This window comes from Anopheles nili, chromosome 2 (genome assembly GCF_943737925.1).
Source record: "Anopheles nili chromosome 2, idAnoNiliSN_F5_01, whole genome shotgun sequence".
Lineage (NCBI taxonomy): Eukaryota > Metazoa > Arthropoda > Insecta > Diptera > Culicidae > Anopheles > Anopheles nili.
In genome coordinates this window covers 54,857,427-54,915,845 of record NC_071291.1, presented here as the reverse complement: position 1 = coordinate 54,915,845, position 58,419 = coordinate 54,857,427, and the positions used below count along the sequence as shown (strand labels likewise).

Sequence of the window (58,419 nt, the reverse complement as noted above, 5' to 3'; positions counted from 1 at the left end):
TTCCGGATAATGTGGAGGGAAAATTATTCGGCCCGCGGTTCGTCAGCAAAAACCGAAAGCTGGGGTGATGTCCGTGCGAAGGATTCTTGCCAGCAGACCAGGGAGTGGGCACAATGGGCCCGATGGAAAGCGACGACGGACAAGGACGAGCAAAAAAGAAAAGCCACCATCAGCCTCTGGTTTTGGCTCGGGACAGACGGAAAGGCTCTCCCTGGTGAAGCGATGTTTTTAGTGTTATTTGCATGTTTTGTTTCGTAATTTTTTTTCGTGCTTTCGACTTCTTCATACTCCACTCCCTTTTTTTCTGCCTTTCACCGGACTCGAAAGCGGGCGGCCGGACGTAAAATATTTCATTCCGTTTAGCGGACGAAACATTTCCTGCTGTTCCTTCACTCTCTCTCTCTTTCCTTTTCTCTCTATCTCTCTTCCCTCGGCCGATCCAACCGTCCGTCAGCGAGGGAAACGTTTGCCTTAAGAATAGCATTAAATTTAATTCGGAATAGAGCCCCCGCCTCGTAATACGGTGAAAATGTTGTCGAAGAGGAAAAAGCATCGCGAGGGCGTTTTACTGCTCTTCGTTTGCTGCAGCGCGTCGTACACCCTTTCGGTATAGAAGCACCGGTGCAAGTTTGTGAGCACGAAAAAAAAGACCCTCCAGGACGATGGAGATTCGCACGGTTTTATTTTTATGCCTACAGGAGGGCTTCACCTTGAAGGTGGTTCACAACGCAGGATCGAAAGGGCCACGAGGAACGGTGTACGATCGCATAAAGCGGCCTAAAGTGAGAGCAGCGTGGATTAAAAATAAGCTCACCAGGACCGCGTTCGGCGAGTGGTGGAAGCGGACGCATTAACGGATGATTTTGTAAATATTTTATATGAATATTGAAACCATCGCCAAGCGGAGGAGTTCAGTCCGATCTATCCTTCGCTTGGGCTGGGCAGACCAGAAGCAGGATGTGGCCGCAGTATTTAGTAGCCTCCAGCGTTTTTTCATCGCTTGCGCCGTTTAAGATGCCGTTTTGTTTTTTTTATTATACTCTTTTGTACATAATTTTCTCGCTCGTGAATTTCGAACGGTCACGTCCTTGAAGTGCACCCCTTCAACTGGGCCCGATAAGCGCTGGAATGAAACCGATGCAGCGATGGCAAATGGCGGCGTGACTCATGAGCACCAGCAGTTACGTTAGAAATAGCTAGTACCGTAAACTGAGCAAACGCGCAGGGATCGCTTTTATGCAACGAACGACAACTCTACACCCCCAATACTCAGCTGATGCGGGTTCGCCCATACTGCCTAGAACGTTTACTGAAGCCTACCTATTAGCGATTATCGATATTGTATTATTAATAGCTCCGTGCATTATCAATTGCGGAAGCGAGACGACACGTAGTTCGTTTTATTTTAAATTGTTTTCTGTCGATTGTACATAAGCTAGCTTCGTCGTTACTTGTCTTTTTATGCCTTTCGAATTTTACGAACATACTCTTCAAACGATAGCGTAACTGTACGGATTGTATTCATTGAGACAATTTTTAATAAAATTTTATCGAACCATAAGTGCGATGTTTACTTTGTGCTGCGAAGAAAACAATGAATAGTTGGTTGTGCTTTTGATAGGTTAACGCTAAATGTAGGTAAGCCATGAAAGAACAAATGAAAGTTAGACATAACCGGATGATAAGACGCAACCAAGCACAAACAGAACGCGTAAGATATGTTTCCTTTAGCTACCACACTAATTTTAGAATAAAACATCGCACCAAAAACATCGCCCCCGGGTGCTGCCCATTTGGTGGGAATGTTTTTGCATCACACGCACAAGCTTTTTCATAAACTTCTCACATAAAAGCCACCCCAACTGCCGCTTTCCACCTTCCACCATTGATAACGAACACCAGCGAACAAACAGCTCTACCACAATTGAGCAAATATTACGACAGCAGCATGTGGTAGAAGAGCGTAAAAAACGCAGCCTGATATCATGCCAGCGCCCACTGGGGCGACGATCCATCTTATCTTATCTGCGATGGTTCGCCGTAGTATCGCTAACTAGGAACGGCCCAAATCCATCCCTAACATAGCCCTTCCGAGGACAGGTGCCGTCGCAGTCGAAACCAATCGGTCGAGTTGTTCGCGAACGTTGTTTCCATCCGTGGATTGAACCCTTTTTGCAGATACATATATGGTGCAACAGTAGCTGCAGTTGCACGTGTGGCAGCATTACTTTGGAGCAATTAAAAAAGGGCTCCGTGTGCGTGTGTGTGAGTGAGTGACGTTCATTTTGCAATCCTAGTGACTCAATTACGCTTCACAAAGTAATAGAAAAAAAACCGCCCGAGTCATGGCGCGCGGTGAAGGCAAAGGCGAAAGTGTTGCCAGACTGTCGAACCAAATCGCCTGCATCAAGTACACGCTGTTCTGCTTCAACATTGTCGCATGGGTAAGTGAACGTGTGCGTTGTCATGGTGACGAGATGCTGCGAAAGCTTTGCCTACGCGAATATGACGTGAGATCATTGGAATTCGTGGAACCACGCTGCGGCTTTGGAAATCATCACTCCATTTGTGGAGTGATTCACGCCCCAGCGTTCGCAACATATCGTGAGGGTGCGAGTGTGTTTGTGTGTGTGTGTGCTGCGTTATCACTGCCGCCTGGAAGTGGTGTTGGTCGAGCACCTTTGCCGCTTATCGTCGCATGATTTATCGCAACGAGTGCGTGTTTTGCGATAAGCATGTTCAACCGAACGGGGTCGTGTTATTGGAACATTTTTTTCTCCAGCGAATGGATAAATCAAACCCGTCGATTTGGGTGCTTCGTGGGAGTTAAATGTGTTTTTTCTTTGTTAGAGAAATTTGGCTAAATTACACACACACACACAAAGGATATGGTGAAAGGTCAAATGATCACCTGGTGGGTTAATTCATCTACCAAACGGTTCTGTTACAATGATGACTCACTAAGTACTGGAGTGCATTAAAGCGCTTAAAAAGAGCATTAAAGCGCACGTACAGCTTCGTCACCAGCTTGAGCTTTTCTTACGGACTTTTCCATTTAAAGCTGTCCATCACCTGTACAAACCAGCCCTGTGCTGTTTTTTCCTGCTTTATGTTTTATGCAATTCCCGCCTCCAGATCGTTCCATCCCCAATCAAGTGCACTCCAATTTGCTCCCGCCGAACAGCTTTTATGCACTCTCGGCCCAACCAGCCGAGTTTTACGATGGAAATCGATCTTTCTGGTGGTACCGTTCTGTTTGTTTCTCTCTCTCTCTCTCTCTCTCTCTCTCTCTCTCTCCTTCCTGTACCGCTTGTTCCGAATTCTGTGCTTCCGGCGTGATTGGATTGGGACCACGCGAACCAAAGCATGTTATGCATGTTTCCGCTGCCCATCCTTTTTCCACTGGTCATGTTTTCTTCCGGCACGAAACAAAGCACATTGGAGATCGTTGAAGCTGCAAAGATAACACTAGAACACGGTCCGGGTTACGGAAGCACCTAATTGAAGCAAATGTACCGACATGTTGGAAAAGATTGAATGGGGCAAAAAAAAAGCTCGAAGCCCTTCCCTGGGTGGAGAAAGCTTTTTCGAAACCCGCACACACACACACACACACACACACACACACACACACCCAACCTGTTCAGATTGCATCCGATTGTTTGCATGGGATGATGTTGCAATTTATTGCCTGCCAGCCGTAGTTGGAGAGTTTTAACGAACGCCCAAGCACCCTTCACTCTGAGATGACGTTCAGGCAAAGGTTTTAAGGGAGCAACGAGAACGGCTCCATCCCGGAAAAAGACTGCAAAATAAGACGGTTGACGTGTGCTTTATGATACTTTTGTTTTTTTTTTTTTGTTACAACTACCCTAGTAGTGTTTGGCGTAGTAACTTGTCCGATTAGCCTTCCCCGGAGTAAAAAGGGGTCGAGCATTCCATTCTGACGAGGGCGCTAGAAGGGCAACATAAACCCATTCGCAGCATGCTGTGATCGTGCCGGAAAGGACCCCTTTTTTTCTATCACCACTTCGGCCCATCTCGTCATGGCATGCCTCGACTGCCAGCCGGGCTTAGAGCCTGTTTATTGAAACCAAACTCGTAAACCATCCCACCGGCTCCCGGCGAAGTGATATCGAAAATACGGCACACAAAGGAATTCCCGCAAGCAAAAGGAAGGCCGAGGAAGTGGCCTGGGAACGCAAGGCACATTCCAGCCTGTCGATGCCCATCCGGACGGATCGGACGGTGCCGGGAAAAAAAATGCCAGACTCACTTTGAGGGGATTAAAAAGCCAGCAACTCACAACTGACATAAAATTGCCGAATTTATGACGGAAACCATAAAAATTTTCCGTCCATTTTTTTGCTGCCGGTCTCCTGCTCACTCGATGGAGGGTGGAAAAACACACCCCCGGTGTCAAGGATGAGAGGAAAATAAATATTTCTTCCCATCGGCCTCTTCGCGAGTGCTGCTGTCTGTTTCTCCGTGGCACTTTTCTTCATTTCCGGATGCGAACCGATAAGACGTGGGTGTGAGAGGCTAGAGCGGGTAAGGGTGGCGAGAAAACATGAGGATAATTCATCCTTTTCGACACCCGCACAAACCACCACCCACGCTCGTCGGCAATTTTCGACAATCCGCAGAAAGGCAGACAAATCGTTCGCAGCAACACCCTTCGGGGTGCGTAAACGCACCCCCGGCTTAAGGATTTTACCGGAATCCCAAATATGTCGGCGAAATGATGGAGTGCGTCTTTGGGCGCACCCGGGGGCTCGGTTTTATTGCGTACCGGTGGGTGGGAAGTTTGCAAGCATAAAATTTACCATCCTTCCGTTAGGGGGTGTGCGTGTTTTGTCGTGGGCGAGGATCCTTTTTTCTTCTAATCGAGCCTGCGGGGCTCTACTCCCGTGGCGTGGCGAATTTACGAGCTAATACGTGTATTTTGGGGTTAGCAAATGAATCTTCGTCTCGCGTGCCGCGTGTGTCACACGTGGGTGTGTTTGTATGAAAAACAAGCCAGGTTGGGGATGCAATTAATTTCGCTCCCGTGTCCCAACGGGCGTTACATGACGCGTCAGATTATCATGAGGCGTCGTGCGATTGCTAGATACCGAGGAAAAAGCCTTAATTACTGGCAACGAATTTAAACACTCCCTCGCCGAATCGCTCCCGATAGGACGAATCTTAAACTCAATAATTTCTCCATTTTGGAAGATGTTCTTTTCGCTTCGGTCTTCCTTTACCCAGCGTTATCGATTTCACATTTACACTCCGGTCGGTTCGCTTTCAGTGTAATTAGAGACTGAAATCTGCATCTTGCGCCAAGACGGCAGACACCCCAGAAAGGCCAGCGTTCGAACAAATTGATTTTTCTTTGTCCTGGCCGCGGGTCAACACGGGTTGCTGGCAGCAATTCCCTCTCCCGAATCCGATGGTAATGAGCATGAATGACCAGTGATGGGTGATACCAGAGAGTGGCTCGAGAACGCGCGCGCAAACGGAACACTGGTGAACTCGTGCCCTCGACCGTAATCTATTACTCGGGAGGCGACACGGAAAGTTAAGTGAACGAAAAAACAAGCAGCCCGTAGCGTTGAGTGTCGAAACGGGCGAAAGAAAACTCGACCAGTGTCCTGCAACCAGCCAAACCAACCAGCTAGCCAACGGGCACAACGAGCGGGAGCAAATTAATATTAATTAGAGTGAACAACTGAAGCGGGCGCTTCTGCGGACAGTCTCGGTCCTTGGCACCGAGCGCGCTGTCTCTGCAAAGTCACCGATGGCGTCCAGCCCTGATGGTAAAGCGGTTGGGTGTGGGCGAATTTGTTCATTAGATCAGGAGTTGACGGGAAAGTTGAGATTTAAAGTACAATCTCTCTCGGTTTTTTAATATGCATGCAGTGCGCACCACGAGCTGGCAATTACACGGCGACGAATAAATTAATCTCGGAGTTAATGTTTGATCAGATGGCTCGGAGCGGGTGGTTTGGGAGCGCATTGCACCCTTGTTTTAGCATAATTGGAGTAAATTTTAAAACAGGGAGCAAGCTAACAACGGAGCCGCTTCAATTAGATGCTGGGGAAAGTTGAGTTAATTCGGTTAGACGTGCGGTGGACGAGACATAATTGACATTTTTTGTGTGCTTTGTGTCCTTTGTGAACGTACGTTATCGTTTCTTTGTGTCTTAAAGTGGGATTTTATTAGGCAAGGAGATGTTTCAAACAAAAAAACGAATCGTTGCGAGCGAGCTATCAATTTGAAATAGTATTACCAGGGCAAAACATTAAATTGCATACTTTTAGGCGTTTAGCGCGTGATTCGCCTAAGGATTATTGATAACGAAATGTTTACATTCCGCTCTTGATGCGTCACAGAAAATCAAACCAGTCAAACCTGCAATATAAGCACGACAAAACACCACCCAATCACCGGTCGTTACTCTGCAAACAGAACAATCACAAGCAAACGGCGTGATAACGTTTGTATCAAGTACGTCTCGTAAAGCCATGAAATCCACATCACATCACCGCTCTAATCAGCTCGATCGGATCTCGCAACGCGAGTATCCTCACGGATGATCGATTCGCTAACGTTAGTTTTTTTCTTCTCCCTTTCAACCCTAATTCCGTACAACCGCTTGAAGCCAGCTTGCTTCGGCCGCTCGTCTCGTTTGTTCGCCTGCGTTTGCCATTTCGAATAGACTTCCTTTTACGGGTTCGCTGACGCAAGCACCTCCGCTCGGTTGCACCACTTGTCTTCACCCATGCTTCCACAAACACCGAAACACCAGTTCTACCCGGTTGGGGTCAGCCCGGAACAAGAGCCCACCCCGGCTCGACACCCAACGCCACCAGCGAGCAGGGTTTCTGGTGTTTTTATCTGTCCATTTTACGACCCGTACAACTGTTCCCGGAACCGGGCGAACCCGCTGTTTCGAAATAAAGTGCAAAGTGTACAGCCGATTTTACTCTCCCCCATCTGCTCCCCTACACTATCTTCACGTCGCTGGTTTTCCCGGGAAAGATGACGTGAAAGGAGACACAGTAGAAGAGAAAAAAAAATGAGGCTAGAGTGAATAGCGAGTGCGCGAGGAAAAACTGCAAAATGGACGGAAGTTCTGGCAAAGTTTCTACCACAACCGAAAGTTTGGTGTTCGTGTAAAGTCAGACAAGGTTTGGCCAGGGGGGGGGGGGCTGAGGGAAGGAGGGGAAGGAGGCGTATTATCTGAAAATGGTGGGAAAAAAACACCAGCCCCCCAGAATGAAATGAAATCACAACCAAACAGGCGAGCGCAACTGAAACAACCGTCCTGAAGCCGTCCTTTTTCCGCACTATTGCGCGCCGTATTTCTTGGCCGTTGTATTTTTATCGTTTCTTTCTCGTGTCCTGGCTCGAGTCCTTGCACAGTTTTTTTTGCTTTGCTTCTTTGCTTCTTCCTGCCTGCATTACATTTATAGCTTCATGTTCTAGCGCTGCTTATATTTTTATACACTCCACACATACACACTCATACACACCACAGCGGCTCGCTGGCTGGAGCTAGTTTCTTCTTTTGAGCGCGGCTCAATTTCAGAATCGGAAACTTCCTGATTTTTTCACACCATTCCTTGACCCAGTTACCCCGCGCTGGGGTCTACCCGTAAAGCCCTAAAGAAGCACGGTTTATGTGGTGTGAAAATTTATCATTCCTACGTGATCTTTTTCCCTCGTTTCGGGAGCGGTTTCCGGAAGCCGGTGGCCAGTTTCTCCATGCGGCTGCAGTTCGCTTAGCCGATGCAACAGCGTGCGCCGTGGGTTGTGTTTATTTTTCTGTCCGTTCTTCTTTTTTCGAGTTTTCCCACCAATCCCAAACCCGGGAAAATCTGATCGGCGAGAATCGAAACGACTAGCGCACGATCGGGCGATCGGATGGGTGTTTTTTTTTCTTGGCGTCCGCAAGTAAAGTTGGCCGTCACGGTTTGGGTGTTATTTTTCCGTTCTCCAGTTGAAGTTTTAATTCAATCAACTTTGAAGTCAATCTTTACGCGCGGTTTTTTGCTGCTGTTGTTCTTGCTGCACATCCTGAACTCGTTCGGTGGAAGAGATAAAGAGAAAAAGAACCCATAAGCACCATTACGCTACTGCGGGTGGTAATTGTGTCAGAAACTGTATTTCGAACTCACACACGCACGGTTTTCGGATGCAAGTGGAGCCTCACAAACGTGGATCCGGTTCTATTTATCATTTAAAAGACTTTCGTTAGTTTGAAAATGAGGTATTTTTCATCATTCTCCCACCGCCGAGGGTGGCATTTTTCCCAAGGAGCTAGCTAAGGCAAAAATCCAATTACAACCAGTCGAAAGCAATTAATTTGGCAATGCGCTCGGGAAAACCTCTCAACCCGGCACGCCAGCAACCAAAGACGCCATCTTGTCTTGGGTTGGCAGAAAACCCACACTCTCGGGTCGTGCGAGTGACATATTAACTAAACCCCGACGCAAATATGAATATTTGTGAGGGGAAATTTGTCAAAACGCAACCCATCCGGACTCCCGACGGTTGGCCCGACACAACCCTTAGCGAAGGGGTGAAGTATTTAATAAGCGTCTCTCGCTAGCAAACGCAGAGAGGTTTTTGGGGCCGGCGACCGAAAGATTCATCCGAACAGCTCGACCGCCGGTATTCTCACATCGGGTTCGGATTCTTCGGCTGGGAGGGGCCCTCTTTTTTTATGCGGAGGTTGACCAGCACGTGCCTCGGTATGTGTGATTGCCAACCGGGCACACATTCTTCTCCTGGCTTGGGTCGGATTTCACGCTAGAAATTTTTCATAACTGGGGGCTGGAAATTCCACCGCTCGTAGGGGTTTGTTTTTTTTTTGCGTGGAAAGTCGAGTCTCATGAAGAGAAAAAGAGCAAGAGCGATTTGAAAAAGAGTTTCCCGCTAGCTGCACGTGAAACCAAGCCACATGAAAACTGCCCAAAAGATCACAGAAGGAAGTGCCATCTTTGCAAGCGATGCACATTTTTAGTGAAGCATTCTATTAAAAATATTTTGCTCTCCACCGGGGAAGGAGGGCTTCTTTCCTTCAAGCTCAACCCTTTAATAACCTCCAGTGCATGAATTCGCCAGGGTTTCCCGGCGATCCCTTTCACGGCGGCACGCTTAAACGATTACAGGACTAGATCCCGGTCCTTCCGGAGGGAATTCGTCGACCTTTCGTCCTGCGCGCGAAAGTGAACGAAAGAAAGAAGCGAAAGACAAAAAAAAACCAACCAAAAGCATGCCAACAGCAGCAGTAAGTTTGTCGACGAATGTGGGAGGGGGGGGGGGTGGAAACCTCCCCCCCTCCCCCATACCAGCGCCCAACAACCGGCCCCCGAAAAGGGATACTAATGAGATTATTCCATTAAGGGAAGTCACCGAAATTGCGCAACCCGCGCGCTGACGTTGAAGGGAATTTAATGAGTGAGCGAGCGCGAACGCGCGGTGCCCATTTTTACTCGCGATCTGCGATCCGGCGTGGGCGTGGGTGGAGGGGAGGGATGGGCGATAAAATGCCGCTCGCTAAACAGCCAGAAAGCTCGGGGATAAAAGATCCCTTTTCGGTGTCGTCGGGAATTCAGCCAGCAAAGGGGGAAAGTGTGCTGCGAAGAATTTTAATTTCCCATCAAGCACCTTTGTGATGGGTGGGTGGGCGAGTGGGTGGTGAAGGAGGGCAACTACTGCTTCCGTTCGCTCACCACCTACCACCCACCCCCCCTCCTTCATAAAGGACTTCACCCTTGGGTGCCGTGAAGGACGCGCGCAGATGGTGCGCTCTCACATGCGGCTCACGTCGCGAGCATGTGTCTGGGCGTGGGGTGGTGATGGCGAAGGCGGTGGCGTTTATGATTTATAATTCATACGCAAATGAGTGTCCCTGGCGTGTCCTGATTTGCCAACACGCCACACACTCGTCGCTCCCACATCCACACCCGTCATTTGTTGCGCCGGCGTTACTTGGAAGGAGAGAAAGCACACAAAAAAAGCAGTCCACGCTGAGGTGCCTTTTAAAATGCACCCCACGTGTGGGGGCGTATGCGTAGGGGGGGGGGGGTGAAACCACCCTCCCCCACCCCCGCCTCATATCACCTTCCCAACACCCGTCCACCACCCGTTCCCGGCTGGGTGCCGTTTTGGATTGAATTAACAGCGCTTAAAACGAGACTCGTGTCGGTTTTGTGGCTAACGTAAAGGCGTCGACAGGAGAAAAAAAAACACGGAAAGAAATGAGTGAAATTAGTGCCCCTCGGTTGGGTGAGACAACTTTTGGTGGTGGTGTGCCATTTTGGCGCGGGTTTGGCAGATTCACACCCTAAGCCGTAGGCGTTCGTGTGTGTCGCTCATTCGCCGGTAGAAGAAAAGTTCGATATTTGGAAAGCGCGACTATTGCTACTTAACGGCTTTGTGGTGCGTGAAAAGGAAGCGCGCGCAAGAGAGAGAGAGAGAGAGAGAGACATTGTCAAAAGTGGATATTGAAAAAGGGCGCCAATTCAAACGACACTGCCCCTGGGCAAATGACAAATTGCAACTGTTTCGGTTCGGCGAGGAAATTGGGGACGATAAAAAAAAACCCGCCCGATAAGCTTCTTACGCCGTGGTGCTCCGGAAAAGCGAAGCGAATTTTCCACCGGGTTGCCTCCGGCGATTCGAACCACAATCGGATTCGAATCACTACGAACTGCATTTCCGGCGCTCGAAAAAAAAAACCACCGCAAGGATGGTTTCCCGTTTTTCGGCTGCGCATAATTTATTTGCAATCGACTTTTCCGCCCACGAACAATTCGCCCGCTAACGAAGCTACGAAGCTGACGCGTTGCTTCCATTTCCGTTCGCTGCTGGTGCTGTAATTAAGAAACCCGGTGCGCTTGCGTACGATATTACGCAATTAAGCGGCACAATCGGTGATTAGATGCGCAAACTAAGCTACCTGCGAGAAAGCAACTCACTTTCCCTTGCTCGCATCATTAACTCGCTCTCGGTCTGGTGCGCTTTGGTCTGGTGCGCACACGAAAAAGGGCACACGAAGCAACCTTCGGTGAATGAGAAATTTATGCGCACCTCCCCCATATCCCCACCCACGCGATAACAATTTTGACGATGGCATCGGATCCAATTTCTTGGAACGCGCGTCCTGTCGTTCGGGGCGTGTGAAACTCGATTAAAATACAAATTAATTGCGCACGAACGCACGACGGGAGACATATGCTTATTGGCACTAACTTGGTTACTTGGTTATTTCCATTTTCTAACAAAAGGCGAACACGCTGACAGCGAGCCTTCCAAAGCGAGCCAAAAGCTAGTGGTTGATTGATTGAACTGGAAACAGTGAAGCCAACGGAGGCTACCGGAATGCCTTTCCAACCGTCGGCGACGACGCGATGCGTTTGATGTGCCGTTTCGACGGTCCTTTTTTTCGTGTCTTGGCGTGTTCTGCGAAAAAAAGGACATGTCCCTTTGCAATATCTATATCCAACGGTTCGGCCGACGGTTCACCGGTGGTATCATATCGCCCATGAATGTGCGTATCGTGCAGGACGACAAACGGCGCATCACGGCTTGTCAGCTGCGCGCGTTCCCAACCCACCCTTTTCGGTTTAGGACCCACTCTTAGTTCGAAAGAAAGCGAACACACACACACACGTACACGACCCCGGTGAAAATAAATGGAGCGTGCGATTTTTATTTCACTCTCGCTCTCGCTTTGCCTCTTTTGGGTGGCAGCACATTTTTACGACCGACGACTATTAATGCCGATGAACCGGAACCCAGGATCCCCTCAATTCCGGCGCGCGAGGAGCTTTTGCTTCCCTGTTTTTTTTTCTCCTGGGGCAGCTGTTGAACGCACACCCGCGCGGTTGTCTTCGGCACCGGTTTGAAGGGAGGTTAACCAACGGGTGCCCGAACGGACTGGGATTGCTGATGGTCGAGATCCATCAAGTCGATTGGTGCCTCGCAACAAGTCGTCTCACTCGCCCCCCGATCGATGGGGCCATTTTTCGAAGGATAAAAAGGGAGGGGGCAGGGCGCAAAAAGGAGGTGGTCCCTGAACGAGATCAGAGCCCGAAAAAAGGGGCTTCCCCGGTTTCGTGAATTCCTTCCATGCGTTTTTTTTTCTTGTGTGCCTTCGGAAGGCATTTTTCTTAAGAGCCTTTTTGGGACCGGCCAAAAATTTTACGACCAAATGGCCCGCATACTACCCGTGGGGTGGAGAGTGGGAGGGGGAAAGAGGGGGGGGGAGGAGCGGCCATTGAGTCAAGTAGATGTAAACAGAAGAATGTTTTACGGTAAAACTGTGCAAAGATAGTCAGGCGGCGTCGCTTACGCCTTTTTATTTTTTGCTTTCGTCCTTTTTAGTCCTTTCACTCACTCGCTCTTTCTCTCTCTCTCACTCACTCTTCGCTTCTCCAACGTGCTTTATTTTCCCAGATGCTCAGTGTCCCGGCACCGGGAATGATCCGTGGGGGGGGAAGCAGAAAAATTCAATTAGTATAAAAGCCGTCAAAAGGATTGAAAAGTTTGCTCGAAAACTTCATCCCACTTCACTTGTTTGTGGGGGTTTGCATAAACCGGGAACTCGCAGGGCGTTATGATGCGGGAGCGGTGCGAGGCTGGCACCCTTCAAACCCGCCTTCCCGGTGCTCTTTATCAGAAATTAGATAAATTGCGTATTAGAGCCTTTGTGGTCGGTCGGTTGTTCGCAAACGGTACGAATCGAACCAACTTTAACACCCATAAATACCGCCTTCAGCCGCCATTAATGCGAATTAAAGGCTAAGCTGGGAGGGAGACCCACCACAGCAAGTAACGTGTCGTTTTCCACACTGTCGGTCCATTTGTCTCGACGGGAGCCTTTGCAAGGGAGTTAAAATGCGCCTTATCACGCCATCGGTTGGTCTGGTGTTGTAAATTTCTTTGAAAAAAATAAAAACGAACAAAATAAAAGAAATTTCTACACACCCCGATACACGAAAGGACATCAACCTTTCTCTCTCTCGCTCTCTCTCTCTCTCTCACCCAAAGTGGCAGTTGCAACCCCCCTTTTAACCGGGTTCCTTTGAACCGCGTGCACACAAGCAAATGGCGCACCGCTTCAACCGGTGGAGTTTCGCTTTGTTGGGTGAAGATTTAGCAAACAAAATTAGCGAAAAAGTTTCGCTTGGATGCTGTCCGGGGACCCCCACGGGACAGCGTTGATGGTTTCCCTTGCGGGGTACCGGTTGGCCGAAGCGGAAAGGTCCTTCCCGCATCCCAAGGCCGGCGAAGAACAATAGGGACAGAGAGCATCAACTAGGCGAAGCAAAAAAAACAACAACCATAAGCGTTGGAGAGTGAAAAAAAAACGGAACCACACGAAACCGCCCAGATCTGGCGAGTAGTTTTGTCTGTTTTATGCCGCTTTCCATTGTTCCTTCTACTTTGGTGCGTTTTTTTTATGCTCCTCGCGGTTCAAATTCAAACCGCAATTCCAAGCATCCCCAAGGAGCGCTCTCGGACGCTTCACAAAACAATAATTTGATTTGGTTTGGCGTCAGGAACCCCCTCGAGCGTGACGTTCCTCGCGTCCCATGGTGGTACTGTTGTGGTTTACTGCCTCGTTTTGTGTCTCGTTCTTTGGCTGACGATTTGCACAGACCTCGACAAATTTTTTTTCCTTCGTCCATTTGTTTCTTCACAGCTCGGGAACAACGCAAAATCGTGGCTGTATTGGCGGGTATCGTTGGGATAGTGTGAGTTGCTTTTTTTTGCCACTCCTCGAAGCGGCAAGAAGGCATCGTGGATGGGTGGGAAAACTTTCAACAAAAAAATCTTTAAACTGAAATGGAGGTAGAGGGGGGTGGTTTCTTTTTCATGGCAAAACATTCTTCAACTATCTGCTAGAAGGAAGTGTAGTTTTACGCAAGATAGTTAGCGGGAATAAATTAACCTCATTTCGCAATGGTAAATGAAGTAAAGGATGCAAATCATCGGCTAAACTTGCTTCGAAGCAACACGATGCAAAAACGGATCAGAAAACCTTCGAGTAAAAGGGGTTTTGTTCTTTTTGCGATACGGCTATATCCTAAGAAGGTAAAATAGTTGTAATTTTTCCTAGTAATATTCGCAGTCAGAGTTGATGTGCTCCGGTTAGTCTACATTCAGGCGCATAAAATCCATCGGAGCTTTTCCATTAAATCCCCTTTTCACGGACATTCGACACAGATCTAGCTCATATCCTTCCGCTATCGTGTTGACCACCGAGACACTGGGATGGTGACGCGCATTTACGAGGACATAGGAAAAGGAATTGTTTTGCCTGCCGTGTGCATGATAAGGAACACAATTTCCGGTCCGTGCGCAAACAAAGCCACCGGTGTGTGCCCCGGCCCGCCCCCGTTCCCAGCGAATGCAGGCGGATAGGAAAAAGAACCCCTCCGATATAGAACACCACACAGCTGGTCGATGCCACCGGTGTCTTGTCCTGCGAGCAGAAAACCAATAAAACCGAAATTAATCGTAAAACACATCGTTTCGTTTATTGCGTTTCATCCCACGCCGTGTTGGTTTCGATCTCATTTGGTTGTTTATGACGATGCGCTACGCTGCAAGCAAACAGCATTAGTCGCCAACGGTTGTAAATAAGGATAAATGAATTCGCTCCATCATCGGTGCCGCAATCGAACGAAACGATTGAGGTTAGGAAAAATGAACAAACCGAACGAACGTTGGGAAGTGTTGCGATTTCAACGTCCGTTTTTCCACAGCTGTAAATGAGAACAAATGGCCCGGACGTGCTGGATGCGTTTTACAGCATCTCTAAGCTGCTCTCGGAGTCTATACTGCTGAGTAACGAATGGGTAAAAGCTTATTTCAAGCACGCTGCTGAATGCAAAGCCTGCAAACAAACATTTTGTGGTACCAGATCCTTGCACCAGCTCCCTTGAGGCGTCGATAGCACCTAGTGGGTGTTTTTCCAATACCCACACGGCAGCTGCAAGTCATTCGAAGACCCAACTGGACCTGTTTCAATGTCAAGCTCTCGGGTCCTTCCACACTCTGAAAACCACAAAATGGCACGGCTTGAGTGGATCCTGTCGAGAGAAAGAGAGAACACAGCCGCCTCCGTCTAAAGCTCGCTAATGCGACAACCCATGCAAAGACACGAGACTAGGCTGCTTCACATGCCACAGTAGGAGCAGTTTCGCAAGCCAATATGCCCGCAAGCAATTGATCTTCATCGCTGTTCCCAGCCTTCTGATCGGTCGTGCCTGGAATGCAGTTCGCTTGTCCACCGCAACGAGACGACGAGCTCAATATCTCGCGATTCGACGGCTTCAAGTGCCATATCAATAGGCATCGGGTCCATCGTAGACCAGGCCGATTCCCACTGTGACATGTGAGCTGTGCCAAGGAAGGAAGCGCCCAGTAGATACTACGACCAGAGAAATGGCGTTTACCGTGTCATACGCTAGATAGGCATCCATTTATTACACGTGTTTCCATGCCCGTGCCCACGGGCGTGCCAGCTGCTGGGCTTCACCTGGGCACGCTCAGTCTCGGCATATGAAACGAGCAGGATATTAGTTACTGGCTTGAAAAGCGACGCGAACTGCCCGCGTGGCCCTGCATGCGTTGTAAATGACGTTACCACGCGGTGGCAATAATTTTTGGCACAACGCAGCAGGCGGCCCGTCACTCCCGGTGGTTGTCAAGGATACGCTAGCTGACCGCGACTCCCCGGGCTGTGGTGAGATGGCTGGTGGGTGGCATTAATCTTGCTTCATTTCCCACCGACCGGTTAGACCGACCCGGAGCTATCGCGATGGAGCTCGTGGTTTTGCAATTTCCGAGAAATGGGGTGCCATCTTCTGGCCGCCGGAATTGATGAACATTCGCCGGCACAACCCGGCCGGTGATGAATATTGCGTGCGGTGGGTTTGAATAAGCAATGTAACGGCTCGCGAAGGGGAGACATTTTCACTGGAAGCTCCAGGAAGCGATTGTCTACATCAAGCCTATTTTAGATTCATCTCGAGCTTGCACGCAATGTGACTTCCGGTGGCATTGTTCGATAACTTCAAACATATTTCCGGACTTTCCATCAAGCCCTTCGACATGCTGTGGTAAAGCCAAACAATTGTCGCATCCATTTTGGAAAATCATTTCCCAAACCCAACGAAAGCACCCATCAACGAGCACTTCAACATTGTTCCTCTCCCAAAGCGTCGGGTTCATTGAATACATTTTGATTTCAACTCTTCCCCCCAGCAGAAACGTCCGGGGGCTTGTGCGCGCTAATTACGCCACCGAGACGTCCTGTGGAAAATGAAAACATCATCCCTCACGGGCGCACCTCAACGGTTTCGCTGGTTCCCGGGGGCAAAATCCCACCGGCGAGCGTTAATTAATGTCGCCAAAGACGAACGCACGTGGCGGTCGCTTCCACTTTGCGTGGGAGGTGGAAAATGAGAATTTTCCAACCTCACTTTTCTTCTCACTGGCTTCCCTCACCGGCACAATAGGGCAGGCAAAAGAGATCACTTTTCCACCGTGACGAAGAAGCAAACTCAATCTCTCCTTAATGGCCAACCGAGAGATGGCAAAAATCGTCCTTGCGAAGTGAAGCGAATGGAAATAATAAGCCAACAAAAAAAAGCCAGCAAAATCGCGCGTCCTTGTGCCTCTTCCCGGATAGCAGCGAAAGGATCCATGCACCGGGCAGTTAAACGTAACGGTTTTGCGGTATGTTGTTCCGCCGGTTAACTTTTATGTGCTTCTCATTTGTGGCGTCGGGCGTGGAAAAAGTGTCCTGCCATGATGGCCCGGGTGGGGGTGGATTTTTCGGATTTTCTCCCACGCCAAGCGCGAACTCCGTCCGGCATTATTGGTCAGTTAATTTGCTGAGGGTGCTCTCTTCGAGCCAATCGCCTCATAAATGGGTAAGATTTTAGCTTCTTCTTTCATGCACGAAAAGAGGGTGAAAAAAAACTATCCACCCACTCGATAGCTTCCCCCATTACGATTGGAGCGAGCGCGGATGTGAACGGGTTAGCGAGTCACGTGGAAAACGGTGCGATGGAAACCCGAACGAAGAAGCAAAGAAAAAAAAACAGGACAAGAAATGAACGAAGCTGCCAACAAAGCGGCACCACGACGATGATTATCGGTGGCCAACGGGGTGGAAAAACAAACCTGCCGGAAAAGGAGACGCTGGACACCAATTATAAAGTCTCGTAAAATTTTACTCCCAGCGCCGAGTTCATTATTTGGGTTGAAGAGCTTCATTTTAATGATAGTTTGCCGAAGGGTGGCTAAGGACGTCCCGGTTGTGTGGGAGGGAACGGAAAACGATTTACATTTTCCGAGACGATTAAGCGCACTGGTGATGTCTTTCGGGAAAAGCGAGACGCGTTCAATGGTTTGCGCCAGGGCCGAGAAGAACTCATTCTTTTCGTCTCGTTGCCAGTGCAAATTGAAGTGAAGTTTGTTAAGACAATTGTCCAAACTTTGATAGAAAACAAACGAAAGGCAACTTACAGTTTGTTTTATTTAATTTTAATCACACCAGTCGCAGAGAACGGCAAATGAAATAGACATTTGCTTGCAAACCGATCTATAAACTGTTGAAGAGCTCACTTCGGCACACTTAAGGATACACGTTCCCATCATTCACCTCGAAGCACACATTTGCCACGTAAGCAAACTAAGAATGGCTACAAACATACATCAGCGTTGTGTCAAATCACCAGAACCCCTTTTGCCACGGGCTTGATTTATCGATCAAGAAAACCATCCGCTTCTTGATCCGTGGGTGATTTATTGTCGGGCCGGAATTTTGCAACGTAAGCCACCATTTTCGGCCGCATCCTTGCGCGCATCCGATCGATCGGGGAATTATTTGTCAGCGAAGAAAGAACAACGCGCTGCAGATAAATCATGCCAATGGTGGGTGGCATTGGAACACAGCAATAAGCGTTTGCGAGAGACAGCTCTTCCGGGCCGCTTGAAACGCTAGAATGGCGCTCCGGCAGGACACATTAAAAAGAAGTAACATATGCGCACATTCGTCGCTGCAATCACCACTCGCTAGTGGGCAAAAGAGTGGCCAATTACGGCATTCTTCCGTGTGTCATAAAAAAAAAAGACCCAGAGCCACAGACCGCAATGTGCTTTCACCGTGCACGACTGCCTCCCACCAATGGGTAATGATTTGAGCATAAAAGCATGTCGTTTTTTTTTCCTACCGTCCCTTTCGACGTTGGCCATCCTCAAAAAGACACAACGAATAAAAAAAAAACACACCCCAAACCACAACGAAGCGACATTCTGGGAGTGTTTTGTGTTGGTGGTTCGTGGTCGGACGGTGAAAATATCGAGTTATGGTTGATTTATATGCCAATTCAGCGCCACCGACGGTCGGACAATGTCGTTCGCTGCGGCACCTAGCACCCATTGAAGCGTTCGGGCGGAAAATGCCTCACCCCGAACCGGTACGGAAGACCGACGAACCATTCTAACTCGCTCGCGTTGGAGGCCTTCCGAAATTGTCGCCCTCTTTCGATGGTGGTTGCTCGTTTTTCGTGAGGCTTTCCCTTTTTTTTTTGCTCCTTCGTTGTGCATTTTTTTTTCGTGTGCACGCCGGTTTATCCCGCCTCAAAGAAAGCTCGTCCTCGTTTATCCCGACGAATCGGTCGTTACGACTATTAGCACAATTCAATTTCCGACGGAGGTTTACATGAAATATGCGTACCGGCAATGAAAACGGGTGCTTCCGTCGCTTGTGGCGTTTGTTTCCAAAATGGCCGAACCTGCGTATCGGTGCGTGGAGAAGAGAGAGAGAGAGAGAGAGAGAGAGAGAAAGTACGCGACAAGGTGAAACATTATTGAAGAACACATACCACACGTGCTTCGTGCGATGGTGAACCGGAATGCAAATAAAAACTACAACCGAAGCAAATCAACGAACCCTTACTAACGGCCGATTTAGAGAGGGTTATTTACGGTCGTTGCCAGCAGCAACCTGCATCCCGGGTTGCTTTGATTGGAAGCGTTGTGTGATTGTGTGCCTTTTTTCGCAAGCGGAATATGGCTCGCTGATGACGACTTCACGAATCTTGTCCACCACGATCATGTGCGATGTTTTATGGCTTAATTTGACCCGTTTGTCGTAGCCGGACATAACGTGAAGAAAATGTGTGTGCCTCTTTTGTATTATGTCAGCGAGCAAAAGAAAGCAAGAAGGACGGACGAAATGTTCACCATATTTCGTAACGACCCACAGTAGGCTAGTCTCCTAATTTGAGGTCACCATAGGGAGCTCATTTTGGGAGAGATTACGATTTAGGGCAACGACATAAAAAAAATGTGCCACCAAAGGGACGAAAACGTCCACAAATCCAACGGCATGTAGGCATCATCATATTTTCAACATTTTAATCATCCACCTCCGCATTTGCTTTACGATTCTTTCCGGTTTCCGGGCCCAAACCCCAGCCGGGAGTGGTGTGTAAATGAAATTAGCAAAACATTGGCCAACGTGTGGGTCCTCCCGGCTAGGCCCGGAAGCTCCATCCGGCCGTAACCTGTTGAGTTTTACTGGCCCACTTCCTGAATATTTCATCACCGGCGCTTTGTCACGCAAAAAAAAGGGTGTCGGTTCGCTAAGCCGGAGCCGGAGCGTTGGAAAGGGTGCAAAATCGAGCCACCTGAGCCGGGAGGCTTTCGTTTAGCTCGAACCGCTTGGCTGGTGGGTTTAAATAGGGCTTTTCTTTTTTGCCACCGTGAGCTGTTGTCATATAATTGGGCCCCAATAAATCCGCCCCTAGGAAGTGGAACCCGGAATCGACACCTTTCGCGTCGGTGTGGGCATTATTTTTTGTTTGTTTTGTGTCAAAGGTGTCCAAAGACGGGGCTAGTTTCCGGGGACGTGATGTGAATTATGAATTAGCGCCACACGTGCGGGAAACACGAACAAGTGCGAAAAAGCCTCTCAAAGCCATGTAAATCTCGAGTTATTAAATGCCCCAAAAGGGGCGATTATTCAACGGCAAAGTTGTGTCGCTTTTTCGCAAACCCCGGAAACGGTTTATTGCTCGAGCAATGTTCGTAAAGTTCCGCGCGTTGGAAAGCCTCGCACCACGACGTGATGCAGCAGCAAAACAAGCGGCACAAAATCACTTTGTCGCTGAAAGCAACAATAAAAAAAAAACGTATCATTCCACGCGGCAAAAGGCATCCACGTTATTTACGGTACGCGCGCTTTTATGCGCTCTCCGCGCGGCATCAATCTTGGCAAATGCGCCTTTACGAGCCACCGGGATGCGATGAAAGTTTGTGCACTTGGCACGATTGAATGCAACAATCCTGACTCCATCCAGGATTGTGTTGGTGTCTGTGTGCTGAATGGCGTGAAAAATCGCACAGTTTACTCGCGAGTTTATGCAAAATGCGAACCGTTTTATGGGCTTCCCGTTTTGCTTGGGTCGTTGGGTTTGTTCCCGTTTATCCGACGTCCTGCGCGATCCCACCAAGAACCACCCCAAGCTTCATCTTCTGTCGTGGGAATTTATTCGCTCTCAGCAAGACTCGCTTGCCCCCAGTCGAGCCATAAGAACTGTCGAAGGAAATGATACAGCACGCAATTAACGTAATGCAAACGCGAGGACTTTAGCAGATACGCGCTCCCTTTCTTGGCCATAATTCACACAAAAAGCAACCGGTGCAACACTCGATAGCTCATCGAAAGGAAAGCCCTCTTTCAACCGTCTAATGGTCTGTATGGGGAGTTCAGTTCTTTCGCCCTGCCTTGCGCCAACTATCCGCCCACCGATGGGGGTGAGTTTTATTTTATGAAGCCCTTTTCTATCCCTCGGGATCGACCACCGCACGTGTCCTACGTCGCACGAGCCGAAAAGGACGAAAGTCCTCGAACCCCCCGAACTCACCCTCAGGGGCCGAGATGAATGATTTATAGGCGTTATTGCAAAAAGTAAACCCCATCAAGCATTTATCAATACGTCCCCTTCGACGGGAGAGAGAGAGAGAGGGGGCCATGAAACCGGGCCGAGTATCGTGGGTGGCGTGGAATATCCCTTTCGTAAAGGGCGTATTCGGCGTATCAATAATTTTCATCTCCCACCACGCCTCGCGGAAGCTGACCCGGGAGCATGTCAGGCATTTCTCAATCATTTTTGAACGGTTTTCAATTTCAAAAGCGGCCGCCCCGTTTTTTTTTCTCCCTCTTCCCAGGGTAGCTGTTGGGGTGGAAATAGGGGAGACGTTCGTTTTTTTTTGTTGTTGTTGCTGTTGCTGGAATTATTACCGGGCAGTATCGGGGTGGGAAATGTTTCGTACGCCGATGGAATACTTACCGTGAGTGGATGTAAGTGATACGCACACGAGCCCCACGAATATTGTGCCCATTTGTGCGGCGAAAGCTCACCCGTACGCTTGTCCTGTGCCAGGCAAGCAAGAGCAAGCAATTTCATTTTCCGAGCAGCCGGATTTTTCCACCGTGCCACGACTTGTTGAGGTCAGAAAGCCGTGAAACTCCGGTTACTCCGGTTGGGAGGTGTTTGATTTTCGCTCCGGCGCATCCGGTGGTCATTTCGGTTGCGACCGACGCTGCTGCCCTTTTGTTTCCAGCTTGCGAGAGGAGTATGAAATGAAAAAAATTAGTGAAAAAAGACAAAATAACACCCAACCAGAGTGAAACTGTCAACCGCGGCGTTCGCGTGCCTGCACCACCATTGCATCGAAAATGTTATTTATGAGCTACAATATGACATCGGAAACATCGGGTACAGTAAAGCTGGCACCGGACAAGGGTGAATTCCACCCCGCTCTATCGCTCACAGGACCACGGCTCTTTTTGTGGCTCTTCCACTGCTTACAAACGACCGGCTGATGTGCGGCTCGAGTAGCATCGTGTGGATGGCGTATGCAAAAAAAAAGCAAGGCCAAAAAGCGAACGAGAAAATGAATCCCACCCAACCGATGGACGGATGATTGGAAAAGTAATAAAATTTTAATCGAATTTCATTGTGCCCGCCGTCGTTGCAGGCGCCGAGGCTTTCAGGACACCGGGCTGATGAAAGCGGCTCGCGGAATAGGGACGCGTTGTTGCGTTATCACTATCGACCACTAAGTGACACTAAAACGGTTGGGTTGCTTCGATGGCGTTGTGGTTTGGTGTTGTGTTTTTTTTTGCTTCCTTCTATCGGTTCCTTTTTTGCTACCGTTTTTTCCGTAGCGCGACCGGAAATGCAGCCCGATTGGCGGCGAAACCGCAAGCACCAGAGATATGATTTAATTTTGCATGCCAGCACGATATTTTCACAAAACCACACACGCGCGTCACTTTTAGCGGCTTTGAACTGGGAAAATGTTTAATCTTTCATCTTTAATCGTACCCCATCGGTTTGTGAAATATTTCAGCAACATTTCACGCTACTAAACGTATCATACCGCTTTAAATCATTTATTAACCATTCCATGGGCATAGTTTTATTGCTCTCCAAAGCGCATCTCAATAATCAGGCAACGTGTTTTAAAAAAGTGGATAATCAAGCAAATTTCCTTCACCACAACCCATCTCGTCACTTTAGCCTAAAATATGCTAATGATTGCATAAATTCGACGAAATCTTCACATCCCACAAATCCACCCGATCATAATCATGCCACCAGGACCCTCGGTTTGGGAACACAAAACGAATGCTACGGCTCAGTAAACCCGCCCGAGTCCGGCAACGTCCGGGAAAGCCAATGTTAATAATTCACCCCTCCACATAGAATCCGTTGCGTTATGGAAAGGGAGTGATGGAACGGACGAACGCAAACCCAACCGGTCTCCATGATGGCCGCTCGTTCGCCTGACAGATGGCATCTGCATGATGTGCGACACGAACTGCTGGCACGGGTGGGATTAGGCACGGAGTGGGAGTGCAATTTCTCTATTACCATTCTCCGACTCCATCGTTCCGGTCTCCTCAAGGGCTCGTGCCCCTGTTTCGGCGAGATGGTTTGAAATAAATCTCATTTCGTGATTTTAGAGACAATCGCATGAATAATAGAAGCCCAACCCAACCGGTCCGGGGTCCGGCGTGTTTCGATCCACAGACGAAAGGTCATCGGTACATCGGTGGTGTTAGTGAAAAGGATCTCCCCATTTCATGGGGCACGATCTCTTGCTCCCGATGAGCGCATCCTTTTCCGTCAAGCGGCACTCAACCCGTTTCCCACCTTCTACGCTTCGTTCTATTAGCTCGTAAACGGGGGCAGATTGGCCCCCGGGAGAGGTTTCGGCAGGATGGCTGCCTTATTCTGATGGCTTGATATCTTATGCCATTCATCGTTGGTTGCCGTGATTCCGATTCCGAACCCTTCCCATCGTGCCGAGTGGAGTTCATTTCCATTTTTGGTTTTTCGAAGTGAAAATATTCTCCTAATGGTGATTACACACGCCTCTTGGATGGGGTTGATTGTAATGTGAAGGGTGGCTTCCCGCTGATTTCCCGTGTCCTCACAAACGTCTCAATCCCGACCGGGATGCTATGCTTGAAGCAACACAATATTGCTCCGATTTTTCACCGTCTCCTGCCGGTCGTACACCTCCATCGGGGGCCAATCTCTTGTGTGGCCGATGGGTTGAAATATTTCCCAATTTTGTTTGTTTACCCAAGCGCTCGCATGCCCCTTTTGGGCCCCCCGAAACGCCTTCCCGACGGGGGTGCCATATATTGCGCACGATTCGTCAGGCGTCCGGTCGACTTGACACGCGACATGCACGATGAAGTGGATGTAGATGAGTTTCATCCCGAAAAGGATGCCCCATTCATTTGTCAGCTCGATCGCCGCCGGCCTACCACACGCATGGTAAAGCCTGACGAGCTGCCTTCTAATGGAGATCGCACGCCATGATGGAGGCGCCTGGTTGCTCGTAGAAAAACTATCACGCACACGTACACGCACACACACACACACACACACACACACACACACACTATCACAAGCGAGCGATTTCGGTGGCGATGTGTCCGGAATTTATTAGCCCAAGCGGGTCGCGTCCGTCGAAAGGGAAAATGCGTCCGACGGAAACGGGTCGGTTCTATTAAATAAAATAACTTTTCGCCAGCTTCTTCCCACCGCACGACACCTCGGCTGCAAGGGAAAAAGGGTCCATCGTGTTGAGTCCTCACGTCCATTGGGTCGCTCCTGGGGGTCATCTCCCCTGGGAGGGTCCCATGCCGTCCTTGAATTGGTGTGATGTGAAATTTATATTTTCCCACCAGCCACTGGGGCGTTTTGTGTATGGATGTCTCTTTTTTTTTGCTGGCACTGGGAAGGAAAATACAGTAAAACAGGCCACCACTAGGATAGTTTAGCTTCTTTGAGCTCTCGGAGAGGGGTTGTAGGTAGACAAAAAACTCACCAACCAGAGAAGGAAACATTCCACGCACGATATCTTCATCTCCATCTTGACGAACCCGTTGCAGACAAATCTGGTGGTCGTAGATAAATTTGCGAATAATTGAGGCTCCCGCAGGAAGCTCCCCATCGAAGGCCTCTTCTTTGAAGATGAAGGCCTCCCACACTGGGGAATGAATGGATGTGATGAAAGAAACACATAAAACCGGCCCGACGTGGTCCGATCGGTTCCCGCGCCGGATGGAACAAAAACACGTGTAAAATCAAGCAAAAATCATACGTCCACGGGCCGGTTTCTACGGCCCCGGTGCCATTAATGTGCAGCGCGAAAGCCCCACCCGGATGATCCTATTACCCGGACAGAGATCCACCGAAGAGCGGCCAATGGTGACGCTCCACTCCGGGTGCGTTGTGCGATGAATATAAATGAGCGTTGAGCGGGGTTTCGCAATTCTCGAGTGGAAACCGCTCGGGACCGTCGCAGGATACAGGCCTGTATTTTCTTTGGCCACGAGTACGAACGGACGGTCAACGGTTCCACAGACACAAGACGGATGGATTGCGTTCGTCATCGTCGGGTGTGGTTTCACGTGGCACCCCATGCTCAAACGCCGCCACATGGCTGGTGGAATGATAATTTAAGAGTTGATTAAAAATTCGACACAACTTTCCATTTCAATGCATATGAAATTAGACCCACAGTGTGGTGAGTGTGAGAGGCCTTTTGAGGGTGTGATTTTCAAAAAACCCTAGACCCCGGCCACAAGCAGACGGCTCAACCGTACCTGCGGACTGGATTGACTCGAACCACTCAAACTAGACGCGCATTGGACGCCATCGATGGCCAGTGCAAGGTGAGGTGGAGCTGACGAGAGACGTACAGAAAGGTTGCAGAACTGCGCCATGCCGCATGGGAATGAGATAAAAATCAGTAGCAATGGGTAGTTTTTAGTTTTGCATAGTGAAGGGCCACTGAGGTGTTGGGCAATCGTTCGCATTTGAATTTCATCAGCCTATGAATGGGGCTGAACCAAACGTGGCCGGTTGTGTTTAGTTTAAGGATTTTTGCTCTCTAGCGGTGTGCTGCGTTGAGTTGGTTTCCATTTATTTCACGCAAAGCGCCCAGTGGAAAGCCGCAAGGATGAACTAATTTCACCTATGCATAGCTGGGTCGTTTTCGTTGATTATATACGCCATATCGACATTTTGCATGGTAAAGGCTCTCATGCGGTGGATATGTGCGATGAAGAAACCCACTTTCATTGAAGCAAAGGCAACGGAGCTATAAAAATGGTTTTGGAAGGCATTGAAATTAAATCAAGATAAGTGAAGAAAGAGTTTTGAAACTAATTTAAAAAAAAATCTGTTCATTGCATACCTTTAGGCGTTGACTTGTCGGTATGAATACAATCAGTGCAAAATGGTAGAATCTGCTCCATGGTCACAAATAATACACATGAGGCTACAAAAACACGCGCGAGTTGTTTACGAGACTTCAATCAGAGGAAAATATAATTTTTTTACCATTCCCCTTTTCGTACGCTTATAACCCTCGCTGGAAAACTACCGCATAAAGCGTACACTTTATGCTCACCCATAAACAAATTGCAACAAATGGAATACCGATGCGCTCGAAAAGCGTGAGATCAAACATCGCCAACCATCGTCCATTCTGGGACGGGCAAATGGAAAACAACACTCACATACACTCAAACACACGCAGATACTCAACAAACTGAATGCAAAGCGAAACGAAACGAAACGAAATGCACTGTCACCGTTGCGAGGCGTTTCTTTCGACGCGCCGGAACACGTTGATCCGCCATACAGCGCACGTAGATAAGCGTGTTTCAGCTTCTCTTTGGTGGCGTGTTTCTCCAAGCACGCCTGCAAAATGCAAATCGCATCCCCCAGGAGGAACTGGCGAGAAAATAACACTCCCGTGCATGAAAAAAAACCACTTGCACGCTCGAAAGTGTTTGACCGAACGAAAGGAACGGATGGCGATACCACCCCGGGGGAGCGAAAACGGCTATTCCCACACGACTTATTGGTTGAACCATGCCGACTGGACACCGGTGGTCTCGGGTTTTATTCTTTTTGTTTTCTTCCTTCCATCTTTCCACCCACGGGGAGCTTCCATTTGTTCAAGAAGCAGACTGAATATGCTCACTTCATGCTGATTTACATAATGTTCGCCTGCCTGTCCCCGTGCGGAAGCAGGGTTGCATTTCCAATTGCATTGCAATATTGGTTTGAAAAAAAAAGAAGAGAGAGCTCACTTTCCTCTGTCGTCCTGCTTCCGCCTCGGGTTGACCGAGAAAGGAGATAAATCGTATTGTTGTTTAACGGTTGCCTGCTTGCGGTCGTAATGGAGGCGCCTGGTCGCTCGTGGCAAGAAAGTGAACCGATCATGGAGACGCCTGGTGCTCCACGCCCGATCGAGTCGGTAGGAGACGCTTTTCTTTGTTGCACACGGTGGTCTTTCGTGCGCGTTTCACCAATAGGCGACTCGCCTATAATCGAATGCACGGTGTGCAGTGGTAATAAATCGCTACGGGATGTGGCGAAGCGAAAAACGAAGCTTAAACCTGTGTGAACCTGGGAGCAGGAAAATGCAAATTATTTCCTGTATTTTGTTTCACCACACACCATCACCCACTGTAGCTTCACCATCGAAAACGGGTGGTTGGTGTGTTTATCTCTGATCGTCTCCAATACCAACCGTTTGTCTTGATCGTGGTTTTTTTCTTCTTTACGATTGTCTGCTTTCGTTTTGGGGAGTTTCTTTTCATTCTTTGACGGAATAAGATTGCTGCTTGTACGCTATGGTCATCTTCTTATCGCTGTTTGTGTGTACACGTTACAGATTGTCGGTGCTGGCCTGTTTGCGTTCACCATCTTCATCCGAGCTGAGCCCGGATTCGACGAATGGATTGCCATCCTCAACATCTACGAGTACTACATCGGTGTGTACATCCTGATCGCGGCCGGCGCATTGGTCATGATCTTCTCTTTCCTCGGTTGCTGCTCCGCACTGATGGAGCACTCATCTGCGCTCTACCTGGTAAGTGTTTTCTCATTCCTACAGCTGTTCTTCATCCACTCAGTTCACCCACAGACACAGAGCTTCCTTCAAATCATCGATATTTGATTTTCTGCCTCCGATGAGGGACAGCGAATTATTGTAAGCGATACTTTCGCCTGCCATCTCCGGCAGACGCGACAGCATAATCTCCGTTTCGAAGGCATCCCTGCGGTGGGCTGTCGCACCAACGGATTGACAAACAATCGTGCCCAGACAATGGCCACCAGATGACGGGTGAAAATAGCACCAGACATAATGCGGATCGGCGCCGGTGGTCGAGTTCGTCCTGCCGCTGACAGCTCTAATGAAAGCTTCTGGTGCGGCTCGTGGAAACAAAACCACACGATTCCTTCGACGGCGCTGGTGAATAATGAACGGCCGTCCCGACCGTTTTCTGCCATTCGCTTCTCTGCCGAACTGTCACACGAGCTGCCAACTATCCGGTGGTTGATTTCTCGGCGCCATTTTTGTCCCTTTCTTGCCACAAGACAGTAGCCTTTGCCCCGTGCTGTGTTGCCCTTCGTGGCTTTCTCACTGCGGTGTCCAGTGGAACTTTGATCCGGCAAATCAAGTGATGCGCGTGACATGTGCCGCACCGGAACCAGCCCCAGGAGACGACCAAGAAAGCAGGGAAACAGCGCACAGAAAGGGAAAGAAAACCTTCGGCAACTTTTGCCCTCTAGAGTGCCCTCCGGGCGAGTTTTCTTGGTGCGAAAGATTGCTCAAGACACTGGCCCCGATCTCGGATCGTGCCACCCCGAAGCCCATCCCTTTGGGAGGTGGCCAGAGGGAAATTATAACTTACACAACATGACACTTCGGTGTCAATTAAAGCATGAATAATGCAGCCCCTCCCGGTGTCCACTCGTTTCGGAGACTTCTCCTCGGTCGGCTGTCTTCATGAATACTGGATGGACCCACCCGTGGGCCTTGGAACAAAGAAAACACCCAGTTCCGGCGCTGGGAAATGCTCCACCACCGGTCGCCGGGCGCTTGCAGCTGACAGTTTTCGGGCAGGGGCTTGCCTTGAACCATCAGCGGCCAAAACCAATTTCAATAATCACCCAACCGAACTAACCAATGCGAACAGTCGTGGCCGTGGTACGGTTTTCTTGGCGCCCTTGTTTCGCCATGACAATAGCGCGCTACAGCCGGCTCGTTTATTTTTTTTTTCTCCTTTCAAATCATCCAGCTATGGTTGGGTTGTTTTTTTTTGTTTTTTTTTTGCACTTTCTCCAACTCGTTTTGGCATTATTTTATAAAATCACCCCGAGGACGATCACGCGACCAAGGACACGCACCCCAGAGCCTGGCAAAGATTACAATCTTAACTGCAGCGGAACCGGACGCGGCCAAACGAATAAGTTTAATTGCTTTCACCATGTCCTGTTGCTGGCCGGAAGTGCGGAGTAGTAATGAACCCTCTCCACGAGTATGTGTGCGTGGCTTCCATTGTTTTATTTTCCCTGCCGTTATGGGGCTGTTATTTCGCGTCCAACCTATCGTTATCCTTGGCGCCGGTTCAACCGAAGGGTGACGCAATTGTCGTTAGGTAAGAGATCTTTATTATTCTCCCGGTTGGCTTTCCCCGCGAACACTTTTTCGAAACGATGAAAATTCCAGTGCACTGCTTCGTGCGATCAAAATACCAAGCAAAACAGCAATATCCGTGGCTCAACTATTTCGCAGGTCGAAGGGTGGTTGTCGCGCTTCGTTAAATCATGGAAAATATCAGCGAGAAAACTACGCTCTCAGTTTGCTCTTGGTTTTTGCTGTAACGACGATCTGTCGAATGTAAATTGCACTTTTTATGTTTCCGTGCTGAAGCTCTCATTTGTAGAAAAACACATCTAAACCAGAGAAAACCGTTTAACGTCTACAATTTCATCGAAATTGAGCACTTCTCGGTATTACGAGGTGCATTGTTGCGTGGCAAAAATTACGACGTGTTGGGAATACCAGTTTATATCCTACAAGCGTTAGTATCCTCGTTTGTAAGATAAAGGAGTTCACAGTAGAAAATAAACGAATGACTTCGGTAAATAAATTTCTTTAATTACTATTTACCAAAGCCTCATTAAAGCCCCTTCACGTTCGGGGCCTGCGCTACTTGAGTGAGCAAATTAATTTAACCTCATCTCGTGTCAACTAGTATCGATACCGGACCCAATATGCCTTCCAATTATCATTAATTAATGGACTCCCACACAACGAACTCGAACTCTCGAACTCTTCTTCAAAGCGGGAAACCTACGGCTTCAGCTACATCAAACAGACCGGCTTCTTGGAGAAACGCCATCGACTAATTAACTTGCTGTCGCAGTTCAACCCGAGGTGCATTTCGGTGAAAATATGGCGCACTTATTATTATTCAAAAGCAAACAGCTACTCCCACCGGGAGGGGGCATCGGAAGCACACGTTCCGAGAAGTGCCACTATCAATCGTGTCTAAAAGCGAACACAGCTTACATCGTCTCGGTTGTCGTTTTCGGAAGCGGTTACCTTTCGCCTGCTGGCGAACACATGCCTGTGTGACATCCCTCGTACATGCCCATTTAATCAAAGTTGCATGTATCGATTTGGGGAGAGAGAGAAAAAAACACAGAACGAATCCAAACCCTCCCCGGATTCACGGCTCTGATCTCCTTCCGGTAATCCCTACCGAGTGTTTCGTTCGAGTCTCATCTCACGTCATGGCTTGCTTTGTTTCAAAGCATGCTTCGCTACCATGGGATCGGTTGGGCTCACGTTGTCATGGCTTGCTGGGAGCTTGTATGTGCTGGAAATCGCTCCTCCTTGAACCGATCAGCCATCCACGTGTCGAAGAAACATTTACCACCACCGGCAGGGATGTCGCCTTTCGCCGAGCGCTTTGCTTTCGATTTCCATTTACAGCCTCCAACCCCACGAACTTCTCTCTCATTCACAACCCACTGTGAGGTTTGGATTTTGGTTCGGTGAACTTTCCCAAAAAACTTTCCCTCCCATCGAACGACAAGCGATCCCGGGGCTGGATGAAAGCTGCTTAGGAACCCGAAAGTGAACCGACCTGCCGAGCCGTTGTAATGCAGACGTGCAGCTGCAGCTGCCAACGGAGCTTATGTCGAACTGGTTGTGTAAGGGTGTGTTTGGGTCGCATTCCCTTGCGGCAATGTCCTCTCTCCTTCTCTCGCCTTGTTTCGTCTGAACGGAAAACCAAAAAGCAGCTAAAAGCAAATGCAATGTTTACCAATAGCCGACCGAGCATCGGTACGCTCGCATCTTCAGCATCGTCGTTTGGTGCAGGACTTCTGGTGACTGGAATGGGCACTCCAAAACAGGCGAACCAAGGGCTCGAAACCCCAAAGGTGAAGGCATTTCACTCATGCATTTGGCATACGCCGCTGCATGATATGCATTCGACCGAAGTAATTTAAACTTTCGCATCTCGCAGAGTGGGCTTTTCGGGTGGTGCATAATCCTGCGGAAAGTTTGTTCCCTTCGATACAGCATTTCGCAGTGTTGGTGATATCATTTTGGGTGCTGAAGCTTGGTGTTTCGTAGGAAATGCCTGTAATGCAGTATGCGCAGCAGTTAAGTCGAAAATTTCATAGAGCAAGGGCAGTGGGACAAAAATCGATAGAAGAGACAATCACATAATAATGAGCCAACGATAAATCTATATTTGCCTCACAAAACACTATGTAACGCAAGAGACTTTTGCTATGTGTTCTTTTGTTTTTTTTTTAAGATCGATAATTAGGAAATATAAACACTAGCTTCCGGATATTTAATTAATTGCGGCTATGGAAAAACTCCTCTAGCGGTGGACTAACAGAGGAAAGCTTAAAATGCTAGAATGTTGTATCATATCCTGATAAAACTTTGATTAATAAAAAAGAAGAAGACCCACAATTAGCACAACTAGCTCATCAACTGAAAAAGTTTCTCATCCGACCGATATTAAACTACTCAACTCATGTCGTGCTTCATCAAGTTCTTAAATTTAAACTCCAAACACATCAGCCCAAGATCGCGTCGTTCGCTTTAATATCCCATCTTTAAGCCCACACTTTTGTTCACCAACTACTCGCCGTATCGTTTAATGAGTGCCGAAGCTCTCGAAAGCCATCCTTGCGGTGCGGTCGACCTACCGTCTTGGGCAGCATCTGTGCAAACACACGCCAACAATGTCCGCACGCAACGGATTCCCGATAACCGAGACCCAAGCCCTCGGAACCAACACCAGGTCCAGCCTGGTGGACGGCATCGGAATCGCTAAGAAAATAAACACCACCCGCAAAGGACCCTTCTTCCAAGCCACCCCTATTCAACCACAAGCCCACCCCGAGGAAAGTCAAAACTTCCTTCCCGAGCGAACGAGCTCTGGCACACGCCGCTCGAAAGGTCCCGAAAGCACCGGCGTGTCTGTCCAAGGGATAAACATGCTGATTATATCATAAACTCCCTCCCAGGCGTCCACCGGTCGCCTACCGACCGGCTGCGGTTTTCCACAATTTACACCGACCGGCCATCGGTCAACCGTTGTTCGGCTGTTTGTCGGTCGGCTCGGTTGTTTGTTTGTCTGCCGTTTGATTATTTGCCCCGGGAATAATTCGCCGAACCGCAGCGCAGCTAAAGTTAACGGGTGGGGGGAGTGCTGACTTTTCCCGCCATGCGCCCGTCGAGGGAAAGTTTTCCTCCTGTGGGTGGGGGGGGTTGGAGAGATTTTTCCGGTCCCCAGTTACAGGACATTCGCCGGCTGCTCGCACGCAAATAGCGTCCGGTGATAGCACAGCGGCAAAAAGCAATTAGCAGACGATATTGCACAATTTCTTTCGCAGAAAAATTCGCTCGCTTAAAGCCGGCATCTTGTGGTGGTTCTTGCATGGTTCTTGCTTCCCTTGGTCTTGCGAGAACTCGAAACGAAGCAGCGAGCAATTTTCAAGATCAAAAACAAATTCCTTTCAAAACTAACCACCCTTTTTGCATGCACCACGAGGCGACCATTCCGTCCGTTCGTTTCGTGAGTTCGGCGAAATAAAATATTTGTGACGCAAAAGCCCTTTTGCGCTAGCGCACTCCAGCCCGATTGCCAGTGGATCGTGACATATTTCCAAAGTTAAACCAATTGTTGGCAACGATCCTCGGCTGCCAAGGGTCACACAAAACTCGGGGCTCGGTACGGCGTCATGTGAACGATAAAAATCGAACCATACCCTTAACAATCGGATTGTAAATCGCTTCACTGATGCCGCTCGAAAGCAGCGTGCAGCTCAAGTGCTTTAGATGGCTTGGTTCTCGTTCGTCCTTACCGTCCCATCACCGGCCAAGATCAAATACTTGGAAGATTGGGTAGTTTTGTGGGGCTTTCGCTGTGTTTGCCTCTCGCTCTTGCTTGCTCAACCATTTCTCGTCTTTTTTTTTGCTTTGCGAGTGAATATGAAAGAAGTTTATTTTATTCCCATTGCCCCACGGCTAGTGTGCACCACTACAAGAAGATACCATCCGTCAGCAGCGCCCAAGCAGGAGGGCAGCCTTTTGGAAAGAAGCGAAAACGAGAAAAAAACGCACAAGAAACCCGCCGGGGTGAATGGGTTTTTCATACATAAATTTTCATCCTCCCGTACGTTGGGTCTGCGCCGGAGCACGAACTCGGTGCACGGAATCAATTTCTTGTGATGGTGAAAAATGGTGCCGTTTGATGACGACGGCATTTCATAAAGCAGAGATAATCATGAATGCATTACCGTGGCCGAGAGGGAGCGGAAAACAACACGCGCAGCAAAACGCGAAACCGGAACAGATTGAACGCAGAAGTTCAAAGCTCAATTGAAAATTCATGAAGGCTCGATTATGCAATTCCTTGCACACATAAACATATGGATATTGTGGTTGTATTTTAACGAAACGGTAATTTTCAAACTCAGCTGTTTTGCGTACGCCGTGCGATGGGAAGAATATTCAATTTAAAGTAGGCTGTGATTGCGCAGAGCTGGTTGCTTTTGTTTTCTGATAGTCAGTTTGCTTAGATGACGTCTGTCAACTGCTGACTCATTGTTTTTCCGGATGTCAAATGTTCTCTTTACTGGAATGCAAGCAAAACTGGGTTTAAAATGCTCCTTACGATAGCGAAGTAAGTTTGATAAGGATTTATTATGAGCAGTACAACACCCGTTGGCGTTGAGGCGTTAAATGGAATTTTCTGAGCAGCTTTTCCCTGAGTCTTTACACTGACAGGAATACTAGAAGAATGATCTAATGCTGATTTGTTCAAATTTAAACGATAACATCTGCATACTGCCTCCAATCCATTCTCAATGAAACATATTTCCGCACTTGCAAATTGCTACGTACGCTGAGAGTATTTTAAAACGAAGGATAGCTTTATTTTAATTATTTTTTCTTCTCTCCAATTGCTAACTGTGGCTATGTCTGGTCGCATTCGGTTCCGGTTTCTGGTACCGGTACTGCAACGCCACCCAAGGGGCACTGCACATGGCGATGATTAATTAATTAAGTTTTCGAAATGGATTTATGAATAATGAGCAGCTGTCAGTTGGTTGGATGGCGATCGGAGGAAATTAAACGACCGATTGCGCGGATGAAGGGTGGCTGAACAAAAAGGATACCACCACCAGGACAATGATCCCGCAGACAAATGGCACGGCTGAAATGTGTGCGTTTTGTAGACGATTGAATCCCTGTACCTCGTACCTCGGTACCGTCGTCGTCGCTGGTCGCTTTAACTGAAGTGATAAGGGTGAGGTGCTCACAGCAAAAAAAAAAATATCCCCCTGTACACTCGAACGGAAAGGACAGCTTCACACCCAGACGGCACGGCGTTAAAGGGCTCTCGCAACCGGATGAAGCAAGCCTTCGGGTGGACCTGTTGTCGGACCGTGGAGGTGGGCTGGAGATGATGAAAAATGACAAAAATTTCCAATCACATCACGGAAATTGGTTTTCATAACATCCGGTCCGGTGGTGGCGGTCCGAGGGCCGAACCACAGCCGGCTGTCGTGTGGGAGGAGGGAAGCGAAAATCAAGTAGCAGCAAATCAGGACACTCTCTCTTCCCGTGCCTTGACCGGTGTCTCGGAAGACCACGGGCGGTCCGGTGGTGTGGTGAAATGATCACTTTCCTGTCTGCATTTTGCCACAACTGCCACGGCGAATGGGACGCAGGGGCGCGGGAAAAAAACAAAGAAGAGGAAAGAAACACACCCACACACAATCGGCGGTGGAATTTTCACCCAAAAGGCCCCCCGAAAAACGAGCTGTCGCATGATAGGCTGCGTCAAGCGCTCGAAGGAAAAACGTCGCGAACGAAAAGGCTCGATCCGATTGGGCAGCGATTTTCCTTCTTCTTATTTTCATGCTTTTTTTATCCTCATGCTTCTGTGTGTGTGTGTGCTTTTCAAGACCATTTTGTGGTGGTTTCGCCTTGACCAGGCTTGTCGTGGAATGAAGTCTTCTGCCTTGGTTAGCGATGTGTTTTTTTTTTTTGGGAGGACACCGGCCCTTAGGGAACCATACCGAATGTCGCACCAGACCGCCGCATAGCCTCCGGCTATTAAGGTTTCTTTCCGGTTGACGGTTCGTGTCGCGTTTCTTTCGTAAGGAAAGGCTGGAAAATGAAACGGCAACGTGTACGCCGCCGTACCGAAAGGTTCACTTTCTTTCTTTTGCCTTTCGGCGAGCGGGTTTTTCATTAAACCATGCCTTCTGTAAAGCAGGCAAGCATGTGCAATATCGGTGGTACGAAGATTTTCCACCGGCATCACGGAAAATGTTCCCCTGCGGGAGCGGAAATCGAAAGATTTGTCCCCAGTCGTGGATTTTCATTCTGTGAGCTCTGATTTTCGGGTTTTTAAAATAGAAGGCCATGTTTTTTTTGTTGGAGTAATTTTTGACATTTGTACATTTGAGCTGTCATTTTCTCAACGAAAAAGAAAACAAACCATCCTAACATCGATCGGAAAATAACCTCCAGTTTGCGGGTTTTCCGAACGAACCCATTTCGTTTCCATTACCGTGCGAGGATCGACTTTCATGAGCTTAATTCAATTTGCCGCCAATATGTAAGTACAGCATCGAGCGTCCGATAAAGTTCCGGAGACACAACCAAACACAACATGCACGACATCATATGCAACATGTGTCCTTCGGCCGGGCAGGACATGACATGTAGCATCTCTGCCCCCAAGTCACCTTTGCGCCACTTGACCCTCTTTTATCTGCCCGGGTAAATGCACTTTCTGGGCCCCTTTTGCACGATGTGATCCATAATTTAGGTCCGGGAAAGAAATTGATAAGACGATACATCGACGCCCACGTCGGGTTGAGCTGGCGGAGGAAAATTGAACCGATGGGCCCATTGACGTTACCATGTGCCTCGGCTTTGTGGAAATTGGAATCTGATCGAGTGCAGCGAAGGGAGAGTGATGAAGAAGTCTAAAGAAAGCACACTCCCTCGCTTCATTACACGAGCAGAAGTCCTGTTTCAACCCCCTATCGCAACACGACGTGCTTCTCAACCCTTAAGGCTCGACATTTTTGCAATATGCATGACTCAAACCCGCGCGACTTCACCTTACCGAGCTCGCTTGTTCAGACGCTTGGCAGCCCGGTTTTGGCTTCGTTTCGTAACCGATGTCTTGTGTAACGATGAACTAGCAATAAAAAGAACCCATTTTCCGCCCCCAGTCCGGTGCGACGAACGCATCGAGGGGTACATGGAAAAGGCACCCAGTGCCCGTGTCCTTTCCGTACCAAACGCCGGTTCGAAAGACGCCCCCGGTTCCGGGCACAAATAGGGAGGATGAAAACGCAAGCGCCGCACACCCTTTGATGTTGTAACATAATTTGTAAGAATAATATTCCGCCTTCCGCCGGGCGAGGGGTCGAGATGGCGGAAACTTCATTTGCGATCGGGGTGGTCCGCGTGGGTGCTTCCCGGGGCACGTCACGGAGAACGGCTTGCGCTTGTCTTGATACACCTGTTCGTCAACGCGACGCGAAGACGTGAAGCCTTTGCCTCTTTGGCGGAAACGGGCGAGAAGCGTTTGCGTAACGTCTTGATGAAGCCATTCCGTCACTTCATTTCCGGCCACGGTGGAGTTTTGTCAATAGGGAGCCCGGGCTGGGTGCGTTTAAATATTTTATCGGTTCAATCAAGGACGCGAAGCGAACGCATTTATAAATGGAAACCCGTTCGATGAGGGGTGGGCTTTTTGGCGTCGAGTGGTGAATTAAATTTTGCCCGACCGAACGATGTACTTTTAAGCTAAAAATATCAGCAGTTGGTGAGGTATTTAAAGCAGTTTTATGTATTGATAGCGAGAATTTTTATTTACAGTTGATTTTTTAATGAAATTTATATTTATAATTGTTATATTTTATTTAAGGAATATATATATATATATATATATATATATATATATATATATATATATATATATATATATATATATATATATATATATATATATATATATATATATATATATATATATATATATTTAAAAAATACAAAAATATATTCCTACGATATACAGTTTGTTACGGCAAGGGTATAGGAAATAAGCAATCGGTCCTAGCCCGTAGATATAACCTGCACATCCTGTATCCTTTAGAGACAACTCCTTTTTTCTGTTACTCTTCCGGGTACTCCACATTTTTGTTCTGTTCCGCCAGTTAGGCGCCAAGCAGAAGTTTCTCTACCAAAACACGAATGCCTGAAAAATCCCAAAACATTGTTTATGGAACAGAGTTTCAACCGGATTGTCTGAGTAGTGCTCCATCCTCGCTGCGCTAGGACTTCAATCACTCACGCCTACTCTTATTATCCTTTTTCTAACCGCCAACGGCCAAGATCGACGCCGCAGGAAAATATAAATACGGACAAAGATTCAAGCCCAAAAGAGTCACTTACCAAAACTCCATCGTGTACACCTCGTGAGAGAGAAAATCATTAATTTTTTTCTATTTCAACGTGCTATTACGATTATCTTTCAAAACCCACCCAATGGCGAATTTTCAACATCATCAATGTGAGGTACTTTTTTGACCAGCTCCATTTGACCGTTGGCATATTGATGAAGCACTCACACACCCACATAAGCATAAAAAACACCGGCTATTTCCCAACATTACAGCTCACGATCCCCCATTCATTCAGGTGGTAGCTAAATTGCACTCACATTGCGGCCGACGGTCACTTTTGTTCAAGGATATTCGATTCCCCTCTCAGTCAATACCATTGAGACGAATATTGAATGGGCGTTGGTTGATTGAATTTTTGCATCCTAAGAGCTTCTCCCCATTGAAACCGAACCACTCGAAAGGTGCGCGTGGTGGTCGAGTAATTTTGCTGCATTTTCCATCGCCCATCGCCCAACGCCGGGTCAATTAGAACCCCAGCGCTGGCGAGTTTCGAGAGCAACTTGAAGCTGCCGAGCTGCTCGAACTCGATCCGGGGTGGATCCAAAGTCAGGATTTATTATTTCCACGCAAACCGAACCACGCTAATAACCCGAATACCCGAGTGCGAGGAGATGGGAAAAGTTGAGCCCAAGTGGTTGAGCCGTGATTAGTGCTTCAAAATTCAAATGAACCGCTTGCGTGAGAGGGTGAGAAAATTCATTCGCTTCACCACACCGTCTTTCCGCAAAACGAGCCAGCTTCCCGGCGTTTTCGATAACAATGTTTTTCGTAATAACTTATTCCGATCCACCGGGGACGACGGGAGGCCTCACTGCCGGAAGCAATCGATCGCAATCGATGGCGGTACGATCGAACGCCGCCTGGGTAAAGTTCCGATATTGTCGATTGTAGTTTAATCGGTCGGATCGAGTGGCGCCCGGGCGGCTCCTGTTAGGGCACCGGGACCGGGTTTGACAGGCAGGGCAAGCGATAATCGAAGCTCTCCCGATGCTTGTTACACGGCTTAATCGTGTTCGTAATTGTGCAATTTTCATCGAACCCACCGCGCGCGCGCGCGCACGAGTGGCTGATTGGAAGTGATTGTTCCGGCCGTGTGATGGTCCGGTGATGGTGGAATTGCGATGGGCTTCATTTTCTCCCACACTTTCACACGGGGCGCGGTAATTGATAAGCTGCCGGTAATTAATTATTCGTGGCAATTTCACCCGCACTCTGGTGGGATTCGTCTATTGGGCAGGATTCAGTGAGTTGGCTTTATCCAAGCCTCTGGTCAGTTGATAATGTGTTTATCAGTACGCTTGGGACATCGAACGTGGTGAAAACAGCATAAAGGATGTAAAAATCAATTGATACAGTTCAAAAAATACTGCCACGAATGCACAAGTTCCTCTGGTAAAGGTGATCGAAAATGTTGACCGTTATTCAATATCTTTCATTTATTTTCTTATACATAATTTTCACCCATCTCCTAAACCTTTACAACTCATTTTAAAATGCTGAATGTTTGTGTTTTCGTTCCATTTTCAGTTCATCGGCACGCAAGTGTTTCTGTTCCTGCTCTCCGTCATCGGGTCGGCCGTCCTGCTCGACTACTCGACAATGAACTCCAGCATCCAGCCGCTGATCCGTGAGACAATGATGCGTTTTATCATCACCTCCGAGCATCCACACTCATCCACCGCCCTGAAGCTCATCCAGGAGAGCGTAAGTCGCATCGATTCTCCTCCCACCAACGAGCCGGGTCGTTCCGGGGCTCACGCTTTTTGTTCCCTAATGTCTGTCTCAGCTCGTGCAACTCCCAGCTCCCAGCAGCTGCTCCTGCAACGTACACAGTTCATTAATCCATTATTGAAATCAAACACCACCCCGGCGCCATTCCGTCGAGTGGAAGCCATTTTCCCTCAGGGGAGGGCATGGAAAAACGGTGCCGAATTAATTCCGAAATTGCGAACCGTAAATGGATCTTTGCTCGCCTTCGAAAACACTCTTTCGTCCGTTTCCTCCCGTGGGGGACACCCACACCAATTCGACGTGCACAATTATCCCGACCATTATGTCCCTGACGAACGATTCAGCGGCGAAGCTCGCGTCGTGGTTTCGAGAAAGTTTCACCCGAACGCCATGAAAATGCGCGTCTCTTGGGTTTGACACTAGCTTCACCGTGGCTTTGGAGCAAAATTTGTTGCCAAGCAGAAACGCTCCTCGCCTCAATCAGGTATCAACAGTATCAGCTCCCCAAGGCGGCAAGTTTGCTGAACTCGATTGGAGTACTTAGTGCGTGCTGGGGTGTGCCTTTTTCTCTCATCAACTGAAGGTCTGTGCTCACCCCCACCCACGCGCGCATAAATACCACCCAGGACGCGTGGTTCCATCGCCCTAATGAGACGATACATTTCTTTCTTATTCAACTCCTTTGCGGGTTGCCTGTCGCACCAGTGCGATGCATAATTAAACGCCTCCGAGACATTACACGGCGCTATCGGAAATGGCACTTTGCATCGCACCCGGTGAAATGAAACCGGTGCGCTTCACCACACTAATGAAGTTTCGTTCCTGCTTTCGGTGCGGTGATTGCGATAGCGAAGTACGCAAGGAAACGAACGAAAGAGGAAAAAAAATGTCACATACTACTGCTAGCGAGAAGCAGCCCCGAAAAAATAGGCCCCCACGGGTGCCATCGGTACATTAGCCGCCATTTTTTTTTTGCAGTTTATTTTTCTCCCTTCACCGAGTGCTGCTCGATTCTAGCCTACTATGATATGGTTCGTGTGGGTGATTTTTTTTCTTCTTTTTTGGGGTTCTCTTCTTTGCTGCGCATCAATACCCAGATCGGTTGCTGCGGTGCGGACGGACCGAACGATTACATGGTGATGCGTCAACCCTTGCCATTCGAGTGCCGTGACAGCGTCACCGGAAACGCGTTCTTCAACGGGTGCGTGAACGAGCTGACCTGGTACCTGGAGGACAAGTCCGTGTGGGCCGCCATCATGGCGATGATTTTGGCCGGTGTCCATGTAAGCGCTCCCTGCCGGTGTCCCTTAACGGGTGCCGTATTAAACATTCACCTGCTAAGTTCCGATATGTACGTGTGTGTTCTTTTTGCTTTACTTCCCAATTCTACCACCCTGAAGACATGCAACGCCGTGCTGGGAATCGTGTTGGTCCAGGCGCTGAGACGCGAAGAGGAAGCCATGAACCGACGCTAAGCGGCCAGCCCATTCGATAGCCGGAACGTGTGTCTGCCAGCCGCCAGCCTTGTGTTCCGGACGTCGAGCGACAGCAGAGAAGAAAGCAAAAAAAAACCGGAATCCTGAATTTTTCCCTTCTCTCAAGCCCACACAAAAAAAATACAGGTAGCACCAGAGAAGCACAGAGCTATGACACACCGAAGGATCGCTTTTTTTTTCGTTTTCGTTCCATGGTAACCATTTCCAGCGGCAATAAGCGGGAGGCCGGAGTAGAATGTGGGACACATTCACCTTACGTTACGTTACGAGTGTAGGACCTAGAGATTAATCGAACAATGTCGGCAATTTCATGTTTGAAACTGGATAATAAAGGCATAGGATTAGATAAAAAACCCCTAAGAGTTGGATGAATTTTTACCTGGTCTGTTAAGAGCATTCTCTTACGTTTACTTTTGCTGGAGAAACGCTACATGAAAATGCAAAGACAATGTGTGGTTGGTTTATTTCCTTATTTATTGTATTGCTAGTTTTTTCCCAATGTATCTTTTTTGAGAATTTTCTTTTTCTCCTCTCGGCCCTGTATGTGCACAATTATTCCGACCATTATGTCCCTGACGATTCAATGCTAAAACTTGGAGGGCAATCATCAACACGGGAAGGTATTTTTGAAACACTGGTGGGCTAAGGATTTTACCGGCATGACCTTTCCAATCTGATGGAGGAATCGGAAATTGACAACCGAGGCGTAGGTCGTAAGGATGATAAAATAAGTACATGCCTGGCTAATAAGTCGGTTGAAATGTCTCTCGTGAGAGCTCTAGCATTATTAAATGTGCAATTTGAACTAGAAATGTTGGTCAGTTTATAGCAAAGAACGAGCAAACTACGCTTCTCAAAAAAGAAACCAGCTCTTTTTCTTTTTTTGAAACATTCAACGGATCCATTCGATTTAAGCTGCCTCTGCACTTCATCACTTTTAGTTTTCTTACGTATTCAGTGAATAGCATGTTTGAATTTGCATCATGAGCATGTTCATTTCCCCAATTGTTTCCGATTTATGTGTTAATTGTAGCAGTTATTGAATAATCCATTATATCTGAACTAGAGCTGTTTCGGAAAACAAAGTGGAAGATTTATTTCCCATTTTTTTGCTGTGTAAATCATATCTGAATAAACTTTTTTTTTCTCATTTCGTTTCCAATCACAAATGGAACTCCCTATCACGTATCAAAATCACTCAAATTGTATAACTTAGGTTTTTATGTATCACAATCCAAAACAATAATCGCAAAGTACAAATCAAAATCAATTTTAACCGTGTGACAAAAATATATGAACCTTTTGGGAATTCAACGTGTTAAAACACATTGCATGAAATTGTTTTGCAGTATTTACTACTTATTATACTTGAATTCCTCTAAATCTTGATCATCCCCCATTGCTCCGTAAAACGAACAGAAAAATATGCATTCCCATTCACCTTCGGGCTGGGAACAGCACGAAAGGGAGCGGATAAAATTATAATAAACCCCCTCGGGAAAAGACCACAAGACAAGGAATCGCGTGTAAATCCTCACACCCTCGAGAAGGTGCACCCGAAACGAAAGCTAATACTGTGTAGGTAATAATTTGCATAATTTTTCCTCACACAATTGGTTGCCACCTTTCTTGTTCTTGATTTCTTTTGCTTTGCTGCCGGTTCCGTTGTTTGCAACCGGCGTGACACCAGATGTTGTCCCCGCCAAGACAAGGCCTGAAACGAGGGACCCTATTTGCATTTCGGTCGAAGGGACTCGAGAAAATGTCAGCAGGAAAGTTTTTCCACGTGGAGTGTGTGTGCGTTACCATCGCTTATCGGAGCATGAACAAGAGCAACAAAAAAAGCGAAACAACCCAACCAATGGAAAAACGACCCCCAGCCTGCTACGATGAGCTGCTACCGAAAATCTCACCCTTCAAGGTCACGGCAAGCAAAGATGGAGTATTAAGGCGTTTTGAAGAAAGGATATTCAGTTTCACAATGCTACGCGCACACACACACACACACACACACACACACACGAGAGTGCGCATTTTCAAAGCCTTTTCCACGCACCACACTTGCTGTTTTCCTTCTTTCTTCCGAGAAGCCCTTTGCCTCATCAAAATTTTATCCTCAAAGTGGATTTAAAATATCAATTGTGGGTTTGCATAAAGTATGATAATAATCCCAATCGGCAATGCATTAAAGATGAGGCCGTTCCCGTAACATCCCGAGGGCGAATAGTGGATCGCAAGAAAAAGCTCGACTTTCAACCAATCCACAATCTGTCCGATGCGCACTGGCTTCGAGACGTTTGTCGGAGTTCTTAACTTTGCGAATAAATTACCATCCATTCGAACGCGGGAAGCAGCATCGATAATAATTTAACATCAAACGGGAAAAATGCATCAATATTTCATTCTAAGTCAGATGTTTACATCCCAACACAAAGAATCGGGAAGCATCTAGGTGTCTGTGTCCGCGCCACCGCGAAGTTTTTCTTCCCTCGATTCACAATGCTTGCGTGAATGTGTTGAATAGCAATTTGAACTCACTGCTTTGAAACTACTCTCATAAAGCCATCAACTAAACCCTCGCTACAGTTCACCGGGGAAAACGTCTGAAAACCAGTGACACACATACAGCACCACGGCGGGAAACGCGAGCCGGACGCAAGTTCGTTGCCACTGGCGTGCCATTAAAACCACCTTCCAGACAAACTTATTAACTTCCATTCAGCGTTCGAGCTGCGCTCGGTCCAAACGACGATCGACTTTTGGCCCGGGACATCCTGCACGATGAGGACCACGAGACGGTTTAACAATCTCCTATTTATTGCCCGTACATTCCCACCCGAGGCGATCCAAACGGGAAGGTGAAGAACCTCATTAAAAGCTTGTACTTTCTTCGCTCTATTCAACGACAGTCGCCGCCGTCTGTGGACGAGAGCTCTCCTCGCCGTCTGAAGGGTCGAAGCGTGGGTGGAGAAATTCTTCGCATGTGAACCGTCTTATAAGACGTTTGAGCCCGTCCCGTGGCACACACTTCTCCCGTCATGCTCCCGGACTGACCTACTTCAACCGATCCCTGGACGAGCGTCATTCAACCAGGCGTCGATAAAAAGGGGGCGTCTCACGAAACCCGGGCGTAGTTGATAAGGGAAAATATCGCACGACCGGCTCGGGTCCCGGAGCTCGCTCTGTACACATGCCGCCCGCCCTTATCGGCCATGAATATCTGAAGGGCGATGTAAACATCGATTTCGTTTCATTGCGAGCGCCGTCATGAGCACTTTTCGAAAGGATTGTGGGAAATTAGATTTTTCTTGGCCACAGATTCAGCTAGACATGGGAGTGGGGAGAAAAATGTCACCACCGTAGTGCTTTGACGGTGGGTTTGGAATGGTACTATGCAATTAAACATCTCATATTTGAATCATTTGAGGGAAAATCAATACACGCGCTTGTCGTATTGCATACATTCAGGGGCTTACCACAAGGCGTGAGTTTGGCAGAGGAATTTCGTGTAAAAACGATCCCTCAACAGCATATGACGTTTTATTTTTTGCCACCCAAAAGCCCACAATGTCAAGGTGCCCTCAACCGGTGCATGTTTGCTTATCCCACCCGGCGATCGAATGTTGAAAAGCTTTTTACTTCGACGCCATTCGCCGAGACGGCGGGCTGGAGAATCTCGTCAGCTTAAATTGTCGGCACCGCTGCCGGTGTTGCGTGTCCCGTGTGTCCTTTGCGTTCCCAGTCGGGCAATGGCTTTTATGCATCTTTCTTTTTTTTCTTCTTGTCGTTCTCATAAAACCGTTCAGCCCGCAGCAAAATATCCCTTCGTTACGACGCTAAATCGGCTGAAAGCGTCTCTTGCTGCCCATTGCAGTGGCGTTGAGTAATGCTAGAGTGCTGTCTTTAAGCAGATGCCGCCTCCGGAATGCGACAAATAAGTTGGGATTGTTTATACGCACTAACTTTTATCACTTTGTTGCAGAGGCATCATAGCTATTTATAGTTTCTATACCCGTTTTACTTCTGATCTCATGGATCATGGAAAAGGGTAAAATTTGCTAATTCAATCTTTCTCTCAATGGACATTCTGTGATAAATTTATCTTAAATATTTTTTTTTCGATTCAAAAATGCCAGTCAGCTTCTCATCTACAAAAACACAATTCAATGGTTTGTATAACCGTTTTTTTTTTGCATTACTCAATTGTTCAAACATTAAACAATTATCAGTGATTTTCATTGCGATGACATTTTAATGGCAACGTTATAAAAATTATCATTTAGAGCACAAAACGATCTGAAACGACATTTCATGGTGCATTTCACAACAAATTGTTCATTAGACGAAAAACATTCTCACTTCTACTGCCTTGTGCCCGTTGAGCAAATATTAATGCCTTAGCCCGTTTTCTCTCCCATTCCAACACACCGCAAGGCTCCCTGACAGACTCCCTGGAATTAACATTCCCCTCGTCAAACGAGCCAACCATTGATGGCGCCCTTTAATGGCACGCTTTTACGATCCTTCGGGAACTAGATTAGATCCGGCCAGCGCGAGTGTGCGCTCCCGGCGATGCGTTCATCTTTTACGCGCTCGAAAATTTACATTCATCGCTGCGGCTCGATTTGGCTTTCGTCCTTGCGCGACAAACCCGGTGCGGGATAATGCGTCCCTTTCGCGACACGACCGCCCGGATGTTCCGGGCCTCACTGCATCCGGTCGGGCTCGAAGACCTTCCCACCGAAACGGTCGCTCACCCTAGCGACAAACTTTTACGATTGAAATAATGTGTAATTTTTTACCACCACCGAGGCGAACCGAGAGGCGGGCGAAATAATGCACTTTGGCGGTTGCAATAAAATGTTATCCTTTGTGTCCTGCCTTGGGTGCTTGATGGCACCGCCACCGGTTCCCATCATCGAGTGCGTGGCATCCTTCACACACGCGCTCTCGCAGCCGACGCGTGGAAGCGGAAAAGCGTCCATCAACCGACGAGAATGGGAAACGTGACAAGAGAGAGAAAAAGGAAAAACTCGCGAAATGTTTTGTTCGCGCATCCGTACAACTTTTTGCGCCATTTTCGCGCCGGGTGGCGAGAAAAACGTGGGGTGGAAAAATTACCGCGATAGGGCGAACAAATGAGATTCCGCGAGATTTCCACCACCACAGGCACAGGGGAGGATGGGTAGCCGCATTGTGACGCCGCTGAAATATAAATAAATAAACGCACAGGAACAGCAACGGGGAAAAATATTTCATCCTCCCAGCACCCATCACGGGCTAGGAGGCGGATTCAGCGCCAACAACAACAAGGGGCAACAACAACAAAAAAATGCTGATATGTGACGATAAAATTATTATGCTCGGCCGTAAAGTGACTCTTCCCTGCGCGTTTCCAAGCGTTCCTTTCGCGAGCAGTTTCCACGCGCCCGTGGGTGGATTACATTTTGAAGATTTGATAATCCCAGCCCAGCCACGTGGTCGCCACGGTAAGCCTGCAACGATGGATGTCTTATTCGGGCGTATTTTTGAGCTTTTTTTTTTAAGTGGGCGTGTAACCATTGCAGGTGATGAAACGCACCGGTTTGATGGAAGCTTTTAAGGATCGTGTTGCCATCGGACGCGCTGGAATCGCGGCTATCGTTGAGGTTCGTAACGTAGCGCGGCACGTGTCCATGGCAACGGCGTGGACGACTCGGATGTATTTCAATTTATCTAATGGAGGCACATTTTTGCATGCTCTCTCGAGCGTTTGCCTTTTATTCAAATGTGCGGTTTTCGCAAATCATTCTCACAACAAAGCACAGCTCAAATTTAAATGAAACATTTATTTAATTTCCCTTCCAACTGCATTCCAATACCGGCAAGCGTGTTCGTTCGTCGTCAATTCCACTCGCTAATGAATCTGCTCATTACTATGCGACCACCAAAAGCGCCAACGCGACCGCCTTCCTTATCTAATCGCGCACCGAAGCAAATCCTCACCACAAATCGGGCCCGTTACATCCATCATTGCGGTGGAGCATCGTTAGAAAGAATATCAAACTACTCACCACCCGGTGCCGGCGTATCGCAGCCTCTCGAATAATCTAATTCCTGCCCCGCGAATGTAACCGGCGCTGACGCATTTCACCAAGCGGATAACGCTTTTCCCTCCCAACGCTAGCGAGCGTAAAATGCAAATAAATCTTAATGATGTACCTTCGTCCTGGGCCCACCGAGGACACATCGATGCCGGTTGAAAACGCGGAAACGGAATGGAGTTGTTTAACTGAAAAAGCAAGCGGGAGCATCGGTGCCGCGTGGTTATTTATTATATCGTTAGTTTCTGCCGGATTGCTGCCTAATTACGGTCGCGCCCGTACCCGTCGACGGTTGGCGTTGTCAGGATGAGCATCGCGCGAACAGGTACGGTGGATTTAAGGCCGGTGTCTAATTCAAACCACAAAGCAACCATCCGGTGTCCTGGGAAAACTCCTCCGCAACCGAGTCAGCTATTCGCGAACGAAACGGCAATTTTGTTCCACCATAACCGGAACCGATAAGTTCCACCTGTGCGAGTGCCATTCCGGCTCGACCGGCCGGCTTTTTAGCATATTTTCCCAATTAGCGCGCTGCCGGTTTCGACCATCGCGCATCGGTAGAAAATTTCCCACCCAAGTTCGGTGAAAGAATGTCTCAATCGGCATCTACCCAGCTCGTGGGAGAGTGTGTTGCTGTGGGTTTTGCTTTTGCTTTTTCGTCTCACCTTTCACTCCCACTACAGATCGCAAATACGCTTTCCCACGAAAAGCTCGAAAAGATGGGCCAGAGATGCTGCCCGAGCAGTTTTCACCGGTGGTCAAGGTGACAGAAGAATCACCGGAAGCGCAACCGGAATCGAAGCCACAGAAATGAAGCACCCTCAAGGACCTCATCGTAACGCGATTCTTGCGGTTTTGGTTGCGGTATTCGGGCTAGGATTCCTCGCAACCAACCGAGCACGATCCCAGCCGACACACGAACCACACAAGAGGCGGAGCGAGCGAGAGTTTTCCTGGGACTTTTTGATTTATGCTTCAATCGTTTCACTTGAATTTTTAAGCACTACCCTCAACCACCTTTTTAGGGGTGGTGTGGGTGGGCGCTAGTTTCGCCTTTCAACGGGCAGCATCCAAGATTAATGAGGATTGTTTTTATTCCGTTTCAACCGGCCCCATCCAACGAGGGAAAACCTCTCGACATCGATGAGAAGGGATGAAAATCGGCCTCCTCGAGGACGCTCCTTGAGGCTTCGTGGCTCGAGAAGGCCGGTGAGGCGAAAACTACGGTCGGCCTTTCGCTCATTTGTTATTCATAAGGGATCGTAGTTTGCAAATTAATTATTATTATCTTGGTTATTCCCGGCCAAGCAGGAGAGCGTCGGTACGATCTCGAGGGCGCCTTGTGCTGGTATGCAAATCCTTCCCCTTTTTCTGCTCCTTCGTCGGGGTGTTGATTGTGGTTTTTTTTTGCTCAACCCCCTTGTGGTCTTTTTTCGTTTCACGTCCCTTTTTCCTTTACCTCTCACTCTCTTTATCTCTTTCTCTCTGCCACGTTTCAGAGTTATTAATTGGTTGGGATGGACCCTGGCTTAAATACTCCACCGGAAAGCAACGACTCCGGTTAGCTGAATAGTTGATTTTTATGTTCTTCCCTGCGGCCTGGAACGGTTCACTCGAAGTGTCAACGTTTCCGGCCTACGGTTAAGTGATATTTCCTCGGAAAAACACCTGAACCGGCTCGTGGTGGTCAGTGAACTCACGTGAAATTTTGCTTCAGAAACCGCTTCGTGGTACTATTTCCTGCATTTTTAAAAGCTTTTCTAGTTCCGGGATGCTTTGCGCTTTGGTGTGTTGAATTTCTCATCTAATTTGGCTTATTACGGTTGCCACCCGGTATTTGTTGAATGAACATGAAGTGGGGGTATATTTATTTCCTAAATTTCCCTCCTCAGGAATGACCTGCTTTCCCAGCGCCAGCAATTCTTCCTTCTCCGTAGACCACGCAGACAAAACCATCAAAGTCAAGCCGTAAGCAACTCCGGGAGCGCCGGAAAATCATTACAAATCCACCCTCCCCAACCATAGGCCCCACGAACACCTACTAATGATATTTAAATATCCGTCCAACTTCAAACGGATGAATAATATTTGACCACCGCGCGATACTTCCGCCGGATGTAATCAAACGAAGATGTGCAGCGGTTCGGTGGCTACGACCCCATAATGGCCCTTTGCCCTAATGTAGTCTGCAGGGCGCCGTTTCCTTCGCCCAGAAAGCCACGTGCTATGCTAATTTTTGCAATAAATTTCCATCGCACCCTGCATTCCTGGCCGACTGGGCCGTAAATACGCGATGCCAGCCGCCAAATCGGAATCATCTGCGTTCATCATTACTTCACGGTGTAAAAACGCCGTACTCGGGAACGTTTGACCTTCAAGACCGGGCTGATTTCAGCCACCCACACACACTCGATGAAGTGGAAATCGGGTTCCTAGCCGTGGGTCGGCAAATACTTCAACATCGCCTGGTTACGCTTCACTGGGTTTCCCTTTTCCCGAACATCAAAGACCAGTTCCAGTTTCCAGTGGCAGTTTCCTTCACGAGGCCAAAGGAATCACTAGCTGTTGGCTCTCGCTTGCTCTCTCGCTCTCTCTCTCTCTCTCTCTCTTCCCCATCGACGCACAATGGCAAGTATCATCGACGGGCAAATAAATTAAATTATACTTTCTCCCAACGGCCGGGTTGCGCAAAGTTTGCGGCACCCTCACGATTTTCTCTTCCCACACTTGCCACACCGGTTTTCCTTGGCAGCCCCCGGCGAAGGGGTTCCAGGATGTGGTTGACTCTCGAGACACCCTGCCAGGCGCTTGAAGGGGCGGACGAAATTGTCTCAAGATGCGGGAGACGAAATTGAAAAAGGACTCCGGTGGGGGATATTAGGCGGCTACGTGCCGCATATGTGAAAGTGACTCGTTAAAAGCTCCCGGGGATACGTTTCAATTACCGAGATGAGCGAATCCCATCCTCGATCGGTCAGTTGGTACTGTAGAACAAGAAAAAGAGTGAGAGAGAGAGAGAGAGAGAGAGAGAGATAGAGAGCAAGGGCGATGGCGATTACATCTATAAGAACAGCAAGGGAAGGTGTGGAAATTTATTCATGAAAATGGCTCGGCATATTTCTTCTCCTGGCTTCGAGCATGGGATTAGCAGGACGTTTGTCGCATTTTGCTCGATTATTATCCTCGATCCAGGACGTCGAGAGATAAGTTGTTACCAGCAGCTCATTGATTTTGAGATATTGTGGGCCACGATCGGTGTCAGGGAAAAAGAATTACATTTCAGCTGTTACGCGACAAGTGCTCAGCTACTGCTGTTTATTCCTGATCTAGTTTTTTCATTACAATTCATCTGTTAATTCACTGGTTAATTCATCTGGTAATTCATCTTTAAACTCTAATGTTATGTTTAGTAGTCCTGGTTCAATTCTTCTCCTTAATCCCAACATTATCCCGAAACTGAAATCGTAGTATGCGTGAAAATTGCACCTTATTCGGGCGTATTATCTATCGACTAATCCAGAATGTTGAGTATCGCAAATTCCCGCATCAAACGGCCCGAGTTCTCGATCGGTTTGGGGTGTGGAAGATAATCTCGCCCTTCGAGCTGGATTTAACCGTTAACGAAGTGCTCCGCCCGAAAAAAGATTACTTCAAAAGCTTCTGCACCAGCAATAGATCGCCATAAAGCCTTCATAATCTTTATGCGCGAACTACACTGGTACCGCGCTCGATCGGGTTCGGCGAATCGTTAAGCCAAATGCCCACTAGAGGGCGCCCCGAATCGAACCCCGATCGACGAGCGGCGACAGAAAATGGCGTTTGTTTCAACCGCATTTTCTATTAACTTCCCTAATCCGGACCGCCCGCGTTCGCTTTTTCATCGCACTTTAAGCCACTGATTAATAGCGAATTCGAGCCGGGCGCCCCAAACCGGCCGGTTGCCTATTTTTGTCCTTCCCAAAGCCGAAAGCTGTCCGGATCGATTTTCCCCACTCCACCTGGCATGAGAGAGAGAGAGAGAGCGAGCGGGTGGCCCAAAATTCACCATTTGCCATTTGATGCCGTGAGTCTTACGGCGGTACGGCCAGTGGAAAGGGATCGAGAAATGGCAGAAAACGTGTCGTCCCGTTTTTTCCCACTCCCACAACACGGTGGGAAGGACATTGTTCGAACGGGCCGCGACGGGAACGATGTCCTCTAATCGGAAAAACTGTCATGCCTCGTTGTTCACTTTAAACCACGGGTAATTTGTTCGCCTCCTTATCCTTTCGGGAATGGAAGGATGGGCATGGTTCCGTCCAAAAGACGCGTCCTAGGCGCGAGACGGATGTTTTTCGTCCGCGCTGTTACGGGATGGGAAAACTTTCGCAAGCGGCATGCTGGTTTGGAGGTTCGAGTTTTGCCACGAGCATTTGCGAGTGAGAGAAAGAGATAAAGAGACAGAGAGTGTCAAAAAAGCAAACCGGAACAACGAAATAACGACGAGCCCCGGGCGTCGAGCGTCACGGCAATCCCCGTCCCCATCGGAAGATTAGTCTTGCTCGATGAAAGATAACTTTCGTGACGGCCAAATCTCGTTATTTCGGCGTCATGGCGTTTTTTTTTTGTGGGCGTCGGGTCGGAGTGAGGTGGAATTCGAGGCTGGATCGACGGCTGCAGGAGTACGAGCAGTACGAGAAATGAATGAAGTGGTTCGCCGTTTTGCCGACGGTTTCGAGCGACTCGTTTTTCTGTTCCCGCGTCGTGCGCTCATCCCTCGGTCACAGTAATTCCAACCCGAATCGTCCCCGAAACGTCCGAGATGTACGAGGATGGGCTCGCAGCTCGGTATTTCGAGCTAGCATTTTGCTATGTGTGTGTTTTTTTTTCGGTTACGTTTTCTAAAAATTATCACCCTCCGAAGAAGGGCGACGTGTGCGAAGCTCGAGCGAGAAGCAAAATCACAAAATCGCTTAAATCAAGCCGGGACCATTCTCGCGATACGAGTATGAAAAATTGTCCCCATCCTGGCCAACCGTTGGGCGTATTTTTTGGGGGTTTGCTCTGAGCTGCCGTCCACCGTTGGTCGCTGTCGTTCTTTCGCCACGAGCACAAGCGCAAGCTTTCAGTGACAAATTAGAAAGCGTGATGGAGGGTCGAGAGAAACGAAGCAAACCTCAGAACCGTTGCTTGTGGTGCTATCGTTTGCTCTTAGAAAACGAAACTTATCGGTGAGGCGGGATTCCCCTGGCAATCTGCAGGAGGTGAACAGTTGGGCTGATATCGAGCTAATGCCGTCGCGTAATAAAATGTAATCAAATTAATATTTCTTCTTTCGATTAAGATCTCCCCGGTATGGTTCGATTTCGTTCAGCGCAGGCATTTCTTTGAGAAAGGATATGGGATTATTGCTGTTGAAATTCAGTAAATGAAGGAATCTTCTACGTCGAAGAGGAACTGTACCCTGTTTATTTCTGAGTTTTCACATATTATTTATAAGTGATCATGAGAAAAATATCAACTACACATTATTTAATAGGTAATTACATATATATTGAACGTTTTGTTTGATTTATTCGCATAGTTTCAACTTTTTTATGTGTTTTGTGATACAATGTTTACGAAAGGATCAAATGGAACAAGGTTGTACTAATTGCATACATTTAGGGGCCACATTTTCATTATTTAAATCCTGGGATCCTGACAGCAATTCGTCCTTGGGATGTTATTGATTTTACGTTACTATGCTACTGTAAAGGCTGTTATACTCACTTAACCACCACAAAACATCGTATATCAATTATTATCTTCTTTTCGAGACATTTGATGAATACATTTATGACGTGGCCCAACTCCAAAAGGCATTCCCTAAAACAATATCGATCGCGATGAAATCAGAAAAGACAGTAAAGTGTTTCCTTTAATCATTAGCTTCTCGCGGGCACCCTGAGGGTGCTTTCACGAGCTCCCGTGCACCATTCCAACGAACCACGAGGCGCTAGACGCCGCACTTCCTTCGCACTAGAGCCCCAGGATATTACTACGGAACGGAACACCATCCCCCACCGACGGTATCAGCTTACACGCGCTCGCGCACCCCCCACCATTAAAGCGAGCTCACTGTCAAGCGAGCCGGAAAATGGATGCTTTTCCGGTTGATTATACGCGCTCCTACGCAAGCCCACCATCGGCCAACTGTTGCCAATTAGGAGCACTCTCATTAAATCCAAGCCACACGCCGTCCGTCGCCGGAACGCGAAATCCTCGATTGCGTCTGCAAGTCGTATCGAATTTCTTTCTCGCAACCGTGGCCAGGTCCGGCAAGCACCGTCAATCACTCTACCGAGCCCGCGACTTCAAACGCCCCTTTGTGGGCTGGCGCACGAAGTCGACGCGCCAAATAGCATTAAATGTATTATCGGTATCGTATTACCACCGTTCGATGGTTTCTAGTCACCGCGCGCGGTTGAGTGGGTCAAACGCGAAGGATAGCACTTGGAACACGTGGGGTGGGCGTGGATGCGGGTGGTCGGAAAAACTGCATCGAATAGCCCATCACCGTTGAGGTCGCAGTAAGGTCAACCGACCCGAGAGGAGGTCAATCGTCGTCGGCGTCGTCGGGAAATTGCTACAATTCTCGCTTCAAGTGTCACTGATTGCTGCCACGTGGCCGGAGGTGGGTAGAACAACAAAAGAAGAGCACTCCTTCCCTTCCCCCCTCACATACCCACCCACACTTCCCTCCACCCGGAAGGAAAGAAGCGGCGACCGTTGGCGGAAATTGCAGTTCAAATGTCAGCACGATCGCTCGCTCCCGGTGGCGAAGGAAAAAGGAACGAGTCCTTCCCTCTTCGCTCGAGGCGCTTGCCGGCTCGAGTGACAACTTAATGGTACGGTTTGGTGGGTGCGTTTGCACTCGCGGCATAGTACGGTTTCCACCCACGCGGGAGCCTCGGGAAATGCGCCCCTTATTAGCTCCGACACGGCAACCGGCAATTAGTGCGCGAGGCTTTCATTAAAAAGGAAAAATGATGATGATGATGATGATGATGACGGCGATGGGCTTTTGGAGCAGGAAGAAACGTTGCGCTCGCTTTCGAGAGTGGATCGTGGACGTTGGGTTTTATTTATCTTACTGGCTTTCCCGGGGTCCCTGTCTTCTCTCGGCGAGGAGTGGAACGAGTAATAAAAAAACGCGCGGAACGTGTGGCGTAATTAAATTGTGCCTTCGAACGGGCCCGCTGGGAATTGTAATTTTGCACCACTCACATTCAGGCTTTTCGTTCGTAAGTTAGCTTTTAATTGACCCAGCGTAATCGAACTGCAAAACTCTTAAAAGTTGTCCGCTACGGAGCTGGACTTAGATTAAAGTGATTACGAATGTTAATCCACCAAGTGCTTATTAGCGAGCGTTACACCCGTTACGCTCGTTACGCTCGTTACGTCCGTTAGCTAAAGTGCATTGTGCACGACGCCTGATCTTCCCAACGAGTTCAACCGTTACCATTCAGCGAAACATTTCTTAATTAACTCTCGCAATTCGCCCACCCAACCGAAGGACTTTCCGATTCGACTTTCAATTACCCACAGCTGACGTCCGCCACAGACCAGCCTGCATGCGATGAAGTGTTTTTATGCTAATGCTTAACCTTCCGCCGAAGAACCGAACACAAACAGCCGACCGTCCGAGACGCGCCCGACCTGATCCGGGCTACTCGTCCTTCGTAGTGCATCCGCAATGTCCGGTGGTCCCCGAGGGCGAGCTGACCTTACGCTCGGATGCAGCGCACATTACATCCTGTGTCGCGCTGTTGGCAAACAGAACACGCCTCAAACGGTCGCCTCGATCACGCACCGTGTCACCGGGAATGTGAATCCCGCGAAGAACGTTCGATCGGTGCTCCTTTACGCCGGTTTGCCGGGGGAAGGCAAATATTGTCCGGCAATAAATTTCCATCCCTCTCGGTCATCGTGACGATGTCCTTCCGGGGTTTTGAGGGGGATGGATAGAGAGAGGGAGGGGAGGGGGAGGGGGGGGTGAAGTCACTCCCACCCCCCCCCCCCTTTCTCCACACTTCCCGGAAATAGCGCTCGAGCACGTGTTAGTTTTTCCAAGGACTTTGAAAATAAAACGCCTTCCTCGTCTCATCGCAAAACTGCCTGAGAAGCTGAATAATGTCCTTGCGGCTGGGCCATTCGGTGTGGGAAAAGCGCCCCCAGGAACAGGGTGAGATGCCCTCTCCCCCGCACGCCCATAGGTTCACCCGGTCGCCTCGAACCCGGTGCCATTAAATTATACAAATAAAACAACATGCGCTATTTGCATTTTACATTAGGTCTTAGGGGGCACGGCACGGGAACCAGCACGGGATCCGGGATCCGGGAATGAGCACTAATGTCGCAAACGCTCCCGTGTGGCCACCGGGTGACACCGGCAGGTCCTTAGGTCGCATTCCCCCGCATTGTAACCCACGCGGGCACCGGACGTGCTGGATCTCGTGCTGGATGTGCACCTTCGTTCCGTTTATCCATCCGGAACGCTTCCAGGTGCCGACTTCGTTCGAGCGTGGAAGTGAGTGATAAAATAAAATAGAGTGGAAATTGCTTTCATATTAAATGTATGCATCCCCTTGTCCCTTTGCGTTCCCCCTGATTTCTCGTGTTTCCCGGGGTTGTGATTCGATGCATCTGCCGGTGACATCTTCGAGTTCGGATCGCCCGCACACACAAAAGCGCCCAGTGGTCAGGGAAGTGTTATTATGTTAGTTTTATTTTGAATTTTCCTGCAAACAGGACGCCCGCATTCAATCGGAAGCCAGCATTCGCTTGATTGGGAGTAATTTAGTTTCCGCTTGCGACGGAGCAGATCTTGCGAGTTGCGAGAGTTTCCAGTCGATGCGAGTGTTTGCACACTTGTTTGCGTGCCTGATAAAGCCATGTAACAGGCATTCGAATGACTCGGTGCTTCTTTGGATGGCTAATTCAAAATCACCATCAATCTCCCGTGCAATGAGCTTTCACACTGGGAAATAGATCAATGCATTCGACGGCTTGTGACCATAACAGCAGCTCGCTGTCCCACTAAACATCTATCTTTTGTGTGGTTCCAGTGTGCAAGCGACCAGGGGAAGCGAACATTTGGAAATTTGTAATTTAATTATGCACGCGATGGAGGCGCCTGGTCGTCGGTTAGCTTCCGGACGTTTGGTTCCTCCACCGGTCTAACCGACAAGTAACCGTGATTTGCGTTCGGATATGGCCCCAGCTGCCTTGAATTATTACTTTCAAAACAAATTTATTAGCACCGACGTGGGCGATGAGCGATTTTGCATGCAGCACAACGAGCAAACCCTCCCCCACGTGGGACGGTGCGGGTGGAAAATGTTTATTATACACATTTTGAAACACTGTCAATATTCAGCCTCGTCCGCTCGTGTCTCCTAGCTCCATGCCATCGCTGTTCGCTGGCAGCACAATTAATGCACTTTTAATTACGACACCCACCGATCCGCTTCTCTCGTCCCTTTTTCGCCACCACTCGCTGCGGTTGTTCGTTTTCGTTGGTGCGGGATTTTATTTTTCATCGTCCCGCGATCCGCGAGCAGGACGGTGGTAGCCGAACCGTGGAACGCTTCATTAAAAATCAAATTACTTTTAATGCTATTGCTCGTAATTATTTTGATGGTTTTAATGCTTCCACGGGCAAGCGGGTACGTGCCACCGGTTCGTGTTCCGGTCGCGGGTATTGATTTCTTGTAGCTTCGGTGGATTTTTTTGTGGATGAGTGTCGCTTCCGGATGGCGTCGGGAATGGGGATCAATATCTTTTTAGGATTATGACGCATTTAAAAATCGCAAAAGACCCTCTTCATTAGGCGATCTATCAGCGCATCTGATTCGCTACAGATGCTTTCAACAGTTCGAATAAGCAGTGGGGCACATGTGTCAGTAATTTACGGTAGTTATTTTACGCGTTTGGTTTCGAAGTACGCAATTAGATTAATTAGTCAGAGAAGCTTTTTCGAGAAATTGTGCAATACACCCGGTACCGAAAACAAACTCCACCATCCACGAGCGACTCGTATACCGATCGCAATGGCACCCATCACCAGGTACGAGGCCACATTTCCCATTCAAACAGTGGCCCGTGATACTCGTGACAGATAGGCGATACACAAATAGCGTCTAATCCTATTAGGCAGACCCCCGGTCAGTTCCGTAAAACCACACCGAACGAACGCGTGAGCCAACCATACCACGGCACCTCAGGGAAAACTGTCCGATGTGACGGTTTATGGTGTGATGCATTTTCCAGCAGTGGTGTTAAATAAAATAAAGCGAATGTGCAGATGCATATCACGCTCAGGATGCACAAATCCCGTTCGACTATCGAAACGGTGGGTGTGATTTTATGTCAAAAAAAAACAAGCACCATCAACCGGGTGTCTCGTTTAAAACGTATTGAATACAATCATGCAGAACAGCTGCTACTGGGCTTTTGTGTTTTTGTAATAAATTTGTTACACCATGCCCAAAAGGTGAATAAAGGTCGTTCGTCTGCTGCTTTAAACAACCAACATTTCAAACAGAAAATTCCTGTTCCGTGATGTTTGATATGCTCTCATTGCGCGCTCTCTCTCTCGCTCTCTCTCTTTCGCTTCCAGGCAACTGAACACAATACGAAAAAAGAATCCTACTCAAATACTCAAATAAGTAAATGCAACGCATCGAACCGGATTTAACCTTCACCCGAGACCCGCAAATGGACGCTCCCGTTGACGTCGGTTTTTCGGCCGGTGCGTTAATGCGGCCGCGCTTGAGAACGCCCCATTTGGTCCTCCATTTACCACCGTAAGCTCCCGTTCACGATGAAGCCAGCTCATCCGGTTGCACGTGCTCGCTAATCCGCTTTACGAAGGCACCACCGCTTTCACCGGTCCCAGAGTGCGGAAAAATCCCACCCCACACGGAAAATTGAACTCCGGCCACGGAAAACTCGCCAGCACGCCCTGAAGCGGCATATTGATTACGATCGTCCAACCGAGCGAACAGAACCACGGTGCCCTGATTGACTGTTCGGCGGCCGGTGGCAAGTGTTTATTACGTGACACACCTGACGGTAGGTGACCAGGACTCGACCAGGGTGGGGGTTGAACAAGGACCCAGTAAGCCGTGACCCCTCGAGGGGCGGTCTCGAACGCGTCCGCGCCTGTAATGATATGCCACGAAAATCAATTTGCAGCCGTTCACGGAACCCGCGCGCGCGCGATCCCGATGATGAACTGCATTATTATGCAGCGCGCCATTTACTGCACCGGCGAGCGTACCCGTGCGCACCGGAAGGCAATCTCGCCCGGAACGCAGGACCTGCCTCGTAGCCGTGAATTTCGTGCACTAGCAAATACGTCAAATGTGGTCGAACGTCATAGGCGGGTTGGGGAATCCGGTTGGCGAATTGCGAACCGGTTCTGTCAAATGGAAACGTTTCTCCCAAATCGAAGCTGGCTATCAAGTTGGCCATGCAATTTCCCCTCACGTCATGGAAAGCGTGGTTGATGGGAGGTGCAGCTTACGCGCGAGCTAAAGTACACAAGCTTGCCGAAATTGGATAAGCGCTTTTTCGTGAAGCTTATCGACACTTTGTCAGTTATGTTCCCCAACGAGTGGGGTTTCGCAAAACTGTTT

At 48.5% G+C, this 58,419-nt stretch overlaps 1 protein-coding gene across 1 annotated transcript; it reads left to right on the top strand.

Moving 5' to 3' along the window:
* Positions 1-2,049: 2,049 nt before the first annotated feature.
* LOC128731114 (tetraspanin-2A) lies at positions 2,050-41,018 on the top strand. Its single transcript, XM_053824211.1, has 5 exons — positions 2,050-2,444; positions 27,302-27,499; positions 38,974-39,150; positions 40,275-40,460; positions 40,578-41,018. Exons 1-5 carry the CDS (start codon positions 2,346-2,348, stop codon positions 40,650-40,652), a joined length of 735 nt encoding a protein of 244 aa, XP_053680186.1. The 5' UTR covers positions 2,050-2,345; the 3' UTR covers positions 40,653-41,018.
* Positions 41,019-58,419: the final 17,401 nt, after the last annotated feature.

Coding starts and splice junctions, on each gene's coding strand:
- LOC128731114 (XM_053824211.1), top strand. CDS start 2,346: ATGGCGCGCGGTGAAGGCAAAGGCGAAAGTGTTGCCAGACTGTCGAAC. Junction 27,500..38,973: donor ACTCATCTGCGCTCTACCTG/GTAAGTGTTTTC, acceptor TTCCATTTTCAG/TTCATCGGCACGCAAGTGTT. Junction 39,151..40,274: donor TGAAGCTCATCCAGGAGAGC/GTAAGTCGCATC, acceptor ATCAATACCCAG/ATCGGTTGCTGCGGTGCGGA.